This window comes from Oryza brachyantha, chromosome 11, assembly GCF_000231095.2.
Source record: "Oryza brachyantha chromosome 11, ObraRS2, whole genome shotgun sequence".
Taxonomy (NCBI): domain Eukaryota; kingdom Viridiplantae; phylum Streptophyta; class Magnoliopsida; order Poales; family Poaceae; genus Oryza; species Oryza brachyantha.
The window spans coordinates 11,559,052-11,616,380 of NC_023173.2; the positions used below are offsets into that span (position 1 = coordinate 11,559,052).

At 39.6% G+C, this 57,329-nt stretch overlaps 4 protein-coding genes and 3 long non-coding RNA genes across 15 annotated transcripts; 3 read left to right on the forward strand and 4 right to left on the reverse strand.

Annotated features, from left to right (window-relative positions):
- Window positions 1–9,055: 9,055 nt before the first annotated feature.
- LOC102715344 lies at window positions 9,056–11,293 on the forward strand. Its single transcript, XM_015842665.2, has 7 exons — window positions 9,056–9,203; window positions 9,321–9,361; window positions 9,626–9,683; window positions 10,036–10,129; window positions 10,569–10,653; window positions 10,742–10,807; window positions 10,956–11,293. The coding sequence occupies exons 1-7, from the start codon at window positions 9,110–9,112 to the stop codon at window positions 11,040–11,042; spliced, it is 525 nt and encodes a 174-aa protein (XP_015698151.1). The 5' UTR covers window positions 9,056–9,109; the 3' UTR covers window positions 11,043–11,293.
- A 241-nt stretch (window positions 11,294–11,534) lies between these two features.
- On the reverse strand, window positions 11,535–14,625 carry LOC102715526 (alpha-ketoglutarate-dependent dioxygenase alkB). Its single transcript, XM_040529027.1, has 7 exons — window positions 14,481–14,625; window positions 14,224–14,384; window positions 13,299–13,648; window positions 12,663–12,801; window positions 12,499–12,565; window positions 12,285–12,406; window positions 11,535–12,191 (listed from the first exon to the last, which is right to left on the reverse strand). The coding sequence occupies exons 1-7, from the start codon at window positions 14,588–14,590 to the stop codon at window positions 12,052–12,054; spliced, it is 1,089 nt and encodes a 362-aa protein (XP_040384961.1). The 5' UTR covers window positions 14,591–14,625; the 3' UTR covers window positions 11,535–12,051.
- A 6,688-nt stretch (window positions 14,626–21,313) lies between these two features.
- Window positions 21,314–25,069, reverse strand: LOC102715619. 4 transcript variants are annotated; one of them, XR_423920.3, is made up of 6 exons: window positions 23,774–25,069; window positions 23,531–23,670; window positions 23,011–23,265; window positions 22,688–22,779; window positions 21,670–22,598; window positions 21,314–21,562 (listed from the first exon to the last, which is right to left on the reverse strand). It is a non-coding gene; the product is annotated as an uncharacterized LOC102715619 (long non-coding RNA). The 4 variants fall into 4 exon arrangements; XR_001551474.2 differs by lacking the exon at window positions 23,531–23,670 and having other exon boundaries at window positions 21,315–21,562; window positions 24,325–25,068; XR_005812729.1 differs by lacking the exons at window positions 23,531–23,670; window positions 23,774–25,069 and adding an exon at window positions 23,384–23,422 and having other exon boundaries at window positions 21,315–21,562.
- A 1,210-nt stretch (window positions 25,070–26,279) lies between these two features.
- LOC121055674 (probable methyltransferase At1g27930) lies at window positions 26,280–27,188 on the reverse strand. Its single transcript, XM_040528540.1, has 2 exons — window positions 27,072–27,188; window positions 26,280–26,870 (listed from the first exon to the last, which is right to left on the reverse strand). Exons 1-2 carry the CDS (start codon window positions 27,186–27,188, stop codon window positions 26,280–26,282), a joined length of 708 nt encoding a protein of 235 aa, XP_040384474.1.
- A 952-nt stretch (window positions 27,189–28,140) lies between these two features.
- LOC102715893 lies at window positions 28,141–30,969 on the reverse strand. Of its 2 annotated transcripts, XR_423921.3 has the most exons (4): window positions 30,426–30,969; window positions 29,673–29,770; window positions 29,008–29,074; window positions 28,141–28,921 (listed from the first exon to the last, which is right to left on the reverse strand). It is a non-coding gene; the product is annotated as an uncharacterized LOC102715893 (long non-coding RNA). The 2 variants fall into 2 exon arrangements; XR_005812762.1 differs by lacking the exon at window positions 30,426–30,969 and having other exon boundaries at window positions 29,673–29,833.
- A 1,591-nt stretch (window positions 30,970–32,560) lies between these two features.
- LOC102716075 lies at window positions 32,561–37,955 on the forward strand. 5 transcript variants are annotated; one of them, XR_005812693.1, is made up of 8 exons: window positions 32,563–32,944; window positions 33,857–33,994; window positions 34,885–35,110; window positions 35,687–35,800; window positions 35,885–36,026; window positions 36,138–36,240; window positions 36,318–36,356; window positions 37,311–37,955. It is a non-coding gene; the product is annotated as an uncharacterized LOC102716075 (long non-coding RNA). The 5 variants fall into 5 exon arrangements; XR_005812694.1 differs by having other exon boundaries at window positions 32,566–32,944; window positions 35,748–35,800; XR_005812695.1 differs by lacking the exon at window positions 35,687–35,800 and having other exon boundaries at window positions 32,561–32,944; window positions 35,885–36,070.
- Window positions 37,956–50,224: 12,269 nt separating this feature from the next.
- LOC102715804 lies at window positions 50,225–51,793 on the forward strand. Its single transcript, XM_040528541.1, has 3 exons — window positions 50,225–50,426; window positions 50,524–50,619; window positions 50,780–51,793. The coding sequence occupies exons 1-3, from the start codon at window positions 50,379–50,381 to the stop codon at window positions 51,791–51,793; spliced, it is 1,158 nt and encodes a 385-aa protein (XP_040384475.1). The 5' UTR covers window positions 50,225–50,378.
- The last annotated feature ends 5,536 nt before the right edge of the window (window positions 51,794–57,329 follow it).

Here is a 57,329-nt window from a genome sequence, read left to right on the forward strand (position 1 = left end):
CAAAAATTCTTGCTTAATGCATGTTATTATTTTTCTCCTGATTTCTGACACGTATTGATTGATGACTTTCCAGTTAGCAATATAACACAACTGTCATAAATTAACTTTCATCAAAAAAATAAAATGAGACTGGGCCTCTCATGAAATCTTGGTTGTGCGCACAATATCTCCTTTTAAGAAGTTTTGGGGGCATTGTGGGAAAAAAACCCAACGATATATTTATAAATGAAAAATAATTTATCAATAAAATATTTTTATATGTGTTCTTATTGACTTAAAAGCAAAGACTGAAAAATAAACTACAGAGAAAAAACTTCAAAATTAACTCCAAATTTAGTGTTAAAAAATTAAATTTTAGCATATCTATACTACTTTAAAAGAAGATAATGGTGGTGACAGTGAATCTGCCATTCACCAACTATATTATATATTGTCTTACCAACTACTTCTTTTTTATATAAAGAATTTCAAAATAGTCCTATATGCTGGTTCTATTTTTCATCTCCAAAATACGAGTTCTGAACAATACTAACATACATATAATTCATATTTCTCTGTAGTAAAGCACGGCTATTTAGCTAGGAAGCATAAACAAAAGCAAAAAGATGAATCACCTTATTTACCTTGCTAGATTATTTCTAACCGAACCATGATTAGCTAATAATATATACCTGCACAATCAACTCTTCTAGGCACTTGTATACATGTTGTCACCCTCAGACTGGCCTCTGCTTGCACGCACATACGCCATCTTTAATGAAGTTGGTTCTTCAGCCAACTTGATCGAGTAACAACACACACCATCGTACATTGTCGTTTTCATGAGAAATAGACTAAATTGTAGCTATTTGATCGAAGATATTTATGTGATCATGCATCATATCCATCCATCCTCTATGTAGGATGGGAGCTCAAACAAAAGAAATGAATTTTAATCAGTAATTAGCACGTTTTAACGACATTTTCTTAGTTCATTTTTAGAATTAAAGTTTTAGGTGGACGCAAGAGAGTATATATATAGATAATTTAATTGTTTTTAAGAACACTTAAGAGAATAATCCAAATTTACTTGGAATCAAATCAATGCACACTATCTGTAGGTAATAATAATACAGACTCTATTTCATATTATAAAACTTTTTAGTCTTGACGATCATATGGTTTATGTATGGATACATTCGCATCATGCATATGAAGAATGTATGTAAGGCTATAAAGTTTTACATGGTAAAATGGAGGGACTAATCAACAATCCAAACACAGTAGCTATATATTTATCACACACAAATTTTATAGAAATAATAAAGCCCAATCATCAATTTTGTGAAATATACTCTGCATGTGCATCATTTGAAAAAGAGAGAGAGAGCGAGAGATAAATTAAGCAACATAGCAAAAAAAACCTATTTTGCCATGAAAGAGCCAAACACATATCTGCAAATAAAAAATAATTTATAAAGAAAACTTTTATATACGTGTTCATAGCGATTTAAAAGGTAATTCTGAAAAATAAACTTTGATGAGAAAATCTCAAAATTAACTTTAAATTTAAAGTTGAAAATTTAAATTTTAGCTTATAAACATAAGTAAAAAACAAAATGTGGGGGTGGCAAATCCTGGCGAATCATAGGACAAATTGATGTCAATAACAAGAGGTACACAACTGCCCATGCATACATGTTTTGACGTACACAACTTTACAATCTCTGATCGAAACACACGCACGCACACACGATATATACAAAATAGTTATCAAGGAAAAGTAATATCTCGTTATTTGATCGACACATCATCAACTAATCCGTTCGAGCCCTCAAAAATCAAAGTTGGAATTGGACTGACAAATTAATGGGAGCCACTAATAGGTTATCTTGGTGATCATAATTGTGTTATCTCTTGATTGACCACTAGCAAGTTTCCTACTCCTAGAAAAAAATAATCAAAATGCAGAGAGCTGGAATTCAAGCAGACCCTCGGATTTTATTAACTTATATGTTGGTTAATTAAAATCATCATTTTTTGGGGGGCATAACTCACTAAGCCATCTGTTTTATTATTTTTGAAAGCAAACTCCAAGAATGGAATACAGTCTTACCAAGAAAGTAAAAATGAAAAAAAAAACACCCCATGCATCATTTTACCAGCACAAATTAGATGTAACTGTGAATTTACAGCTAGAACATATATAATTAACTATCTACTTACTAATTAAATAATCATACATTATCCTGGTGAAAAAATATAGTTAAGTTCGTATATCATAGATTATTAATTAAGCAGGCCAATTGATTGAAAATATTTAATTTTGTCTATACTTGATCTCGATCGAAAAGTCGTTGTTTATCTTAGGCGTGACAGAGACATCTATGTATAGTTAAATACTACATAATAATTGTTCTTGGCATAAGGTTGATCATAATTTAAGGGAAGATAATTTGTACACAATAATGCTGGTTAGATATTAATTCCTGGAATTCCACACAAGTTGTCGTCGTTCCGACCAGCAAAGTCACAGTCTGATGGGGTGTTATGCATGTGCACGCCTAGCTAGCTAGCTAGCTAGCCATATATGTACGCCTTCAGTGACTTTTTTTCTAGAAGAAAAATGTTAATTTTTCCATGCATGCACATATTGAAAACAGAATTGATTCATTGTTGTGTATATATTTTTGTCCTATATTTAGTTAGCATTCTTTCTCCGTCTTAAAATATAAAGTTTGTACTCTTTTTAGAAGGAATTAAAGTTGAATTGAGAAATTATTGTGATTGGCTAATATGAGAAAGTAGGTTAAGAAACTAAATGAGACAAGATATTATATATGATCGGCAGAGAGATAGTTATATTTTGAGATGGAGTATGTAAAAAACGAGTGCCGTTTTATTAACAAGGAGAAAAGTCGTTTCCCCCTTATTTCGGAATGAATGGATCTACCTGTCTCCATTCTCCCCTTCAACTGTACATGATATTATTAGTTCTGATCTGTCAGTTAATCCAAACATGTTGCTTTCAGAAAGAGACCCTGTTGGTCAAGTCTAACATGATAGGCTTCAAAACCAACATGTACACACTTTTGGGCATGCAACTTGCATTGTACGTCACACACCCCCCAACTTTGTCCACGGATTGCATATATTGCATGAACGATAGGATCGACTCTGTCACGTCTTTTATTTATTTATATACACACACATAAATTCTTAATTAACATCTAATTAAAGAAGTAGAGTTAAATTCGACTTTATTGTTCACTTAATTGAAGCAAAAGTTATACAATGCGTCATGCATGTGTGTAGGGTTAGCTAGCATCCTCTACCAGCTTCCTCTTCCTCTTCCTTCTTTGAACATTGAATCTTGAAAGAAGATAAGATTAGCTGAGACAATAATGTCACTAGAATCCAACAACATGTCCATACATTTGACCTGCCTGTTTAATTTGTTTGGAAGCAATCATATATATGATGCAACATGTGCATGTGTCCAATCATTATTAATTTGTGTTCCCAAATACTAAACCATCAAATAATAGTATTAGCAATATGAATTAACATACCAGTTGTAAACTAAATATTCATTTGAATCAGGGTTTTAAATCTCCCGCTATAGCTATTTGAGAAGGTTTCTAGCTATTTGCTCTCATGTACAATTTAGCCCGCTATAGCTTCCGCTATATTTATTTGAGAAACTAACCGCTAAATGTCTTAGCCCGCTATTTAAAATAATGATTTGAATTGAAATCACATATCTCTTGGATTGATAAGCACAGAGCTAGGTAGCTTATTAAGTAATCTCTTCTTTTCAAAATATAAACATTTATAGGTTGTTTAGTTGAGATAAAGTTCAAGGAGAAAAGATTTGGGTGCCCCTTAATAAATATGAGATGAGTGAATGTGGTAGAGTGGTAAGATACGGATAAATCTGAATTGGGAGTGATTGATTAACAATTAGTATTGTAAACAGTGTGAATATATATATATATATATATAAACATATTTTAAATTATAGAAATGTTTATATTTTGGAATGGAGGGATTAATTAAATTTCTCTATGTTCTGAATCAATCATTTGGAAAATGGAGCTAGCTTTCAGGCTAAGGGCATTGATCCTTTGATGTATATACACATCTTGATTTACATGTGCATATATAGCTAGCAGTTTAAATTGTTTTGAAGTTAAACAGCCTTTTCATAATGCCTTATATAACTCGTTTTTCTTATCATGCTGGAAATGCTTTTTTTCACGATTTTAGATGAAAAAACAGGTTTGTTTGTCTCTTGCACTCTCTTTATCAGAGATACAAGTACAATATACATGCACACATACAAACAACTTGAGCCAGAAAGATTGACTCACGGGGTGTTTGTTTCACTCTGACTTTTTTTAGTCACTGTCACGTCGAATGTTTGGACAATAATTAAAAGTATTAAATATAGACTATTAATAAAACTCACCCCATACTCTAGACTATTTCGCGAGATGAATCTATTGAGCCTAATTAGTCTATGATTAGCGAATGTGATGCTACAGTAAACATTTGCTAATCATGAATTAATTAGGCTTAAAAAATTTGTTTAATGAAATAGCCTTTATTTATACAATTAGTTTTTGTTATCAGTCTATACTTAATACTCCTAATTAACGTCGAAACATCCGATGTGACAAGGGATTAAAAAAGTCTCTGGATCCAAACAACCTCTTATTTTAGTGCGGAAGAAGTATACAGGTCCAAATTATATATAGAATTATAATGAAGTTTGTGATGTTTTATTTGCGAATAGTCTAACACACTATACAAATTAATTGACATAGACGAATTAATTAAACGTGTGACCCCTTGTTTTGGAAAGCGTTTTGTATGTTTAAGGTTATAATAGAAAAATAATTATAGTAGACTAGTAGTATACATATATATTAGAGAATTCAACTTTTAAAGACCATGCCATAATCCAAATCGTATCTACCATATTATTAAAACCAAAAGCTGCCATATTATTCAAGTTAAAGTTGAACGTTTGGGTGCCCAAAAATTGACAGTGACTGCATTAAGCCCCACTAAGGCACAAAAATAAATTAGTTTGCAGTGTCAACCAAATAAACAATATTGTACGGTATATGTAAGAAACAATGGGTAATTACTATGTGCGTACGTTACACACCTTCAGTGATATAAATACCAAGTAAATCTCTCTTTCTCCATGTCCATACTCCATAGTATATATACCCCCTTATATTGACCTGGTAAACTAAAGTGTTTAACCAGAAGCTTATTCATCTGAACTCTCTCTTGATTAGTTAGGGTTGTTGGTTTCTTTACTTGCAAGTTCAGTAAGATAACACTCCTGTGGAGTAAGTAATAAGCTAGTATAGGCCACTTGGACGTCGCGTTAGATATTCGACGTGGAAAACGTTATAATATATTAGTAAATGATTAATTAATTATTAGTTATAAAATATTATAAAATAGATTAATATGATTCTTTTAAAACAATTTTCTAATAGAAAGTTTTTGCAAAAACATATCTTTTAGCAGTTCGGAAAACGTGCGTGCAATAAACGAGAGAATCTGGGCTAGAAGTGGGAGGAGAAGAACGCGGCCATAGTGGACATAGTGGATATATATAGCCATATCATGAATTCATGATCATGCATGAATATGCACCTTAATCCAATGTATTAATGGCAAGAAAGACATTGTCACAAATAAGCATAATTAAACACATCATATAATTAATCAACTGGACTGCATTGATCTGCTTAAGCTGGTCAACGCGATAATTAATTGGTCCATGTACACTCCTGTCATTTTTTTTCTCCACAACTAGTCAAATATCTCTGGAGATCTTGTCCCTCCATTCCTCTCACCTTGATTTGGACAGAATTAATGAAGTGAGTAAAAAAAACTGTAAACACAATTAAATTAGGTTAATTGACAGCCTAGCTTCTCGTTAAAAATAACCATCTGAAGCATGCTTGCTCGACAGTAACATGCAGGAATAGACAGGTAAAATAGACATTCAGATCCATACATGCATGATTATGCATGCAGGCGTTTGGGCTTTGCAAGTTTCCTCTCCTCGAAAAATGATTTATTTAATCATGAATTAAATTAACACTTGTCTATTTACTACTGAGCTTTGAATTTTGACCACCAGTAGTTTCACTGTTGTGTTTTGACCATAACTTTATTTATGACAATTGACAAAATAATATAAATGATATTCTAAAAAGTTCCACCTTTTGGTATATATTTTACATGCATTTGACAATTAGTCAAGTATTTTATTTCGTGGATGACAGTAATTTCCATGTGAATTTTTTCCTAGCTAGTCCAACATACACGCTGCCGGATCATTAACTGCTTCTAGAGAGAGTTTAATTTGTCTATTTAATTTGTCTTTAGGCCACAAGTCTACCAGACTACTAGTAATTATGTTCTAGCTGTCCTGCAAAGACTTCAATTATGTGCATAGGTATATATCGTCATGGATAGTTGAATAAATGAACACAACAGTATGTGTTACACCATAGAAATGTATGCTCGAGTGTACAAGAATTATTTGATCCATTTTGTTTCTTGTGGTTCTGTATCAAAGCAAAGGTCAGCACCATGACAAGTTACTTAACCAAAATGACAAGTAAAAAAGGTGTAATTAATAAATTCATTGTTATGTTTCTAAGAGAAATGGTGTTAGAACTTAGAAAGTCTCACAACGAAATCATATATGTATTTGGCCAATTGATAAGTTCTTAATTTGGTTTGAGAGTTTCTTCTCACTGAGCAAATCACTAGTGCTAATTAATTGGCTTGCTGCTGCTGCAGATCTAAACCCTGTAAAATTACTATGTTAATTTCATAATTTCGCTAATCTCCAAAAGTAGCTCCTCGTTTTCCATAAAAGAGAGAGTGTATATATCCAGAACTTATTTTCAATTAATTAATGACGACCTAAATATATTGTTTATAAGAACAGGGAAATTTATGAAATTCCTTATTGGCTATATAAAGGAAAAATAAATAGAATGATATCTTAATAGTAAATTTTATGAAGTTTGTTATTTATCCATGACAAGTCATTCTGAATGAATAAGCAGTAAATAAAAGATCGGGGTTAATTTTAGAGCAAATATGGGGTTTTACCCAGAGAAGAATCTAGAAGATATTTGTACTTACAGTAGGGCCCACATGGTGACGTGTACGCAGTAAATCGATCCACTAGAGCAACTTGCAGTCCAAGGTGGCCAAGCTGCCGTCGCCGAGGGAGCACGGCAACCTGGAGTAGTCGTCGTACTTGGCGCTGACGTGGACGTTCGCCCACTTGGCAGCTGACGTCATATAATCCAGGGGAAAGAACTCTTTGACAGAACATAAGGACTATCACCATCTTTTACGAGTGACAGCGTTGTTTTCTACATTTGCATTTGATAATTTGTCAAATTAAGTAATTATCGTTTATTTTGTTATGATTTATTTTAAAATTAAAGAAGTTTTAAGTGCGACCTATATTTTTTTTACATATTTATAAAGTTATGTAAAATTTTGAATAAGCCGAACGGGTGAAAAAAATCCATGGCGCCAAATAATATATCTTAGGGAACATAAGAGGGAGTAATTAGGTTCAGTTTAACTAACCATCTCGAGCCTATGGGGGTAATAACATCTTTGTGTTGCGTGTTTTGTTTCACTTGTCGTACGTCAGTGAATCAAAGCGGCGTGATGGTGAAGAGATTTTGTTTGATTTTTCTTGGCTGTGTACTGTAATTACTTGGCACTTCACGTTTCGTGATACCATATACTGACCCCTACTAACTCTGTCCGTATCACTGCTCTAATCTCTACTTCAGAATTTATGAATTTTATGAAAAAGATGTAGTTTTACTTTGTTATAATTTATGTACTACTCCTCCGTTTCATAATCGTAAGATGTTTAACTTTTTTGTTTTTAATGTTTAATCATTTGTCTTATTCAAAAAATTATAAAAATATCATTTATTTTGCTCATGATTTATTTTATTATCAAAATAACTTTAAACATGACTTATTATTTTTTATATTTATACTGATTTTTAAATAATACAAATGGTCAAACGTTGCAACCGAAAAAGTCAAACATCTAAATCGGAAGCAAGTAGTACGTATGAATTAGTTGCCATGTTTAATTACTGATGTTGCACTTATTTATATCACCGTGTAAAAGAAACGTGGCGAAGGTATAAGGTGAGGGCACCATTGTTGCTTCATATTTGTAAATAAAAAATAATATATAAATATTTTTTTCTATACGTGTTCTAAGTGCTCTAAAATTCAGGGATAAAAAATAAACTACGATGAAAAAAATTATACAGTCTTTAAATTTAAGGTTAAAAATTTAAATTTTGATTTATAAACATATACAAGTGAAAAGATGATGCGAATCTATCACTGCAGTGAGCACAATCCTCAACTTCTTGTTTGTGAAGATGAATCTTTTTTTTTTAAGAAAAGAAATTCAGCATTCTAATTTTGAGAACAATCTTACCTTGTTGAGTTGAGGATCATAAACAAACTTCAGTTAGGCTGGGTTCTTATTCATATTTCTTTTCTCGGCTTTTACACGTACGTTTTCGAACATCTAAATATTAAATTTTTGTAAAGAAAACTATCTATATTTATTTTTTAAAAATTTTTTTAGAGAATCATATTTTTATCAGGCATCTATATCGAACCGGATATATGCAGTTTTTTTTAATTTGGGAATTTACTTCAAGGAGGAGACTTAGCCCCTCAAATACCTAAAATTGATGCTTCTACGGAGATTTCGAACAACTAAACATTAAATTTTTTGAAATAAAATTATTTAGATTTTTAACTTTATAGAAGTTAGCTCCATCATTTACACCATTAAATATAGCTAACCTTTCTTCTTTTATTATTAAGAAAAGATCACAACCTGATGGTATAAATGAGAAGGTTTGGAAATTTCAAGTAAAATAAAAATGATAAACCCAACGGGCTTTTAGGGCCCGGCCCAAGATTGCATCTGGGCCTGAGGAGAGGTGGCCCACAATCGACCAGCTCCGGGAGGGAGAGCGACGCCACAGCCTCACATCGCACCGCTCCGGGAGAGCCATCCATGGCGACGGCGGCCGGCGGCGGCAGCGCGACGATGACGAGGGAGCAGCTGCTGCACCTCTTCGCCCGCTTCTCCTTCCTCACCTCGCTCCCAGGTGAGGAAGGCGCGCGCTCGGCCCCTCTCCTTCTTCCCCTGTACGTGTCCCCCCCTAGTTCCTCTAACCCTGACCACCCCCCCTCCTTTCTCTCCTCCGCCTCCGGCTCGCTTGCAGAGGTCAAGGCGCGGATCGCCGACGCCGTCAGGGACAAGCAGGTGAGAGCCTCTCGCTGATTCCTCGCGGCAAACCAGTTTGCCGATGGTGCGGGGTTCCTTTGCTTAGTGTTCGATCTTGTGAACAACAGCATTTTAATCGGTTTCAACAAAGCAAAAAAAAAAAAAGGTGAATTAGCTCTCAGTGTGCAGCTCGCTAGTGGAGTATGCAATTTGCGTGGCTCGACGTACCTGCGGAAAAAATAACAGAATTCGTGGTTTTTTTTTCTTTTTTTTTTGTTTTTTTTTTTTTTTTTGCTCTTGCAGGAGGCTGTAGCAGTGACCACCGAGATACAGGAGGAGATCCTTCGCGAGATGGGAATCGGTATGATTGCGTTTTGAGCAACAGTTGTGTTGCAAACTAAAGTTGAAACAGTAGTTATGGTATCTGTAGTTCATGAATAATTCGTTTTGTTTTACTACGTTTGCTTTCTGAGTTGATTCACTTGATCGATTGAATTGATGATTTCTTGTATGCTGTAAGAGGCACTGGACGAATCAGTCATACAGTAATTAGATGCTTAGTACTAGAATGGTTCAGCTACATAGAGTCCAGAGCTAGGAAAACAACAAAATGAAGCGCTCAAAAAATAAATGTTGAAACTTTGTTATGAGAACTAGTGTTCTAAACAGCATTGGCGAATTGCTGCTGTTGACATGATATTTCTGAACATCAGATCCAAGCTTTGGAATTGGCTGCCTTGGAAAGGTGAACATTATGTATGAGGATGACATGGAATTGATGGTAAAGTTCTATCAGTTTGTTGCCAAGTAAGTGCCTTCCAATTTTATTACGTCTTGACAATTTTAGATGAGTGCTCCTGCAGAGAATTCATGTATGCTATAAATTGCAAGGGCTTCATATCTCAGATCTATGTTCCATTTGTATTTAATAATACCAGTTATACTAACTTTGGTTAATAAACAACCATTTATATACTCGAGATACATTTGGACACGTTTAACATTGATTAGTTTCTCTGATGTGTCAGTTCAAGTTTCTTGTAGAAAGAGAAATGAAGCAATTAATTAGGGCATAAACCTTCAATGCAGAGCTATCATAATAAAATAAAAGTACTATCATTGCAATACACCATTGTCTGCCACCGTCTGGTGAGAATAGTTTGTGGTTTGGCATGTTTCACTTGAACTGTTATCAACTAGCATAGAATGTGAACTCATATGTTAATTTCTATCGTTAATTTGATAGAGAAGAGATGGCTATTGATGAAGCTGAGCTTGACCCTAGAGAATTTACTGAAAAATTGCATGCTCAGCAGAAATTACAGGAACAGGTGAGGCAAACTTCTTTTACAGTGATAGAAAAAAAGGTTTATCATATTTGTTTCAGGTAGCTAATGTCAAGCTGAATTACTATTACAGCAACTGAAGATGTTGATTCAAATGAGAAAATATAAGCCGGAGAGTCAATCCGTCATACTCGAAACGGTATGTCGCCTTACTACTCTCCCTAGCCGCTTTTCATCCCTCACTGAGTTTCAGTCTGAAACATAATAATAGTGTTGGACAAATTTATGAATTTGATCGAATTCATTTGAAGCAATTTATGCTTATTTGGATCTAACCTTCGATGCAGTTGCACAAGCAGTTGGAGGGTGCTAATTTCGATGCCGATGCATCGATCTTGACTCCGGAGCGGATTCAAGATATTGTCGAGAACTAGATCAAAATCTATACCAACAGCTACTGGGTTATGTTTTGTTTGAAATCTGATTGCTGTAAATTTCTTCTGCTCATGGGAAACACAATTATGGTAGCATTATTACTGTTATTCAGCTTTCACCATGCTTTCATTTGGGATATGGCATACTAAGTGCTAACTTCGTCCGCATATAACTGTGTTTCTTTGTTACTGTTTATTCATAATTCAAGAATCCCTTCCCCCCACCAAAAAAATAGAAGAAAAGATCAGCCACACAATGAAGGCAACCACCAGCACATACCTCATTTGACAAGGAGCATACGGCTATTTCATTGTGTGTGTTTTTCATAACATTTTTTTTCTAGGATTATAATGGGCGTTTTTGCTTTCATCCCTTGGATGAGCGTGTTACAGACTTACAGGTAGGCCCAAAGTGCAACTGGTTGCAGCAAGCATTTTTTTAAATAAATTTTCCTTCTGCAAATATCACCCTTTTTTGTTTCTTTGTTATGGATTATCATCAATTCACCGTTGGCATCAAGCCTCAAATCAAGACACATGATCTCACCGAGACAAAGCATAAATAGGTTATTTTGCAAGTGACATGCATGTGTAAAACCGTCCATTGGGCAACTTCTGAACCATCACGCAACAAGTCACATAACTAACTTGCAAGTCTCTTGCATCGGCAGGAGAAAATGAGAGAGAAACTTCTGAAAACAAAAGGCCCAGAATTACAAAACCGAACTTGAGACAGGTCACATTGGCGAGTCCATTAGGAAACCTGCTCCGGAGGAATCGATGATCAAACAAACAAACTTGCCCTAACTACCCTTTGATGGTCAGAATCCTTTTTATGGTTAGTTTGGACATCGAAGATTAAACTGTCCATGGGCCCAAAACTTTCCTATCTTTCCACAACTCCAGAGGCAATTCATTAGAGCACTGCGCTGTGTGAGCTGGTCTGGGAAGGCAGCAGAAAAGGCAACATTTTACAACAGAGTATCTTAACTGTAACAAAAGATTTGACTCAGTAAACTTGTCTGATGTTGATATTTATCCTTGAGTTGTGAATGTAGTTCAAGATAAAAGAGTCATCTTCACCAGAAAGCTGTGAATCCAGTGCAGATATTTCGTCCTGACCATTTCCTGTGAAGATTCGTGGAACACCTGCGAGAAAGCAAAGATAAAATAGGAACATGATAAATGTGTTCCAACTAGAATTACTACTGAAAACAACTCTCGTTTTGTAAAATGCATTACCATGGAAGTATTCTCGTGCTTCCCCAGCCATCAATACGATATCGCCACTTCGCAGAAACATTGCTGTTGGAACTTCATCTCTTGTTTTTCCTCCCAGAAGAAAAATGCACTTGCACCCCAAACTAAATTTATAAAAGGAAAGCCAATCCACTACGTTAAGAACTTAAAGATGGAGTGAGAATATAACCATGATAAAGATAGTGAAGCATAATACCTTATGCTTACAATGGGTTTAGTCCAATCTGCTTCCATGTCATCGACGTGGCCACCAAGCATATCACCTGTGGACAGGGATAGGAACATGAAACTTTGGGACTATTTTGAATAAATTAGAATAATCTAAAGGGATAGTCACTGTTGAAGGAACAAAGTACATACTTGGGCCATAATAGTTCACTATGGCGGCTTCTGGCTTGAATTCTTCTCCAGATGGCATGGCTGGAACGACCATCTTTTTGGCAAGAGCAGAAAGGCCATCTGGAATCTTGTTATGCGGGAGTAATACATCATAGTTGCGCTGTGATGACAGAAGAATTGTACATAAGTCGTTAGTGTCCTTGTTGAGTTGTTAGCAAAAGCTAATTGTATAAATCCTACATATCTGACAGTAATGTGAAGAAAATTGCAGTATAAGATAACTGATTTGCAAGACAATACTAGTATATGTTGCAATTAATGAGAGATTATTTTGACATTTGTTTTCAAGGTTTGCAATGTTATAAGATCAAAATTTACCTAATCAAGTAGTGGAGAGAGCACAATTTTTGTTATATACCAAATGGAACTATAGATTCATAATGATAATAAGAAGAACTGAATTCAGCATGCATGAAACAATTTCAGAAATTCTAATGAAAATGTACATATATATAGAATAAATTAATTACCATGTCATGTATTATTAGACAATATCAAAACCACTACAAGTAGAAATAGCTTGACGAAACAAGAGAAATCAACATAAAGATGTAATGCTAACTGTTAACAGTACCATAGGAGCTCAAGGGTACATACTTTTGACCAATCAAATTGCAGACCAAGGGTACTCCATCGGAGCTTCCGAATAAGAGTAGTTGCTGCAGTTGACCTGCATCCCTCCCCCTTTTGTATCTCTGTGACTTTAATAAATTTGAAGCTATTTATTTTTGTTCCATTAATATTCTGCTCGGATCTTTCTTGGCCATCAGAATTTTCCACTTCAACCAAAATCTTCTCATTATCAGCAGCAGCGAGTAAGTCAAAAATTGGACCATACAAAGCAGTCAGGTTAGTTCTATTAGGAGGCTGTGGAAATGTTTTCAAGCTTTCCCTAATCCAATAGCATTGTTCCTCAATAGATAGAGCACCAGGGATGATATAAAATCCTACAAAAATTAAGACAACGAAGATATCAGTAAATGTCACAAGATTATTATATATGAGAAATACAACAAATAGGAAGTGCATCGTATGACGTGGGCCATGTGGCAAGTCTATGTCTAAACCGGGAAATATATTTGTTTCATTGTAATCAAATAGCTCCACAAATATGATTTGCAGCTAGCATACCATGCTTACATTTCAGAGTGAGCTCGATCCATCCATCAATATATAACAATCCAAGTCTACATGTTACATAGGTAGTCTGATAGCATCCAGTAAATAGTCACACCCAACACTAGATATCTCTCTTCGGATACCGGTAATCATGATAAAAAGTAGCACACCCTTGTAACTGTACACAATGCAAGCAATGTTGCGAATCTACTCAAAAATGCGAAGGTTCCCGATGAATAATTAGCGCAAACAAAAAACTCATATTTGGCTTAAACTAGTACAATTAGAGGTAAAAGAGATCTATACTAAGCTAGCACAATGCTACAATGTCTAAAGTATCAATGGAGTACTATATCATAGGGATGAAAAATTCGAATTTCTCAAACAAGCTGTCAGATTTTACCGGGCCGGTCCAGGAAGCAGAAGACAGGGCGGTCGAACCCGGCGACGTCGCGCCTCGCGATCCCCGCGGGCAGCTCCCTGCCGGCGGAAGCGAGCAGCGCGTGGAAGTCGACCACCGCGGACAGGTCCTCCTCACCGCCGCCGCCGCTTCCCGGCTTGCCCCTGCAGCGCTGGAGAGGTCAGGAAATCAGGATGCGTGTGGAACAAGGGGGGGGGGGGGGGGGGGGGGGGGAGGGGGAGGGAGGCCGAGACCGAGACCTTGCTCTGCCCTTGGGTTTCAGCGGCTTGTAGAGCTTGTACTGCTTCTCAGCTCGCCGGAACGCCGTGCGATCCGCGGCGGCGGCGGCGGGCTCGGTCTCGCCGTACATCGCCGGAGGTGTCCAACTCTGCGGGCTGCGGCGGTGGCCTGGTTTCTGACTAGTGGACCCACACATGTGGTTTTGACCTGAAAGTTTGTAAGCCCTTTGGGTTCTAATGACACGTTGTTCCTTTTTTTTGGTAAATAAAAATAGGCTAAACCAATTTAATCACGCAAACGATATGTGTTATTATTTCATGTTTAAATTGTGTTTTAATTATCTAAAACTTGAAAGATATATTTATTTATGATTTAAACGCGATGTTCCCATGCTAGCTAAACCAGGTATATCTATATCCTGCTGGTCATTTGCCATATTTTACTAAATTCATAACCTCGATTCTGAATATTTGAAGAGATTCACTTATAAGGGATTGTATGTTACTCTGATAAAAAAAGGGATTGAATAGCATTGATAGAATGCATCCATTTTTGCTTTAATCATTGTTTTATCAAAATTGTGCAAGGACGTAATTTTTCTAGCTTTGCATCCTACAAGTTATGTGCTATTTTTCATTTTTCAAGCTGTTTATAAATATTACGTACAATTTTAGACTTTTGAACGACTATATTGGATAATAGTTTGATTGTTATTCAAATAAAATTCTATAAACTATTATGTTTGCCTAATAAACCTGCCTACAAAAAGAAGTGATGTGCTACCATTATCTCCCGGATTAGTATCCTCATCTGTAATAGAGTCAGTTTCCACCGAAAGAGCTGAATATTTCTTGTGAAATTAGCAAAATAGTTATCAGTTGATTCAAGCTTGATTTTAACAGCTTTCGACTACTATGGTAGAAAATGTTCGACCAAGAATCAATGCTTGCATTATTTAGCTACATATCACTTCTATATTCGATTCAGTTTTTAGCTCACCTCTTACTTATTTGATTCTTGTGTTCATGGCTGGGCTTTTAAATTATTGGCAAATAAATAATTGGACTGTGATATTTACATTGTTGTTGACAATTTGATGCAGATGAATCAACAAGTCTATGCAGCTCTCTTTCCATTCACTGCCAAGGGCATGAAAAAAAAAGCAATGATTGGGTGTTGTCTACACCTACTTAAGAAAAAATTGGGTTTCTTGAGTTATAACAAATTTGTTTTGCGACCTTCAGTTGTGGTGCAATGAATTGCATGGATTGGATATCCACCTAATTATTTACCATGAAAAGCAGCATACACTCACGTTCTTTTTTGTGGTGCAACCTGTTTACATTATAGAATAGAATAGATAGCTTTAAACTTGTGATATGGTTATAAATTTTAGTAATTTCAGCATGCACAATAGCTTCTTATAAATGGATAGAAAATCTTGAATTTTGGCAAATACTCTGACCTTAACTATGAGCCTAAATGAAAGCACCTCAAGAAATTCAACTTACTATATTTTTCTTTTTTTTTTGTTCCATATTATCAACATAATGAATTAAATGTTGTATTGCTCAATAAGAAATTAAGAGCTAAAATCACCATCCATGCAGTGTTTATATGTTTTGTTTACTAAATGTAAGACTGTTAATTAGGTTTTCAATATAATGGTTATGGTCTCTCACAATAAAATATGCCACTGTATTATTACTAAAGATGTCTCCGGTTCTTGTTCACTAACATTTTATTTTATTATTTTTTTAGACTCTCAGAATTTTACTTGGTTACTACTTGTTAACGTTGTGCAAGTTAGAATGGTTCCTTTAATCACACCCAACAACAAGTACAATGTTAGTGGGAGAGCTAGAATTTTAATTTGAATGAAGCAAAAGAAAGAAAACGGTTGATCATCATAGGTGAAATCTATGAAGATATCATAGAGAAGTTCGTAAAATATACATATTTGTAATAATCTGTTAGTCTCTAAATAAATGTGTATCTTTTTTTTTTTTGAAACTAAAGGCATAGCTTTAAATGACAAAGCAACTATTTTACAACATTATATTTTCGCAACGTGGATCCACGTGCATGCTTACTAGTAACGCATAGAAACTCAGTTCATCGATTGGAGGTCAAATAAAGCATAAACCATTGTAATTGAACAAGAAAGGTAACGAATAACTTACAGATTTTGGATCGATCCCAACAATCTTAAAAGAAACCTGCAAAAATTGTGCCATAACCAGGTAAGTGATGACATAATGGTAAACAAGAATCAACACCTAGGAGTCTGCTGCATTAATACTAACAGAGTTCACTACAGGATCATATATGAAATATCAAAACAAGTGAAAAGTTAAGGTGAAAGCAAAATGGCCATGGGCCCATGAGTGATTAAGCATGTCAATAAGACATGATATGATGAATCTCAAGAGAGAATATACATGACACAAGCTAAGCCATTTTGTGACAGATGTTTGAACACTTGGAGCAACTGACAAAATGTATAAAATAAGAACTTCTAGATGGCAGGTCCATGGATTAATGAAATTGATTTGACTACTGATACGGGCATTAATATAGCACACAAGCATTCAGTTGACAGTTGACAGCATATCTAAATTATTACTTAAGTGTAAGAAGAATCGTTTGATGGTTCTTTCTTATACTTCTTTTGGAAATCAGTCAATCCAAACTGCAAATTAGAGATCTTGAACATGTTTTTCAACTTCTCCAAATTGGTGAGATGAATCGTCATGCTGCTAATACTAAGATGAACACGGAATCATCTTGTAGTCATGGTATTCTCATTGTCCATACGACTGCACATAATGCCATATTCTTGTAGCCAAGTCCATCAATTTCATTAATATCTCTAGGTAAGTGCATTAACGCTAGAGCAGGAAATAGTCCTCATATACCAATAGGAGTTTCGAAACTTACAAGGATACTGCCACGACGATGGAGGCGGTGACCCGGCGGATGGGCGGTGGAGATGGTGGCCACGAGGAGGGCGGAGATGGCAGTGACGAGGAGGCAGGCGGTGGGACGTCGAACGGGGGGCGGAGACCACGGCGACGACGAGGAGGGAGGCGGCGCCGCGGCGGGTCGGCGAACCGGGGGCGGCGGCGATGACGATGGAGGGAGGCGGTGGGTCGGTGAACGGAGGCGGAGGCGGCACAGGCAGCAGTGGCGGCGACGGCGCAAGTGGTGGAGGGGCGGCGGTGCGGTGGAGACGGGGTGGAGGCGGCGCTGGCGGCGTGGAGGTGGCATGAGGGGTGAGGTGAGGGGCGCTCAGGTAGAGGGGGATGCTAGGGTGAGGGATGACGCGGACGATCTCAAGCCGTTGATTTGGAAATAGATCGATATGGAGCGTTGGATCTAAAAGGTAAGGACGTAGAAGTGAGGTCTTCGGTTGGTGCACTATAGGGTACTAGTAATTTGCCCGTGCTAACACTACGGTTATATTTAATATGTAACGGAAATAACAAAAATACAATAACTATTTTTCAATCAAAGCATAATGATATGGCCTACTATTACTTTATATTACTTTCATAGACTTGTGGGTTCCTGACAGAAAGGAAAAACTTGATAATGGAATTTATTTTTAATTGAAAAGGTTGGCCATCTATGTTGATCATTGACTGAATTATATCTATATATCCATACTAATAAGCAGACAAGATTAGCTACCCCACAATTCATGATTTGGAAGTATATGTGGTAAGGAATTTCAGTCCTATGGTGGAAGCTGTCAACGTACATTTCTCATATACAAAGGGCTCCCTTTCAGGCATTTCAGAAACAAGCATGTTTATTGTCAAGTTTTAATTCAGAAACAAGCATGTTTATTGTCAAGTTTTTCTTCAGAAACGAGAATGTTTAGCACCATTTATTGATTAATTCTCACACCCTATTACGCAAACACACATCATGTATGTGCAAGTCCGACAAGGAACTATTAAGCAAGACAAGTTCCAGAGATGGCAGCAGGTGTCCATGATCTCAATTGAGTACTCCTATGGAAAACGGAGCACGACTCTCTTGTTTTAGATAATATCACAATGCAAAGTTTAGATCATGTGACAACAAGCATGGCATTAGTCAATTACATTCTACCGTTAGGTATACCTAGTTGTACATTACAGGAAAGCCTTATTTACTATCAGTGGCAGCCGTAGATGAATTTTCTACGGCGGAATCAGCTGATGTTATTAACTGATTGGCAAAATTTAACCAAATTAGACCCACTGTCAAATTTAAAATTTAACGCACACATTAAAACAATAAAGCGATTTTATGATCGCTGAGGGGCTGTACCATATTGATTATATCTGCATGATACCACTACGTATCAAAATTAACACTATAACATTTGTACTGCTAGGTCAGCACCATCTCAAAACAAAATATCCTATAATAATAATCAGTGACGATAGCATAAATAAATTGGGTACTTACTTGCAAAAACATCAGTTTCTGCTATTACCCTAGATTTCCAGTCAATTTCATAAAACCTGACAATGACAATGTCGAACAAATATAGAATTTTAATCTGACACGGCAAGTTAACAAGATGCAACAAATATAGAATTTTACACATTTATATTTCCTAACAATATAGAATTTTAAAATACGATATAGGATGCATAGATCGAAAGTTAAATTACATAGACAATATAAAAGTAAAGTTAAATTGAATCGAAAGTACATGATCGAACAGAGCACTAAAGGTGGAGTAAACAAATTTTTGGCCATGCATATGAACCAACCATATTCTGCCACAGTCACAAGCACACAAGTATGCAGCATCCTAGCTTAAATCATATTAAGGGACGTTTGTAATTGTTTAATATCCAGTAAGCAAAGGCACAAGCCTAATGACAAATGATGCAGTGTACAGGTATGCAGCATCCCTTTTTATCTTGTATTTAGTGAAACACTGAAGACAGAGAATCATACAGTAAGCAAATTTTTGGTTTAACTTGACATCTCTTCCCTGCTACCTTAGGATTGTAGGTGCTTAGCAGAATTGCAGTCCATTAGTGACAGACTGCTCAATTTGGCATGGCAAGTTAACAAGATGCAACAAAGTCATTGAAAGAAAGGGCACTTTACACAGTCTATATTTTCTAACAATATAGAATTTTAAAATATGCTATAGAATGCACATTAAAAACCAGATAATTGATTTGTAGGCAGCCTGCAGTAACATTTATACATATCATGAATTTGAAATGAATCTTACATGTACGATTGGATTATAGTACTGTATCCTATTTATTCTCCAGCCCTTTATCGTACACTATCAGTGAACCAATGCAGTCCCATTAAAGTATTTTTCCATTTTAATAAATAGAAGGCACAAGTTCAACTCAATTATGATTCCTTATCGCCAACTCCTTCATGAATGAAGCACTATGAGGTTAAAAGGTAATATATATTAGTTTAACACGGATATGCCTTTTGAAGAATGTGAGAAGATGTAATCGGAGAAATTAAAAATCGCTATCAAGCAACAAAGAATAATCTCGAGCCTGAAAGCTCCAGCGATGCAGAAGAATAATGAATTAATAAATAAATCACTTGGGATTGTCAAAACAGATAAAAAAATCACCTAAGTATGGAGCTGAGACTGTAAAAATCACATATTTTTTTCTGTAAGGAGCTAAGTGAGGTCCGCTTTTCTGCTGTAAGATGGGCAACAACACTATACGATATGAGCACTGCCCAAGCCGGTATATTTGCATGATTGGTGCATCAGATGTAAAACTGGACATAAGGTTTGTTCGAAAAGATGACAAATATATTTCTGAGTTGTTGACATTATGTTTTCTTTGCTGTTGGATTCTATTTAGCTTTCTTTGCTGTTCGTAAGATGGTAAGAAGCATCACATAAGCATCCATGTCAAATTAAAAGCTCAAAATTGCAGGCCGGCGTAGAGGCATTCACTGACCAGGGCATACAGGTGCCGGCGAAGGAGGCAGGGATGGGGGCGGCGGCGGAATAAGCAGATTCAACAAAGTCGGCTGCGATAGGATCGACGAAGGGGTCGACGCACTTGGCGATGGAGGTGAAGGAGGCGGCGGCGGGCTCGACGCAGCCGGCGAGCTCGGAGGGGTCGACGAAGGTAGCGCCGGAGTCAGCGTACTCGGCGATGGAGGCGGTGATGGAGGGACGGTAGGGCGGTGGGTGGCAGCGGGGTAGTAGGGCTGCGGGCGGCGATGGGGCGGCAGGACGCGGAGGCGGGACGGATGTGCCGCGAAGGAGGGAGGGCGACCGAGGAGGGAGTAGCGGCAGCGGCAGGGCGGTAGGGCGACGACGGCAGGAGGACGACCGAGTAGGGAGGGCAACGGAGGGCGGTGGGCCGCGGCGGAGCAGTAGGGCGATGGGCCACGGCGGGGTGGCAGGGCGGTGGGCAACGGAGGAGGGAGTGGCGGCGGGGCGTTAGGGCGGCGGCGGCGTGAGGGCGACCGGAGTGGCGGTGGCTAGGGTTTGGGAGGCATCCGGGCGGAGGGAGCTAAGGCAGGCAGAGGGAGGGAGGCGTAGCAGATCTGGCCCGTCTGATCTAACGTTGATTGATTTAGACCGTTGGATGTGTCAGATGAGTACGATGATGAGTAAATCATGTTGGTGCGCTATAGGGTAAATAGACTAGTTATATACCCGTGCTAACACTACGGTAATATTTAACAATGTAAATCAAATAATATATATGGAAAAAATATCGGTATCGGTAAATTAAACATTGAAATATCTCAAAACCCAAATAATATATTATAATGCACACGATAAATAATATGTGAGAATATACACTGTACAACATCAAGAATTTCATTATCCATTCCAATGATAAATAATTCGATCGCAAGGCATGATACAGTACACTGACTGCAAAAGTTGCAACATAGCAACACACAACACCAGAACACCTAATCTCTCTACAATTGCAAAGCATCGATTTTGATTTCTATATACTTGGAGAGCAGTGATTGAATATCTATATCTCCTGAAAACAGCACTCTTGATTTACAAGCACTTGGAAATCAATGCTCAAAATTATATACTTTTCAAAAGTAGTACTTCCCATTTATATATACTCTGAAAAATCACCATATCAACTCAATCAGTGCTCAAAACTTATATATTTTTCAAAAGCAGAACTTCTCATTTATATATATACTCTAAAAAAAAATTGAGATGCATACCTTTTGAGTTGGAGGTTGACGGAGGCTAGTTGAGAGGAAGTCAGATCTTGGGTTGTTAGCTCCGCAACAGGATATTACCTGCTGAATGGACCTTAGAATTAATGGAATTCTTATTTGAGACAAAAAGATGATTCCTAATTCGGTGCATCCATTCGTTGGTTTGCAAGAATTTTCAGATTCAGAATTACGGTTCAATATGAACATGGACCACCATTTGTTAGAAGCATCCAATTTGTCAGCAACCTTTGTTCAGATCCTCGTGGATCAACTTTGCCATAGCCATAGCAGTGAATAGTTAAGCACTTAAGCTTAACATGTACATAGCTCAAAAAAGAAACTGGTGTACAAGCGATGTCGGACCTGGTGTATCAGCCTGCAAAACCAAACTAAACCATGAAAATAGAACCATTTGTAATGTATGTCATGTGACCAACGATCATTTTATTCGATTGTCTCCCTGAAGATGAAAGACAAATATAAACAAAATTGAACATCCCAAGAAATAACAGCATCCAGACAGGACCAAACCCCTAGGCAAACGGGTACAGATTTCCCACCGGAAGTCTCACTGTCAACACAGGCAAAGTCTTAACTCCTGTTTGGAACCCCAAAATTGCATATCCAGTATCCAACTCAAGACAACCTAAAGGTAAAAATAAAACCATGTTTGCATACATAGAAACATTTTCCCTGGGAACAGAGAAGCCTAGTTCATCCTCCTGATGAGCTCATTGATGTAATTAATCCTCACACGGTTGCCAGCATCACCACCCTTGACATATAGTAGTTCCTCTTCTTCTTGAGGCCACCAAGTGGCGCCTTCAGCTTGAAGGGCAACTGGAAGTTGTTTGCCTCCTTGAATGTGGCCCAACAGTCATGATCTTGTGGACAAGATCCTCGATGCAGATGATGTCGTGCTTCCCCAAGCCCTAGTGGGTGAATATCAGACAAATAGGAATTGGATTAGATGTAAAATGCACATATACCACATAATTGAAGAAAGCCAACAACAGCACACCTCCTCAATGACTTTGTTGTCCTAGATTGGAATCCTCTGCTTGTTTACCCCTCTTGTAGATTAATTCAATAACAGTCTTCAGGTTTGGGTACCTGATGACACCAAAAGTAGAAATTTTGGTTCAGTCACTTAAAGAACATTAAAAACAACGTTTAGCTCAAACGCAGTATAGAAATAGTAACAGTTCTGCCTCATGTAGCTTGGCAATAATCCTAAGACCCAGCTGGGATTGTGTTGATATAAGTTTTGTGATGATTTTTTTTGGATCGAAACCTTGATATTACCGTGAAGGATAGCTGATAGGAAAGTCATCGCATACTCACCAGATGCATTTCCCATATGCTTGGTATCATGAAATCCGACAGTCCCAGCAATGCAGAGGACCATGAGCAACCAGGTGATCTCAGGGATGTAAATCTAGCCATAGATTTTCTCAAATGTGTGCATGACTTTCACTCTTGGGAAGCAACTGAGGGACTGGCTCTGATTGATGATGGAGAATGTTCCACTGATGATTGCTTGGCTTCCATAAACAGATGCCAAAATCGCCAGCACAAGCACATGCTACCTTACACTTTCTGCATTTTGCACAAGCCAAAAGAAATGGTGTTCAGTGCCCACTGATACCTCAAACACTAAGCAGTTAAATTTCGGAACATCAGCTGCTATAATGTTCTATTCAGAAGCATGAAGTACCTGGGACTGAGATATACTCCCTCCGTTTCATAACGTAAGACGTTTTAGCTATGCTTAGATTCATCTATTAACCAATGTATATTGTTTATATATATGTCTAGATTTATTGATATCTATATGAATTTAGGATTCGCTAGAAAGTCTTACATTATGAAACGGAGATAGTAGTACCCAATTTGGTATGTTGAGTCCAGAGCATGGTGTTGCGATAAATACGCAGCTTGGCCCATGTATCCCAAAATCAGTGCAGGGTATACTAATGTAGTGAAAGCAAGCTGCAAAAGGGACTGGAATGCAATACTGGTGAAATTACCTGGATTGTTCTCATTTTCTATGCAGCAATATATATATAAGAAAGCATATCATCAAACAATTGGTAGTCAGTCCTACCTGGCTCATCATCCACTCATGTTGTCAGCCATTGGAAAAATCTAAAAAATGTTCCTGTTACACATGCCACGGAAACTTGAACAGCACACCTCCTCAATCAAGGCAGGAGATGCGCAAAGCAAGATCGTAATAAAGCATGAAAGCTATCACTTGCGATTCACCTAGCGCTAAAGCGAAAGTGCGGCGGCGACGGCAGAATAGCAACTACTGAAAGCTCTCTGCTGTCCTAAAGCAAAAAAGGGGCGCCTCAATGCTCGCCCCAAACACGCTTGCGTGAGAGGGAATTAACCAAATATACCGCCAAGAGATCAACAATCACCGAGAATAACCTCAATAACACTCTTCCCGATCCCGCCCCAACAGAAATAATCAAAAGAAGCAGCCAAAATCCCAAAAGAGAAAAAAAAAATCTCGACATGAGATCGAACCGGCAAAACCCCGGGGACAAATCTAATCTGCTTCATCCCTCGCAAACAGCATCGTCGTCACTTGCGACAGCGACGAAACAAGAAAAAAAACGAAGAGATTTTTTGCCAAGTACTTGAACAAACCTAGCCTCTCCACCGTGACGGACGCAGAGGAGAGGGATCAGCTTGCCGCCCAGTGTGCAGCTTTGGCGTGACAAAGTTTGCCTCTCGCGGCAGGAGAGCTCGGGCGCTTTAAAAGAAGGCGAGCACAACTGCAGCATGCAGGCGGCCGGCGTGCCGACGTGGGCGACGGAGGCGGCGGTCGAGACGTCGGCGTCTGGCGTGGCCGATGGAGGCGGCAAAACCTCGGCGGTGGCCGAGGCGTCGGCATAGGCGGCATGCGGCGACGGCGTGGGCGACGGAAGCGGCGGCCTAAGCGGGAGACGGAGGCGGCGATGGAGGAGGTGGGTCTGGAGGAGAAATGGAGAATAGATGCGAGGATGTCGAGCCGAGGAGATTCTATGCGGAAGCAGGATCTGAGCCGCCACGAGGCTGGTTGCCGCGGCCGAGGCGGGGTGGCGTAGGCGGCGGCCAGCGTGGGCGACGGAGGCGTCGAACGAAGGAGATGGACGAGGCGGCGGTGTACGCGTCCTCCGGCGTGGGCGACCGAGGGCGGCGTACGCGTCCTCCCGCGTGGGTGGCCGGGAGAGGAGGTGACGGAGGCTGGTTGGCGGCGGCCGAGGCGGCGTGGCGTAGGCGGCGGCCGGCGTGAGGAGGCGGCCGACGGAGGCGACGACCGAGGAGGGATGGCGAGTGGCGACGTAGGCGGCGAACGCGGCCACGGAGGAGGTGCGTGCGGGGAATAGATGGAAGGATGGGGAATAGGTCTGAGCCGTTCTATGGATGCGGATGTTTATATCCGTTGGATTTGTCTAATAAATAAACTGAGTTGCTGTTGGTGTATTATAGGTAGAATAATAGGATAGATTTAGTTTTACTTTTTTAAAAAAAACATCAAATCAAATATTTGGATATCTAAATAAAGTATTAAATATAGATGAAAATAAAAACTAATCACATAGTTAAGAGGAAATCGTGAGACGAATATTTTGAGTCTAATTAGTTTATGATTAGCCATAAGTGTTACAGTAATCCACGTATGCTAATGATGAATTAATTAGACTCAAAAAATTCATCTCGTGGCTTCCTAACAAGCTATATTTTTTTATTCGTATTTAAAACCTTCTTCTAACGGTCAAATATCTGACGTAACAACTCATTCAAAAAATTTTTAAACTAAACAAGCCCTCCAAATTTTTAAACTAAACAAGCCCTCCAGTGGATCCCACTAGGAGGGAAGTCTGTTTTGTAGGCTATATATTTATTTATGATGTATACACTATATAATGTTGTGGTTTATGATCTAACAGCTCTCAGCCTCTCCTCCAAATCACTAACCTACTGTTCTCATTGCCACACAAAATTCATTATGAAGATTGCTGCTTGTTCTTTATGAAGTTCAGAAATTCCACTTTTTAGAAACCACTTATGAAGAAAAAACCTGATCATTCAGAAATTAGCTCAAAAAAAGAGAAGGAAAAAGAAAAGAAGCTAAAGTTGTTCATTTCATAACACCTGCCAGAACTGAACCTCTACATGCATCAGCATCAATCTCAAACCCAATACTGTGCCCCATTCTACTTGAAATTCATGAGATTTACAAAATCAGTGGCATCATTCTCACTTCATTGCTGTTCCAAACAAACAAAAGAAGCAATCAAGAAGTGAACAACAATTTTGGTTTACTAGTGCACAATTTACAACCTCTTTTCTTGTCTTTGCATTGGATCAAGCAATTCTTGTTGAGCAATTGAATTGCATCAATCCACTAAGTAAAAAGATTATTTCTTCACATGAAGCTGACTCACTAGCTATGAACAAACCAACCAACCGCGCCGCCGTCGCCGCCGTGGACAAGCTCGGCTCGCTTCTCCGGCGGAAGGATCTGCTTGTCGTGGCTACCAATTTGCCAGCATTGGCAAGAACCGGCGATGTCTCCGGTGAGGATGGAGTTCTTGGTCGGGTCCGGGCCATCCTGGCTACAAGATCTGGGCGGGGCCGGTCGAGCAGAACGCGTCCGGTGGCCCGCCGGCGGTGACCCGGAAGTGCCAAAGGCGGCCCTTGGCGGCGGCGAGGTTGTCCTCGCAGAGGTACTCCCAGGCGTACCACCGCTCGACCGTGCGGTGCACGTCGTGCACGGCCACGTCGACCGCCTCCAGGCCTCCTCCCGCCGCTGCCGCCGCCGCCGCCGCCGCGCGTGCCAGCGCTGCCGCCGTGTAGATTGCGCCCATCCGCCCGGGCTCCTCGGGCCCGGCGCCGCTCGGCCCGTCGACGACGAGGACGTCCCACCTCGCGTCGAGCACCTCCCGCGGCAGCGTGGTGGTCAGCGCGAGGTGGCAGCCGGACTTGCGCACCGTGCCCGTCAGCCGGCCGCACGCCGGGCTCTCGCGCGCGCGGCGCAGCAGCGGCCACGCCTCCCCCGCCGTGTCGCGGTACCTGACCTGGTGGACCGCCGCCGCAGACGAGCCGGCGGCGAGCACGCGGCGCGCGCCGTCCGCGTCCTCGGCGCTGTCGGTGACGAACGCCGTGGCCGCACGCTCCCCGGCGTTGACCGCGGCGAGCTCGACGAGCTGCGGGGACAGGCCGAACACGAGCAGCCGGCACGGCGCGCGCGCAGCGACCACGGACCGGAGCAGCGCGGCCTCCTTGGGCGCGAGGCCGTCCCCCTCCCCCGCGTCCGTCGTCCCGTTCCCGCCGACGCCCCACGCAGACCCGCGGCCGTGGCGCGCGGCGGCGGCGGGCGACGAGTTGGTGAGCAGCAGCAGCTTGACGAAGGAGAGCGCGCAGAAGACGACGAGAATGACGGTGAGCCCCTGCTTCGGCGACATCGCCCTGATCCCCACGCCGCCGCCGCCGCCGAAGCCGAAGCCGCCGCTGCTTATCTGCATCGATCGGGGTCCTCCTCCTCCTCGGATCTGGCCTCCTCCGGGTTGCTGCTCCTCTGGCGAACACTTGTACTGATTTCTTGATCTGTTCTTACTCAATCCGCCATTGATCTGCCAGACCCAGATCTCCTTCCTCTGGTTCTTGGAGTGGTTGTGTGTGATGGTGATGTGTGACTAGCTAAGTAGCTAGACTAGCAATTAGGTTAGGGTTTGGTTGGTATTGACTTGGTTTTGTGTTTGCTCATGTCCTTGTGCCATTCTCCTGAGGTTGAAGAAGGTGAGGTTGTTGATGCGGGTCACTTTGCTCACCAATTTTCTTCCCTATCATTGAGTGAATTGGCATCTTTTAAGATTTTTTAGTAGTTATTATTATTATTATTATTATTATTATTATTATTATTATTATTATTATTATTATTATTATTTAGAGATATTTTCCCTATCATTGAGAGATATTTTTAAGAGATATTTTCCATGATAATTTTCCTTTCTTGTGAGTAGCTGGCAATCTGTCAAGTTGGTAGTGTCCGTTGCCTGTCTGATAGGACTATTTTTTATATCTTTACATCATTTTACATGTGGCCTTTTTATAGGATCTGGCAAAACATATATTGATGTAGATTAACTTTAATAAAAATTTGCGTTATGTCACTTTGATGTGTGTTTTTGCAGAATTCTTCGTGAAAACAAATACTCAATTCTTCTCATTTATAAATTAATTGCTAAACGAGTGTTTTGTTTTGAGATTAAGTTATCACCAAACACCATAGGAGACATGGAAACTTTTGAGTTTCTCTTGAATTTAAAGTTCATGAACCCCGTTATAGCAAGCATAGAAATATCTATGGAAAATGTCATTGTCTTTCTCTAGTTTGAGAGTACTTGTATTGAAAATATTTTTACACCCATTTTATTATCTTATTTTTATTTATTATAGTGACATAGGATGGGAAGAAGTTGTTAACAAGATATTGCCCAGGAAATAGCTAGGTACAAGAAATTTCCATCAAAGATTTAATATTAGATCTATTTCATATTGGGATAGCATGTTTGTCGAAAAGGATTCGACTACAATATTTGAGGATAGATGGTTCGGTGAGTGCCAAGGTATATCTGAGCGTATATCCACAAATGAAGATGTACATTTTATACTGGTTCAGGCCCCCGCCCCCTGATGGTAAGAGATAGCCCTGGTCTACTTCGCTGAATCATATTTTTACTCTTACTAGTTAAGTGCCCGTGCGTTGCAACAGGAAAATAATTCATACCAACAACTCCATACTATGTAAATGATAAAAAAAAAATCTTAAATCATAATATGCTCATTTCTCGTAATACCATCACAACTTTGTTAGATAAAGGAAGGAGTTTCATTGCATATAGATAGAAGTTTCATGAACCATAAAGCACATGTTGCATACAGACAGGAGTTTCATTGCATAATGACTAATGGATAGAGTGACAATATAGGCATTGCAAGATTCCTAGTTGTAAGTGAAATGGAGATTTGTGTTCCTAGTTATAAGTGAAGATTTCCAGTTTTAAGTCCATACCCTCTAAGCATTCTCCATGTTCCAATGCTTGAATAGATGTGAGGGCATTACTTGTAAGATTGGAACATAAATATGTATTGTTTGATGGTTCATGTATTGACCAACCAACTGAAGTACAGGGTGTGGTGCGGAGACGAGACTTTCTGATGTATTAGATCCATCAACCACTGCCAAAACAATTTACTGTCACCATGATTAGTGTGAGACATGTTGTATTCGGTACTCATACAGAGGCGGTGATACTAAATAATTTGAAGGGGGCAAAGGACCTTGTTTTCCTTTGAAGTAATCTTTGCGAGGAGAGTTTGACCACGACATCGGTGAAAGGAGCCTTTACTAAATAATAAATAAAAATAAAAATAAAATATGAATAAGGGTGTAAGAATTGAAAAAATTTTTGATACAAGCACATCTACATCACTAACTGAACAAAATCACTAAATAAACATAAATGACCATGGTTGATGGATAGCTATTAGTTCTTACTGGTTCAGTTTTAATTGTAAGTGAAGGCCAAGTTTCTACCATTGATCATGAAACATTGGTCAAGATAAAGACGACGCTGATCTCTGTACACCTGATCCTAGCTTAATTTTCCTAGAAGAATTCTCTGATTAAAAACTTCAGCAATTAGAGGTACTGAAGGAGTTTACACCACATGTGCACTTCCTTAAAGGAGGTGTGTATTCGATATGATTTTTTGCGTGTGATGTACATTGATTTTTCACTGGAACTAAAGAAAAGATATAATAACGACAATCGACTGTTGGCTGGAAATTTTATAGCATTGTGAGATTGTACTGAAGCATTGACAGTGTTGAATGATGGTCCATACAGCAATTCAAATGGAACATGCTTGCACTAAAATCCATAAAATCTGAACAATAGCTACAGAACAGTAAGAAAAAAAAACTTCAATGGTGTAAGAACTAACCATTCCAAACACCCCCAAGAGATATTGAGCCATTATCGCCATATATAGGTGTATATTGATGGATATGTAGCATGCCTCATAGACCTCAAAGTTCTTCCCTGTCAAAATTTAAACATAACTACTACCTACGTTTATTTGATTTTTTTGGTTGCAACGTTTGATCGTTTGTCTTATTCAAAATTTTAGTACAAATCTAAAAAATAACAAGCCATGCTTAAAGTTCTTTTGATAATAAAGTAAGTCACAAGAAAAATAAATGATATTTCCATAATTTTTTAAATAAGACGAATGATCAAATATTGTAAGCAAAAAAGTCAAACATCTTATATTAGGAAACGGAGGAGGTACATTATAAACCACATGCATATCCCCATCATGTAATTGTGGAAATAAAATTGCCATCTTCACTCCTATACCACAACAATTGATGCTATGTTAGAATTCAGTATTACAGTTCTGAAAAAAAATGTTGTTTTGTTTGTTGAACAGGTAAACATTTGTTAGGATGAAAAGGCATCCATCAAGTATAATGCAGGTTTTGGTATCAGATTTCTTCTCAAGCATCAATACCTTGAGATGACCAGGCCAGCATATGATTATGTAAAATCCTAGGCTATGAAAACAAAACAGGAAATGCATGACATCAAACCATTAGTGATTACTTCTAGGCTCTTCTATTTATGAAAATGGAAACAAGAATAATGTATTACTGCTATTCGTAGATTAGTTTTTAGAAATAACAGCAGATATTACCATGTCATTGGTCTCGGCAGATGTATGGATGTGATTCCAGCGTGCTTCTTTTAAGGCATGAACATCGACTGCATCCGACCAAGGCCGCACCAGCACAGCACGAGACCACATGGTGCAGCGCGACCAACTCCGCCGGCTGCCAGGCGCTCCTCGGCGAAACCGGCCAAGACGACGTCTTGCCCTCGCGCCGCCACCCAAGTCGTTTCCGTCGCGTGCCAGACCCATCAACCACGCCGATGCCGTCACCAAGCTCCTCCTCCTCCTTCCTCCCGCTCACTGCCGCCCTGATGTCCAATCCGGCCCCTCCTCCTCGCCGCAGCCCCACAACCCACTTGCTGCGGCCTCCTCATTCCTCCACCACCACCTTTCCCACCTCGCGTCCTGCTTCGCTGCCCCACCGTCACGGCGGCTAAGGTGCTCACGAGGTTGCAGGGCGACTCCCTCTCGCTTGTGGCTCGCACGACAAGGTCACGCCCGCGGGCGGCCGGGAGGTCGCGAGGGAAGGAGCGACGGTGGCAACAGGCAGCCGGAGGTCACCGGGGCACGGGAGGTCGCGGGTGAAGGAGCTGTTGTGGGGGGGGGGGGGGGGGGGGGCTCACGCTCGCGCCCGACGAGGTCAGCGCGTGGGCGGTGGGCGGCTAGGAAGTCACAGGGAAAGGAGTGAATAGGGGCGGTGGTGGCAGGCGACCGGGATGTTGCGGAGTAAGGAACGGTTGGAGGTCGCACCCGGGAGGTAACGTCGGTGGAGAGCGACCTACGCCTTCACCGTACGAATGGGGAAGTCTTCCACCGACAATGATTCGACCGACAGGCCCACATGTCAGTGAGATTGGGCTTACATCCATGGCCCACCAGTCAGCGACTGCTGGTGGTGGTGGCAGATTCACTGCTACCAGCCACCACCACTAGCAATCTTTATAGGAGTAAAGATATATTCTTAGCAAGAAGTACATAAATACAAGATATCAAACTATCTACTTGACTAGACTACTCTATAGCTGGATGTCGATGAAGTTGTCAAGATAGTGTTGGGTGGATCTTGACGAGGTTGCTTTCGGAGTCTTGATCTGGTGTGGTTTGTGTATTCCCTATAACTTGTCTCCTCTTCTCCTAGGAGGTCTTTATATTTATTCAACAAAATACTTATACTCCTTCAAGTAGGACACATGTAAAATTTTATGGAGTACACTAGGAAAGCGTGTTCGTAATGAGATTGGGCTAGGTATACTGTATGAGTACAACTCTTCTCTCCTTAATATATTTTTTGAGTGTGAGATACCCATTTGTAGCCAACAGGGTGTGCAATATTTTCAAGTATATGAAAGCACGATATTGTAATATATACCATAACTGATAGCGTGATTCTCATTTCTGAAAATAATTTGTTTGTTTTCATGAAAACCATGACACAGGTCAATAATTGTTTATACAAGTAAGTTCGATGCAATGGTTAAACTCAAATTTGAATTGATGAAGAAAGTAAGTTCTATGAATACTCTGATATTTATAAAAATTAATAGGATATAATTTTCAAAAGTTATGAATTTACATATAGTTTTTTAGCTGTTGGGTTAGAAGGAACCAAGAAAATATTTTAAAAAGGCAAATGCATTTCATGGTCCAAAAGTTAAAAGGCGATAACAAATACTACACCCTATTTTATTTTTTTTTAATTATTTTTGATTTTCTAGAGGCAAGCTTTACAGGTGTCTAAACCACGTGCTTCATGCAAAATTTTTCTATTTCATACTTTCCCATATAATATTTTATAGTATTTTTTTAAATTTTGCATAGCTAATTAATTTGTTTATATCATTCTATACCATCTTTTTACAGTAAACATTTATTTATTACGTACTTATACCCTCAAATAGCCATCACATAAATCATATATAATAAAAAAAATTCATCTAAACTAATATAAAAAGCAGCAGTTCATTCTTTCCTAAGTCCACCCAGAAAAGTGTACACAGGAGTTTCCTCACCGTTAGTTCTGTCCATCCAACGATCCAGATTTCAAGTTGGATTAACCTCCAATTAACACTGCAATTAACAGCCCACGACGACCACACCCACGTGCCCCCTGCCCCTCACCGCACCGGTCGCCGCCGCTGCTCCCTCGGCCCGCGACGATAGCAGCCGCGCCTCCCCCTCGGTCGCCGCCGCTCCTCAGCCCGCCGTCGATCTCTCCCTCTCCCGGCGGCAGTCGTGGCCCTCTCTCTCACCGGACGGCGCGGCCGCTATCTCCATTGCCGGACACCGCGCTGCTGCCCCTCACCCCGCCTGTCTCCACCGCTGCTCCCTCGGTCCACTGTCCCCGCCGCGCCTCCCCCCGGTCGTCGCCCCTCAGCCCACCACGGACGGCCGCGCCTCTACCCCGGCGAGGAGCAGCAGCGACCCTCTCTCTCACCGGACGTTGTGCCCGCTGTCTCCCTCGCCGGACGCCGCCGCGCTCGCTTTCTCTGGACTCCAGGCCCGCTGCTCCCTCTGCCCCAAATTTCAGAGATAATATTGCCCAGGTATTTGTTTAGTTGCTTTCCTTTGCTGAGGTATATGAACTCCAAAATGTTTTTTGAATCATGTGCGCCATTAGAAAACGTGAACCCTGATGATTCTGCCATTATACACCTTTTAAATGATTACTGAGAAAGGAAATGATCAGCTCAGCTCATTTTTCCCAAGTTTTGCACCTTGTGAAATTACTACTTCAGAGACATTTGATTCACAAGATTCTTGCCAAAGCACCACACCGTGTTGCAATTCTTGAGCACAGAACATAAGCATACAGTACCAAGTATGGATGTAATCACATTGCTCCTCTTTGGATGATTGTTCCAAGGTACATAATACTGACATGTTGTGCTTGTAGAGTTCAACGGCTGAACTAATGTCTTCCAGTGCCTATATTTGAGTATGAGACCAAGGAATTAGAATATTTTAATAACCCAAGAAAGATCGCAACATAACCCACGAAAACAAGCAGAAGGTAGAATGGTAGGCTACACATGTTGTATACTGAAATCAGTAGTCGCATGCTGTGTACAGATCAACTTTGTTTGGTATAATCTACAAGTTAGGAGGCAAGTCTAATGCTATTTGTCATATGATACACTTCATTTCATAATCTTGACATGCTTATACTTGTTTCCGTTGATTAAACATGCTTCATCGCCCTTCTCGATACATTCATTTAGTTGTACTGCACAACCCACAATAGATCTAATGCTGTATGCAGTTGCTATCTAGAATAAACCCTTATATTAGTATTGTTTCCAGATCAGGGTTGCCACCCATATTGCTATCTTGACATTTTGGAGCCATTATGGTTCTTATATTTAGCACCAAGTTAAATCTGGAGGCTTTCTCAATTAATTTGTAGAGTATGGCTCATGATTTTGCATGTCCAATAACTTCTCTCGGCTCCATTTCAGAGACTTGGAAGACCCCTAAAATATACTGTATCCCCCAGTTCAGATGAGCACTAAAAGAAGAGACAGAAAAAAAAGACCAAGAGACTGCTGCCTGTCAAGAAATGGAGGAGATCAAATTCAAGGAACCATTGTTGGATGGTAAGTCAAGGATTCTTCATTGCTTATAGGCTTTCCTGTTATTCTAAATATGTTAGCACTTTCAAAAGGAATACTTCATCTGCTTCTCTGTATAATATCAGTGCTCTTAACTAATTCTCAATCTTTTTTGGGTGATATCACTGCTATGAATGTACTGTGCAGTGGTACTTTCTGAACTTACAGACACTAATCTGGTTCTGAGGATGGTTATATTATTTCTATCCATAAGTAGCTACAAAATGTTGATAGCACAGTCTGCTTGGATGAGAGTATTGATGAGCTCGCTGATTTCTGCGGTGGTGATTGCAATGTTAGCTCAGTTAGTAATCCTCTAATGGAATTTAAATTTACTAATCTCGGTTTAGCAGTTTAGAGATGTTTTTTTGGAACTCTTGTGATCCTCAATGTTCATACAATCCTACTAAAACTGGAAGAGGAATTAGGGTTGGTAGCTCTAGGGAAGACGTAATTCGCTTTATAACTTTTTGCCTCTTGACTGGGATTTGAGAACTGAGTTAAGAGAAAAAAAAATAGGGTGGAATCGGTAATCACCAAGTACCACTTCGTTCAATTTTGTTTTTTAAAAAACATCCATTTTATTACAAGCTAAAGTTTGCTGCAAACGATTGCCCATTTGCCCTTGCCCACTGCTGTTACACTTATATACGCGATTATAAAAAAAATCAGATATGCGGAGTTACTTGAAAGGCTTTGTTGCATTGATCATACTCATACTTCTCCTTGGTGGTAATGTAATTTGTGCTAGCTGAATATTCTGCCCCCTTTATTCTTGTGAAACTTCTCTTTTTCTCCATGAAAACACATCTAGATCCTTTCACTGCACATGAGAACACCCCCTAAACTTTTTTTTTCTCTCCTGTTGGTTCCAGGAAAGTTCTGAGAGATGGCATCTGGAGGGCGTGACTTTGAGCGTGTGAGGCTAAAGTTGGCAATTGTAGTGGAGGTGATATATCATCTGTCTTTCTTATATCTGCACTGAGTAGCAAAGCTGGAGATGAGAAGAAGACTGGTGGCAATTCACAGGGACAATATTTGCCCGCAAAAAGTGAACAGCGATCTAGACAAGGGTTGTATCCAGCAAAGCCAAACTGTTCTGTAAGTATTCTTTTCTTCCCCTTTTGTTTATTTCTCAAGGACTTTCCAATTCTTTCACGTTGAGTACTGATAAATGGAGTTCCAAACTTCTAATCAAGAAGCAAATACTCCTTCACATGTCATGATCTCATCGGTGAAAGCTAATGTTGTTATCAAAGTTCCTTGAATAAAACAGATGAATTTTCAATCATAATATGGTTTGATATTTATATTGTACAATTCGTGTGGTGGGGTGTGGTTGTCTGGGCCAATGAAACCTTTCTAAGGGCATCATTGTTGGTTCAGGAGGTCTGCTATAATTAATGTTCAGGGTGGAATATCAGATTCTTGGAATACTGTAATACATAAGTCAAGTTATTTAACATGGATGAATGGTCTAAACAATCAGAAATGAAGCATATATTTTCGTAATATTGTTGGAGCCACAATTTTCTATTCGTGCATAGAAATTTGGTAGCTGAAGTACACAGCTGTTCCTGGCTACCAAGCAAGTCTCATGATTTTATTCACCTTTCAAGCCCATCACTGTTTGTTTAATATCTTTGAGCTCATATCTGATGACTGACAAGATTTCAGATACCATCATGCATAAATATTTGATGAGCACTGTTCTTGGTTAATTTTCTTATATTGGAAGCATGCTGGAACATAACTGGACTACATACTCTTACATTGGAATACTTTAACTTGGTAGGGTAATGTTCCGAATGTTTTTGTCACGATATATTTCTTTATTTGCAGAAGAAATGTCACGATATATTTCTTTATTTGCAGAAGAAATGGTTCTGCTGCATGCAACCTACTGCTGCTGAATCTTGAAGATCATGGGCTTATTATTGGATTGAGGAAGCGGCTACCTTGTTAAAATCTCAAAAAGCTCCACGATATCCATGGGAACTTGTTAGCAAATCTGCAGGTAAACTCCTGCCAAATGTTTTGATGGATACGAATTCCAAGAAGGTACATTTTAATGTCTCTGTTTCCAGCAATAATTGAACCTAGAATAAACTTAGGAGTAAATCTGCAGGTATACTTATGATGCACTGAAGTGTTATGCACCAGGAATGGTTGAAGTTCTCATTGATAGTGTGCAGAACTCAGCATTTTTAGAATGAGAGGTCAAAGAGCAGGTACAAGTTCATTTTGAGCATTATGTTTGACTACTTTTGCTTCTTTACTGATTATTATTCACTTACTGTTTTTACAGATCCAGAAGATAAAGTCTGGAATATCTGAAGTTTGAGAGGTGATTCCATTTTCTTTCTCATTCTAAGAATTATAAGGAGTCAGCCAACCACAGAAACAAAGTGCAAGCTGCATACTAATCTCAAACAAAAAACAATGTAGATATTACTGACATTTAGGTGTTAAATCATCGATTTTTCTGTTTTTAACCCCAACATATATGAGCAACCAACTTGTGACTTTTGAAAAGCAGCTTTCCTTTTTAGGAATACAATCTTCCACTATAATCTTAAGTTGGGCATTTGCACAAATAATAGAAACGATTGATAGAGAGCAGTTATGACTTTGACTTGTATATTTATTTGATTCAGCAGTGTATATCCGCACAAATGGAAAAGAACCATAAAATGAGCTGAAATTGGTTAAAAGTTAATAGAGAGTGGACCTCTGATAATATATATGAGACTGAAAACCATTGATACTCCTGTCCAAATCCTAAGTACAGAGAGATAAGAAATTCTGAAGTAAAACAAGAAAAAAAAACAAAGCCAACTAATGTTATGTAGTACAGTAGCTCTAGAAATCCACCATCCCTAAAAAATACATATATTGCCTGCACAAAGGAAGATGACAAGTGAGATCAGAAGGGAAAAAATATTTCCCACGGAATGGCATCAACTAATTTGTTCTCCCTGCAAAGAAATTCAACATATGGATTCACTCTTGAAAATTTTCTAAACTGAGATAGTAAGAAAATGAATAGGGGAGCCAGCCACAAAGGTGATTACTCTTTACCTTGGCTAGCTTAGATGATAAAAGGGAGGGCTGATCATGAACAAATTATCATATTGAAGAGCCCATGTAAGTGAATAAGACAAGGCACTTGTAGTAAAAAAAAAGGATTTGTAGATAGCCTATGATGCTAGAAATCGCATGTCAACCTGCAAATAAAAAGAAGAAAAGGAACTTTCATCAGGCAACACAGTATTCACCTTTGACTCTTTTTGGTTTGCAGAATTTTGTGTACTGCTGACGCGCTCGCCGTGCCGGTGCTCGTCAAGAAGATGTTCCGCGTGTCCGACACGGCCACCGAGCTTGTCGTGTCCTCCCACCGAGCTTGCGTGTCCTCATTCCACCGCATCTGCAAGAAATGCAGCGACGACGTGGAGTTTCCGGCGACGGCTGCAACGAGGCGGGTCGCCGTGGTCGAGGCGGTCCAGGTGGGCGCGTTCCAGAATGTGATGATGCTGCTGCAGGTTGGGTGCAGGGAGGCAACAAAGGAGAAGGCGACCGTGCTGCTCAAGTTGATGATCAAGTATGAATCGAGAGGAAACTGTTTTGATGCCATGGATTTCAGAGGGCTCAAGAGGGTTTCTTGAATCGAAGCAAAAACTAAATTGTAATTATGAGAATATGTCTTAGAATAGGTCCATATATACACATGGTACATCATGCAAGAATTTTAGTTAGGAAATGTACAGATGTTCAGGATGTTTTGTCTTTATAAACATTTTTGATTTGCTTGATATTCTATTGTGGTCTAAACATATATGTACTATATCCCCAAAATGTTCATACAAGTTTGAGTTTAAGATCTGGAGAGGTGTATGAAAAAATGAATCTTTGGTCCAAACTCAGTTGCCAGAATCAAGGATGTGAATTCTTGATTGTCATTGCCAAGGAAATGCATCTTCAATCACAATGTCATGATACAACTTCGATCTCTACAAGAGTTGTGATATAGCTGCCAGCTTTGAATGATTTATGCATTAATTATATTTTCCAAAAAGTGAGACACAATCCAAATTTACGAATTTGGCACTGTATAGTTAGTTTTTATGGCATGCCAAGAGACTCTGGATTTCTTATGTTTGTTACCCCATTCATATTTCTTAATTGCTCTATCTGCCGGCTCTGATTCCACGTACTTAATTATAAAATTATAAATAGGACCAATATAGATATTGACATGACCAAGGAATAAAATATTTGTGTATTTTTATTCTATTACATTATAATACAATTGTAATAAAGCACCATCTTTGAGCATGATATAAGTGATATATAATTTTATTTAATAAACTCCATCCAGTATATGTCGATGTGCCTTGCACGTGAACGCTTACTAGTAATCTCAGACATCCCAGTCTGCTATACCATTTAACAAGAAAGGGAAAAGGAGTCTACCAACCCCACCACGGTACTCCAGCCAACGCATCATAAAAGGCCAGCCGCTCGCCGGAGGCCATTTTCTGACAGACAGAATGTAAAATCTGTTCGCAACCCTAGCTCGGTATATTTCCAAGAATTATCATCGGTTCGTCGCTTGGTTTTCACTACACTTTCCATAGAGCTACCTAACAATTCAAATTCAAATTTTGGCTTTTGAAATTTTGTCTCGAATTTATAACTTTTTGTGTTCTCGGATTTGTGCTATCACCGCTGTTTGGGATTTGTGGTCGACGCAAGAGAACCTGAAAAACAATCTAGAAAACACACTGACGACAAAACAAAGAGTAGAGAACACATAAAATTAAAAAACTAGAGGTTGGCATTGGAGGGCCCAACAGACGAAAGACCAAGGGAGAAAATTCTCTTCCAAGCCATAGCTAGAGCTCTGTCTTCGCCGGGCAATCTTTCTCTGAATTTCCATCGAATTAGGATCTGAAGACCACGTCGCGTTTGTTGTTTCAGAGCAACCGGAAGCAGAGGAGTTAGAAAACAGGGAAGTGCTTCGCCGGTACGAGTACCTGAATTTATATTGAGGGATATATATACGGTGAAATAGATGAGCTCTAGTTATTTTTTTTAAAAAACCAGGTTGCTAAGAACCCCCCTCATTTCGAGCAGCTCCGCCTCTATGAGCAATGGAGTATAGGTGCTGCGGTTTCGTCGTCTTGGTGACAGACGTCACACCTTGCCGACTCGACAATGCCCTTTTTAATGGTTTGAGTTAAGTTGGAAGCTTCACTTATTTACAGGGAGCACTAACTAGGATGCCTAAATTTGTTGGAGGGGGGTAAACTAGGATGAAGAAAAAACAGTCGGATTTAGATTCAATGATCATTTCCATATAATTTAAGGGCAAATTTCGGTGGCACCAACAAAGATTTCACCGGTACCCAATAATAGCACAATTTTTTTTTGCATATTCACACTCGAAACCACAAATTTAAACGGCCGTTATTTAATTTGATGGGAACCCAAATTTTTGTGTTTGCTACAATACTACTGTTCCCTCCGTTCCATATTATAAGACTTTCTGACCTTACTTAGATTAATATATATGCTAATAAATCTAGACACATATATAATAAATATATATTGTATACATGGATAGTCTTATAATATAACCGAAATAATAATAAATAAGTCCATATCGTAGCTTCCGGCATGCATTGCCATGCCTCCATGCGGCCTGGACTCGTCGCAGAAGCCCAAACGGCCTTCACGGCCCCGGCCCAACGGATGATGACAGGTAATGTTGTACTCTTCCTGTTTCGTACTACCGGATATTTTGACTTTTTTTTTCAAAAGTCAAACCCAGTCGGTAAATTAGTTTCACTGAATCCAACATTGGATATGTTTTAATCGCATATTTGGTCTGTTTTAAAATATTGCTATATATTTATATAAATTTAGTTAAAATTAAAGAAATACGACTTTAAAGAAAAATAAAATATCTTATGATATGAAATGCACCGAATACTTAAACAAACTTGGGGCTGTTTGGGGAGCTTCTCCTAGCTCCAGCTTTTCCCAAAAACCGCTTCTGCCAGAAGCTGCCCCAAACGGATCTCAGCTTGTTAGAATCTGTAGTTATAGATTCTGGAAAATAAACTAAGAATCCAGAAGCTGGAGAAGCTGGGTTTAGAAGCTTTTCCAGATTCTCAGAAGCTAGCTACCAAGTAGTTGCTTCTCAGAATCTAAAGCTCCCCAAACAAGCCCTTGGTTTGTTCCCAGTCACCTTTGTGGTATTCTTGGGAGAGGAAAAAAGACTTGTGTTGTTTGGACATTCGTTGTGTATTGTTTCATTCTGTGGTTTGAGTGGTGAATCAAACAAGTTCTCTCAATGCAAAATTGCACTTCATGGTCTTATAGATAAACATATTGCTTAAATGTTATATCCAAGTGATCATTAAGACTTGATTAAATGTGTAGAGATGATATTCAGTGAATGTTTCAATCCAATTTAATGATATAAGTAACCGTTACATGAGTTTTCATCTTCATGAAACCCAACTCCCTCTTTTATCATAAATTATAAGCCACATTATTGCTTTTACCTACGTAACGTCTTTATTTACTTGTACTGTTGACTATTACTTTTTGAACTTTGACTATTAATAACATTTAAATGACCAGTTGATGATCAGCAAAAGTTGTACTGCTCTTTATTTATACGTCATACATTACTAATATAACATATTTTCGATATACAGAATATTTTTCCAAAAAAGAAGAATGATCAAAGTTACCAAATAAATAGTAATTGATATCAATTATTTGAAACCAGAGAAAGTATCACTTAATAAGATTGAAACCTATACAATTTACATTGAGAATGATCCTATTACTTACTCGGGAAATATTTGTGGTACAATTGGAATTATCGTTTCGTTTAAACATAGCTACACATCCAAAACGTGGGCTCCAAAAGGAATAAGTTTGCTTTGGGTCTCTCGAGTTGTCACGAAGTATCAAAATTGTCCCTCGACCGCAATACCAAAATGTTGGCCCTCCAAGTTACGAAAACCGTTCAAATTGAAAGTGCATCTAGCCCCTAAACGAAGTTTTCGATGATTAATTCTAATGCTAGCCAAGCATGTGTGCGCTAATGAGCTGTGATTGTAGAGAAGTTTAAAGGATCAATTCGATGAAGGATTACACGACTTACTTGATGCATATGTGACCCGGAGCGACCGTTCTATGAAGACGAAGGAGATCTAAGGAGATTTTATTTTTTGTTTTGAGTCATAGGAACTCCGTACTATTAAGAGGGGTTACCGGAAGCTAAGCATGCATCCAAGAGTGGTCAGAGTTGAGCCAAAGTTGAGGGGAGTCTCGGTGTTGTTTTTCCAAGCAGCAGGGACTGGACGGTCCGGCCCCAAGGCCGGACGGTCCGGTGGCAGGACGGTCCGGACCTTGGTCCGACCCCTGCTCTGAGTGAGTGAGTTAAGTGTTGGCCGGACGGTCCGGCCCCCTAGCCAGACAGTCCGATTGGGTTTCTTTTCCAACGGCTAAATGACGTCTGCCAGCCTATAAAAGGTGCTCTTGAGATCTAGCCGTTGGTGAGGCTTTCTGTTCGAGTTTTCTAGTTGCTATGGTAAGTTTAGCACCTCTCAAGCCTCCCCACTAACCCAAAACACCTCCTAGAGAGATTAATCGTTGGATCATGTCTTAGTGAGTGATAGAGTGTTCATTCTCGGGCGTTGATGGATGCATGTGGAGTCAAGGTGGCCTATTACTCTTCGAGATTGATCTTCTAGACGGATAGGCGTCGCCCGCGAGCTTCTGATTCGTGTGGATCGCCCGGGAGCAAGTTGTGAAGGTTGTTGCCTAACCTCCGCAAGGAAATAGGTAAGATTAACAGTGGATTCTTGTGCTTTCTCATAGAAGGCTGCAGGGTAGAGCGGATTGCAACCTAGGGCTGGGCAAGCCGCCTTGATCTTGACCTTGGTGGTCGATCGAAGGGGTTGCTAGTCCTTAGGTGTGAATTCGAAGACCCGCGTTAGCCTTGTGGGAGGAAGCCAAGAGAGGGAAAGGATCGAGAGAGATCCCACTCGTAGGAGCGCCTCAACGGAGAGTAGGATCGAAAGATTCGAACTTCGAGATAAATATCTCGTGCCATTATTCTTGTGATTTTTGTGTTCTGTTTGTTCCTGCGATCTTTCTGCATTTATTTTCCACACACGATCACTTCACGTTCCTAGAAACATCACCGAAAAAGGAGACTGTCAAGTCTTCTTTTTTCACTGACCGGACGGTCCGGTGTTCTAACCAGGACGGTCCAGCCAGAGTTCTCGGCCCAACCCGAGAGCGCCGACCGGACGGTCCGGCCCTTGCTGACCGCTGCAATTTGAAAGAATTTTTAGGACACCTATTCACCCCCCTCTAGGCTATCTCTCTGGGACTTCACAAATCAGGTCCCTTGGCAGTATTTGAGGGTGGTTTTACTGACGTGGCATCTCAGTCAACAAAAAAATATACTAAAAAAAATCGTGGGACCTACCTGTCAGTTGCCAAGTCAGAAAAAACAACTCAATAAAATATGGGGCCCACCTATGAGCCTAACAAGAAAATAAAAAACCCTCTCTCCCCTTCCCATCGATGCCCGCCACCGCCGTGCGCGTCAGCTGCCGTCCTCCCGCGCTGCCAGCACGGCTGCCACCGATGCTCGGCCGACGCTCACGCCGCCCGCCCGGCCGCCCACAACCGCCGCTTGGCCGACGCTCGCGCCGCCCGCCCACCTGCCACCGGCCCCATCCTCCCGCGCCGATCGACGCTCGCCACCACCGCGCGGCCAACACGAGCGTCGGCTCCTGCCTTCCCACGCTGCCAACCCGGCCGCCACCGCCCCTGCCCTCCCGCGCTGGCCGCCGCCCGCCCGACTACCACCACCCCTATCCTCCCACGCTGGCCGACGCCGCCCCCCCTGTCGTGCGGCCGACGCACGCGTCGGCTGACGTCTTCTCATGCTGCCAGCCCGGTGCCACCGCCGCCGCCCTCCCGTGCCGGCCGCCGGCTGCCACCACCGCTTGGCAGACGCTCACGCCGCCCCCGCCCTCTGGTGCTGGCCGACGCCTGCCACTACCGTGCGCGTCGATTGCTGCCCTCTCGCGCGCCGGCCCGGCTGCCACCACCTTCGCCCTCCCGCGCGCCAGCCCGGCCGCCACCGCCCATGCCCTCCCGCACTGACCAGTCCGCCACCGCCGCTCGGCCAGCGCTCGCGCCTCCTGCCTGGCTGCCACTGCCCCTACCCTCTCGCGCTGGCCGACGCACGCCTTGGCTGCCGCCTTCCCGCGCCGCCATCCCGGCCGCTACCGACCTCGCCCTCCCGCGCCAGCTGCTACCTGCCGTCGCTGCCAGCATGACCACCCACACCCCTGCCGACGCGCCCTGGAGGAGGAAATTAGGAGAAGAGATGAGAGGAAGGGAGAGTGAGGAGAGGAAGGGAGAGAGTAAAAATAAAAATTTCTTACATGTGCGACCCACTGGCCGCCACGTCAGCAAAACCGGTCAAAAATAGATCAATACTACCGATGGACCTTTTTTGAACGGATTCTCTGAGTTTAGGAGTACACATTTCTGGTATTGCGGTCAAAAAACGAAAAACAAACTGGCCTTCAAGTTTAGGGATCTCTGGTAGACTTATCCGCTCCAAAATTCATGCTAGTTTTAAGCCCAATATATATACTAATTTCAAGAAAAAAGAATCAAGCCGAATAAAAGTGGGCCCAACATGTACTTCAGTTTTTTTTTTCTTTCGCAATTTTAACCCAAGGACTTTGTTTGAGATAAATGATAACTATGAGATCTCGCTATGTACTTCAGTTTTTTTTTTCTTTCGCAATTTTAACATAAATTTGACCCAAATTTTGATTGGGCGGCCGGAACCTTGGCCCATTTTTAGGTTTGTCCCTACACATAGCATATATTTTCAGTCTGAACTTGGGTTCTAAACATACTGGCATGTGATTTCCTTGCAGACCGTTTTGGGGCAAAAAAAAAAAAACTCTTAAGATCAGATCTAGCATAACCTAGCTATACCCATGAACACTAAACCTAATTCATGAGTATAATGGCAGCATTTCGTTCAAATCAAATGGTTTACGCATGTATGTATTAAGGACAATATATGTATGTTAAGCTGTTCACTGAAGAAAAAGAAATTAAGATTTTTACAACTAATCTGTCAATTAACCTCTAGCTACACGACATAACACTTTTTTTTTTGACGTACACGGTTTATTATCCATATATATGTTGAGAGCGTCGTGAAGTAGGCATTATTCTTCTTATTACAATATGCAATTTTTACCATCAAAATCAGAGAGAACTTTTATGGTGGCATATGTAAGCTAGAGTGCTGATTAGGTCAAATCTTTTCGCATGACTTAGATAATCAATAGGAAATGAGATGAAAATCCAGCTAGCTTATATTAAAATGTCTGCAAGATTCCAGTGTCGTCATAACTAATTTTTCATTTTTGTTGGATGTTGATTATATGCATGTCTATTGCCCTATAATTTTGTGCAACATATTGAAATTAACACACCTTGCTTTTCAGTTCAGAACAGTATGTACAATCAGGAGCTACAAAAAAAATAATTATACAACTAATTAAATGAATTAGTCTGGGCTAACGTTCCCTTTCAAATAATCTTCACTAAATTACTACGATTATTGTCAACTAAGTAGCACACCTTAATTAACTAAAGATTCATCATGTTGACAAAAAGGTCAGTAAGCATCGTTATGTTATATCCAAAATACAATTTTGATTGCGGACTTCCTTTTCTATGTTTATAAATAGTATAAATTATATTATTATAGAAAGTAGTTTTCGGAAGAAACATCGAGTTAAATAAATTAAAAATTGCAGTTGGGTATTATAATCTTTTATGTTTCGTCATGCTTCAACACCCCAGATGAATATAAAAGAACCTCGGAATTTTGGTAGCTAGTGACTCCAAACCTCGAGGTTCACATTTCTTATCAGGAAGACAGATAATTAGGTGCTCATCTTTTTTGCATTTTATAGGAAGAAGCGAAAAAATATTAATAATTGAAAAAATAGTTTAAGGGTATAATCTCTATATACGTGTTTATAGTGATCTAAAAGTAATGGCGAAAAAATAAACTAAGATGAAAAAATCCTAAAATCAACTCTAAATTTAAGTTATAAAATGTAAAATCTGGCGCATAAGCATAAGCATAAAAGAAAAGGCGACGGTCTTATTTGTCACAACTGGTTCACAAATATATAATATGTGATCCTCTCAAACTACCTGGGGACCAAACAAGCAAGGTGACAAAACAATGTACATATACTTGTGGTCAGATCTCGACTGAAAACCATTACGACACTTAAAATCGATCACCAAAGCTTCAAACAAGATAAAATTAAGAAATGTAGAGGAGAAAACGACCCGAAAAACTAAGAAGGATAATTTTTTTTGAAACAAAACAAAACGCAGGACTAATTTTATCGGAGCTAAATTTAACTTGCACTGGCATAGCAATGATCGCCAAGGGAGAGGAGGCTTCGGCGAAGCATAGGTTGAAGGCGATGTGCTTGGACTAGCTTAATTATATAGCTAGCAGCGTGTCATGAGACGCTTCCTTCAGCTAGCTCTGATGGCGATGAGCAGTGGCGAATTTAGAAAAAAATATTAGAAGGGGCTAGACGAAAGAGAACTATTTTTAGCTTTTCTTTCTCTTCAGTAAATCAAAAATTTTGTTGCAGGGGTTAAGAGAGCTTCAATGGCACAGATCGGGTAGGAGGGGCTGAAGCCCCCTAGCCCCGCTTGTAGATTCACCCCTGGCGATGAGGTCTCCAGTGGCGTCCAATATTGAGCACATCATGATTGCGAACCAGTTGCCATGGTATACTACTATATAAATTATAAGCTAAAAATTTTCTCTTAAATTTAAAATTGATTTTAGTGCTTTTCATTATAGTTTATTTTTCAGTCTTGGCTTTTAGATCCATAAGAACATATATATATAAATTTTTTATTTAGACATTATTTTTCGTTTGCAAATATACCATTTAGCTTTATCCCTGAACCACCCAAACAATCATCCCCATGGTATATATGGTAGCGCAAGCAGGTTTTGATGTTGTTGTTTAATTATGAACCTGTATATATATAACAGTTAATTGTGCTATAGGACACCATGCATGCATAGGGGTGGATGGACCCAGGCCCGTAGGTTATTTCACAACCCTATTTAATTCTTAAAAGATTTTTAGCTCAAAACTCTATATAATTTTATTTTTAACCTGTTTTGAACCCAACTTTTTGTAGACAAAATAGTTAGGCCCATTAGCACCCCTATGCATGCAAGCATGTTTTGTGATGGGATGGCCTAGTGAACTTCACTGCACCTGAACAAAAAATTATTATATCGTTTTATTTGGATGCAAATACGCCAATATTGAAATTATATATTAATTACCTAATGCATGCCAGATTAATTATAGGTGGAATAACAAAATAATTAAGTGGAGATATATTTGTAACGCATGTTTAATGACACATGTGCATGCCATGATCCAACTATATCCTGGCCCATAGGGTTTTCACCTGGAGACGAAATTGTTCTTACCAGCTACAACTAGCTAAGACTAGACTTATTAAGGAATACCACCCAAGAGTCGACAAAGTGATATGATACTTAAGAGCTCAATGCAAGAACATCATATGAGAACCATACAAAAAATAAGTTATTAGTGGCTTAACAAGTGCTACCTTCGGCCCTAAATGTTTGACGCCGTTGACTTTTTATAAACATTTAACATATTCGTCTTATTTATTTTTTTATCAAATATGTAAAGCTATGTATATACATAAAAGCATATTTAACAATAAATAAAATGATATAAAAATAATTAATAATTATGTAAATTTTTTGAATAAGACGAATAGTTAAACGTGTATAAAAAATTAACAACATCAAACATTTAGACAAGGAAGAAGTACTTAATAGCTCACAAGCGGTCAATCTGATCCGTGATCTATTTTGTTTTTTGTAGAAGATGGGAAAAATCAACATAATTAACATCAAACTGGAGCAATTATCTGTGCATAAACACCATATATATGGGTGGAAATTAAGTACTCAATCCTTCCTGGTGCTGCTGAATGCGATGATCTATGATATCGTAATGATCGAAAAGTCTCCATCAGACCCCATTTCCTCCAATCTTCCTTTCATACACAACGATGATGAGTCGGCACTGTCCTTGAAAAAATATTTTAATTTGATGAACTAATGAACTGCCATCCTGGTTTTGTTAATTGTATTATATCAGTTTTAATTAAGCTCCACCTTTTCAACAACTCTCTATAGTGCCTATTCCTTTCACATTTGGTCAACTAAAATGCCACCTTTCGTCATTGCCTCAACTAACACTCTAGCTAGGTTACATCAACCATGATATGAGATGTGCAAATTTCTTTGGAGATGAAGAAACATGAGAAAAAGATGAGACTAGTCCTACTTGAATTGGTCGAAAAAAGTGAAAAAACTTAAACAAAGGTAGATATATAGTTATTTCTTAGAAACTCGATCCATGTTTCAATATTATGTGTAGCATTCAAGAATAAGACCATTTTGTATTGACAAAATCAATGGTTTGGACCAACAAAGAACACATAAATTTATTAAATATTAATCAGTTCACTTCTTACGTACAAAATTTATACATATTTACTGAAATTTGGCATGGGATCAGAAAACAGGTAATTGAACTTTCACTTCAATAGTGTTAATTCGGCAAGTAATTAAGCGTATATTTAATATGCAAGGACTTCTTCAGTCACCACATGTCATGACTAAGTAGCTTAGGACATCACTTAAAATATTAACAAAGTTGGTAGCCTAATAGTATCAACTTTCACTATTAATTTATCTTTGTGCTCCCTCGAGGAGTTTGAATTTTTGCACAAAAGACAAAAGTGAACTTTTTGGGTGACAATGAAGGTAGATACCACTTATAATCTCACATTGACCAACAAGCTTCAATTCAAGCTACCTTGAGGAGAAACAAAGAATTTGAGTCAGTCATGTGCGTTGACATTACGCTTACATGCCTTGGTCCAATTCGACTGAAATTATAATAATTTCAGCAACAAGACTTAATTACATATGTTGTGTGTTGTTTTGGTTTACCAGAACATATGCCGCATACCTAAAAATTTGTTCAAACAACTGCTCCTCTCGCAATTAACTATATATCTCGAGTACAAAGAATCAAATTGCGTAATACTAGTAAGCTACTCCCTCCAATTTTTTTTTTCATTTGACCACACAGTTGATATTTGAGTTCATGTTTGACCAATCGTCTTACTTAAAAATTTACATAATTATTAATTATTTTGTTAAATACTCTTTAAAATGATTTATAATTTTACATATTTATATAAAAAATTTAAATAATATTAACAGTCAAACGTAGATCAAAAAATCAATGTCATAAAAATCGATGAGAGTATTTTAACTCCTGTACAAAGAGGTTAGACTGACCAGTTAGGTTTGCTCGTTTAGCCAAGGTAGATTGGATCTAATCCCACTTGCTTCACAGTAAAGTTCTGCGGATGTTTTTAACCTTAGTTTGCTTTTAAAAGAAATCCTGTAATAGAAGAAGCCACACCATTGGGAAAAAGTAATGTATAGTTTAGCTGTAGCTGTACGTATATATAGTACTACTAGCACTAACGCACTAAAATCCAAGGAGCAACCTTTTTGGTGCTTCCATGAGCATTACTCATTATATATATATATATATATATATATATATATATATATATATATATATATATATATATATATATATATATACACACACACATACATGATTAGATTTATATTCTTACTCTCTATATTCTGGACATGTACGTCTTTGTCCCACTAGAAACAACAATATATAGAGAGCAACAGTTCCTGAAGGAAAGAAAAAGGAATAATTTTAATCAGGAGTACATCACAAAACAACAAAAAGAAGATGGATCATCATATATAATATTTTCAATGATGAAAGCATCATTTTGTCTAGCCCAAACTTTCAGATGTATACCTCAACCTCTCCACTAGCTATATCGATGTAGTCTTCTAGAGAATGTTTTATTAATTATATGAACCTCTATTGATTATTTCTTTTTTTTAACAATACAGTTTTGAATTTAATTTTTTGCAAGGTTACCAACTATATAACTATTTAGGATTTAGGCCCAATATAAGGAATATCATCCCAATGCAAATATACATTTGAAGTAAAGCAACATTTTGTTCAGTTTTCTATGGAACAAGATGAGTATGTCATGGTTAAGAACAATATTATATACTATATTCAGTTCTGGGTAATTCTATAAATATTTTTTATTATATGTTAATTTATTGGATAGCGTAGTCGAGACATATATTAACCTTGTACTTGAATTTTGTTTTAAAATATACCATAAAAAACATATGTACGCCCAAGTAATTAATACCGCATGATTTAAACCTATGTCCTCAATTATATTCCTAGACAATACTCTCTCCGTTTCATAACGTAAGATGTTTAACTTTTTTCTTTTAATGTTTGACCATTTGTCTTATTTAAAAAATATGGAAATATTATTTATTTTGCTTGTGACTTTATTATCAAAAGAACTTTAATCATGACTTGTCATTTTTATATTTGTACTAAATTTCTAAATAAGACGAATGATCAAATGTTGCAACCAAAAAGTTAAACATCCTACGTTATGAAACGGAGGTAGTAATAATTAACATTAAACAAGACCAAGTCAACATGGCTTGTATGCATGGCGCAGCACGCTACCTAGGTCGCCGTGTTTTTATGTTCAATAGTCATACATAATGCTGACTCGAAATAATATTTTGGCAAACTATAATTAACAAATATGAAGCAACCAATAATATAAATGGAGAGGATCAACATGGCATATACCCATAGCTGGTCACCATGGACCCACATTACAAATTACATGGCTGATACATAATATAACAACTTGAGGTTTCTTGTCATGACAGCAATTAATTAGTTAATGCTCCCTTGACAGGGACAAGAATATTTGTTATGTGTTCACCAATTACTGCACAACTGGACTGGTGTACCACAATATGTTATATAATCACCTTGGCTAATCATGCAGCTGTATGCATCTTCTTCCTTCAGGAGACCATATTACTCACAAGCTACAAATTAAGTGAGAGATTCCAGCTCTAAACCAAGAGACCAACCTCAGTCTATTTGCTACTTAATCACCTCTCTCCCTTCATCTTCTTCAACAGTTGAAGTAGCTTAGTTTGTCTCTCTCTAGCTAGCTTGGCCACCACAGTACACAAATGTGTGCAAAGATGGAGCATGGATTTCACCTCCACATGGAACACCAGGTAAATTCATGATCCAGCATCTTGGAAAAATAATTCACTTTTCTTTTGCTTTGTCAAAGGAAAAAAAAACATAGTGGCTGATTTATGTTCACTCTAGGGTTTACTTGGTGGAGAATATAATGACGGGATTCGCACGCCGATCCCTAAGCCTCCTCTTCCTAGCACATCGAGACCGAACAGCATGGTCGTCAAGGTACACACAACCATATACTGTTATATCATATGATTCCGTTAACTTTTAGCTCCTGGTTAAACGAATTACTTCTGGTCAAAGGTTTCTTCGGAACACAGGAATTTCAATCAGGTTGTGCTTTAATTCATGGCGTATTAATTTGTTGTGTGTAAATATGCAGAAGGTGTGCCCCCGGGAGTTCATCCCGCCGCACATCGTGGCGGAGGCGATCTCGACGCTGCACGGCCTCGACCTCCGGTGGTCGGGGCCGATCACCCCCAGCGAGCGCCTCTACGTCGAGCAGTACGTCCTCGCCAAGTACCCGCAGTACTCGCACGGCCTCATCGACGACGACGGCGCTGGCGGCGGCGTGGACAGGGACGACATCGTCCACGAGCTGCGGCGGAGGGCGTCGCCGCCGGCGGGGTCGCCGCCGACGCTGTCGTCGTCGTCGGCGCCGGCGAGGGGGGGTGGTGGCACGGCGGGAGAGCTCGCCGGCGGGGTGGCGGTGGTAAGGCTGGAGCCGTCGCGGCTGCTGGACATGCTGACGAGGAAGGCGTCGTTCCCGGGGAGCTTCATCTCGATACCGGAGATCCAGGCGAGGAACCGGGTGCTCCGCCGCTGCGGCCTCGGCGACGACGACTACCTCGCGCTGTTCGCCCCGACGCCGCGGGACGCGCTCATGCTCATCGGCGAGAGCTACCCCTTCTTCCGGGGCAACTACTACATGTCCATCCTCGCCGCCGACGCCGACGCCGATGGCGCCGGCGGCGACTGCATCCGCGCCTTCGCGGCGTACAAGGACGCCAAGGTCATCGCCGCGCCGGAGTCGTGGCTGGACCTCCGCATCAAGGGCTCCCAGCTCAGCCAGTACTTCCGCCGCAAGTGCAAGCACGCGCCCAAGGGCCTCTTCGCCTACCCCGTCGTCCCCGCCGCAGCTCCGTCGGCGGCGGCTCCTGCGCCGGCGCCGGCGAGGTACTCGCTGCACTGGGTGTCTGAGGCGCACCGGAACGGGTGGCACGTGCTCCTCGACGCCACGGCGATCGCCGTCGGAGACCGGCTGCCGCTGTCACTGCACCGGCCGGACTTCGTGACGTGCGCCCTCGACGACGAGCACGCGCAGCCGCCGTCGAAGGTGACGTGCCTGCTCGTCAGGAGGAGGTCATTCGACGTCAGCTCCAAGGGTGATACCTAGATTAAAAGCTGAGCTGATTAATTATTAATTTAGTAATTATGTACCCAGATTTGCGTGTATTTATATGGACAATTCTATAATTTCTGGCGTTTTGGATAAGGCAATATTTTGTTTTATAAAACTACTCCCGTATCTTCGACTATTATATTCTATTATGGAATATTTTGTTTTATAAAACTACTCCCTTTGGTTTTTTCCGTTGATTTTTTTATTTACGTTTGACACTTCGTCTTATTTAAAAATTTTGTCCAAATATACAAAATTATAAATTATACTTAAAGTTACTTTAGTAAGAAATCAAATTATAATAAAAATAATCAATAATTATATAAATATTTTGAATAAGGCAAAGGATCAAACATAGATAAACAAGTCAATAGCGTCAAACAAAAAAAATCGGAGGGAGTACTTTCTAGCACTTATGCAGTGTCTTCAAACTAAATGTTTCAAAGACTCTTGGTAGCTAAAGATGTAATAGTTTGATTTTAACCTTGCATAAAACACTAGAATTATAGAACATAAACGAATAATTACAAATTCGCAACAGACACATCAAAAAGTATTCACCACATCTTTTCGTTTCTAAGCTTATAAGCCAAAATTTAAAATTTCAATATTAAATTTACAGTTGATTTTGGTGGGTTTTTTCTAAACTTTATTTTTTTTATTCTTGACTTTTAGATCACTAAGAATGTATATAAAAATTATTTTTCGTATTCAAATACTCCCTCTTTCCCTAAATGTTTGACGCCGTTGACTTTTTATATATGTTTGACTACTCGTGCTATTAAAAAAAAGCATAATTATTAATTATTATATATCATTTCATTTATTTTTAAATATACTTTTATGTATATATATAGTGTTACATATTTAAAAAAATGAATAAGACGAATAGTCAAATGTTTATAAAAAAGTCAACGACGTCAAATATTTAGTGATAGATGTAGTATGTCTTTTGGAATCACCCCCATTGTTTGGTTTGAGAGATCTATACAGTTAATTTGGGTGAACCAGGAAGCTTTGATATTTGATTATTATCTTTGGTGTTTGATTCAATACGCGTTGCCACAGTGGTGCTACTCCCTCCGAACCAGGACGTATGCATTTTAAAGATGATTTTAGATTGTCTGGTTTCGATGATTGGATGAGGACAATTGGATTAAATTCCCAAATTCCCATGTTTCTCCGTGCTAATTTGACTACACCCCGTCCCGAAATAAGAGCATTTTTTATTTTTCCGTGTCCAACGTTTGATCATTTTTTTCTTACTAGATGATAAAACATGAATAGTACTTTATGCGTAACTAATTTTTTTAAGTTTTTATACAAATTTTTTAAATAAGACGAATGGTCAAACGTTAGACACGGAAAAACAAAAAATAATCTTATTTCAGGACGGAGGTTATAGCAAACACGAAAGAAAACAGCTGGAGTAGTAGCAGCATATTTCTTTTGACTTGATTCACTAGTACCGTCCAAGTGTGGTAAGTGTAATTATCTTGGATGGAAATTAGATTGTCACTTCCCTGTGAAATAATATATTGATAATAAAACTAATTTTTTACTGCCCTGTACTTCATTTTTGTCTATTAATTTCCACACCTGATCAGTTAGCTTGGAACTTAGGCCCTCTTTGTTTAGACTTAGCTTTTTTATTTTATTGTTTGTTTTTAACTGGTGCTTTTGGCTTAAAAGTCCGTTTATAAGCCTAGAAAAAGGGCCTAAGTGTTCACCCATTTCTACCTCTTATGGATTTCTTCTGTTTTTTTATGAATTAGTTGCAATATTATAATTTATCAGTGCAAATAGTCCCTTGATGATGAATATTCTGTCAAAACTGTCTTTTGCGGAAAATAGATGAAGTGTAAATGTGATGATGATTCAAAACATATTTTTTAAAACCTGGAGTTCCAATTTCCAACTGGGAGTACAGTTCGCATGGCTATAAGGAAGATACTTATCTAATGGGCCTGGCCCACAAACATGGGCCCAGTTGAAACACTTGGACCTGTCAAATGGGCGCTAAAAGGCAACACTTGGACCTGTCGTACACTCGTAAGTGCACATTCCAAAAGTTTTTTTAGTAGACCGTATTTAAGTTTGGGTACATTTAGAGCAGCAGTCACGTGTGTCTACGACATGTGGATCCACGATCCCTACATATACAGTGTCAAGTTATTAAACGTTAAATTTAAGAGTAACAAAAAATAAATCCTTAAATATCCCTTTTAATACCTCTCAGTTCTAAAATACAAATTTTTCTAGATTGTTTAGCAAATGTTAAGGTTAAATCAACAGATTTTGTAGGTGTAATGTTTAGATTACTTTCCAAATATCTAATTGACTCTAGAATCATTGTAATGATTAGAATCATGGAAACTAGTGTATCAATGCTAGGTACGAAATTTAAATCATAAAAGTGTTTATAATTTGGAATGGAATAAGTAGTTGATTATATATTTATCTAAAAAAATCTCTGTCCTAAAAATATAAGGAATGATGTGTTTGTCTAAGTCAAATGATTCTTGAACAATAATATTTACTAAGCTCACATGAACATCATTAGATATGTGTTATGAAATATATTTTCACAATTTAATTTTTTTTCATATGGAGCATGTTAATATTTTTCTCTACAAAACTTAGGACAAACAAATGATTTCTTACAATTTTTTATGGAGGGAGTAGATAAGAGATTATAATTTGAGTTATTGAAATCGGGCGATTAGCACTCAACTTTTTTTAGATAGTGATTGAGATTATATGACCTTTACTTCAAAACAAACTACTATGAAAACATAGCCATGTTCGGCAACGACAGTAAGATATCTAACTCTATTTTTCCACACGCACTCTCCCGAACTGCTAAACGGTGTATTTTTTACGAAAACTTTTCATAGAAAAGTTGTTTTAAAAAATCAGATTAATCTATTTAATATTTTTTAATAATTAATTAATCATGTACTAATGTATTACTACTTTTTCCACGCCAGATAACTAACCCACCTCCCCCAACTAATGAATGCGGCCATAGTTGCGAACAAACCTTATGACTATTTCACATTTTAATGAAGACATAAAGAACAACTACACAAACTAACTAGAAAGGAGACACTTTATTTAAGATAACCTATTACTAAATCATCATCCAAATTGGATGAAAATTTGCGTCGCTAAACTGTGATACTTCCATTAAATCCTGTTACGTGGTCAACTGATTAATGGTGTCAATGTTCTGAAAACCCTTTCCTCATCATCATCTCTATCACTGTTTCTCTCTCAAGACTGTAGCACCCTCGATTCCAATTTGTTTAAAACCTACTTTTCGAAATTATAATTTATATCTCATTTGATTTTTATCCCTTACATTGGGATTTCAAATCTCATACTTGAGTGCCTCCTAAGATTCTTTAGTGCGTCAAGTTCAAATTTGAATTTAAACTTTTATTACAATTTCTCTTAATTTCCAATTCTAAATCACTAAATTCCTAAAAGACATCGTTCGTTTGGGCCATTTCCCCTCCTTTTTGCTCATTCGGCCCAAATCCTCTCCTTCCTTTCTACTTCATCTTCTCCAGAGCCGGTCCTTGGTCCAATTCTTTCCTCTTCCTCACTCATCCGCTCGGCTACTGTCCATGCACTCTCTCATCACCTAACTCTTCTAGTAGGCCCCACTTGCTTACCACAAGCTACCCTGGGGCCATCATTCCGATGTGCTTGTGCGCTCATCTCCTTCCTATTGCAGAGCTTGGCACTTTTGAAACATGTTCGGTGAAATGTGTATCGGGACAGTCTCGCCTCCGTTCACTTCCCATGCACCGCAATCACCATGTCTGGGCACCACATGCCTTGGCATGCTGCGCATCCCCATGCCCTCTCCCTCCACCTTATTTTTCATCATTGTTTCCCTTCTTCCCACTTGGAATCTAGTGCCATGGGAGTAGCACACGTCGACATCGTGGCATCGTGTCGTTGCCTCATTGCCTTAGAGCCGCCGCCTTTGCTTCATCCTATTGTCGTGCTGTCCTGTGATCCTGTCCCATCACCACGATGTGCGTCGTGGCTCGCATATCCTCTCCCACTCCTTTCCTTTTCATATCTATGTTAGCTTTCCACCCTCCTCTCCATGCCATGCCATTTTTGGCTCAGCCTCCACGCCATGTAGTTACTACCGGCTAGGCCTGGGAATGGGGTGGGGCAGGGCCGGGGATGGTAAAAACGGCCTTGCTCCCACCCCTGAAATACATTCCTGTCCATGGCCCCGAACACAAACCCTGGGGAAAAGCGCTTCCCGTCCCCATCCCGACGGATCCCTAGCCTCGAACGGTGCCCCGTTGGCCCTTAAAAAAAGTTGAAGATGGTCAGCTAGCGGCAGCTGGAGAAGGAGGCAGCCAGATACGACGACAACGTGCGGGCGGTGGAGGCCCACGGGCGATTGTGTGGGCGATGTAGAGGGCAACAGAGGCGTGCGGGCACATAGACGATGGCATTGGCGACAGAGGCATGTGGGCACGCCGGCGAAGTACAGTGGTTGCAGATTTGCAGTATGTGTGACTTGCGCTAAGAAAGATACTGCCCTTGTTTAGTTTAATGGACAAAGGCCCAATAGAATTTTATCAACCGAATAAGTTTTATTTTTAAAAAGTTCGGGACCCAAGGGGATTACTATGGGTAAATTCTTCCGATGTTCCCATTTCCAAAAACACTGGGGCCTCGAACCCGAATCCCCGCGGGGCGATTTTAGCTCTATTGGGGCGAGTCCCTACCCTAGTGGGGATTTTGCCAAGCTACTTTTGGCCCTCCCACAATCCATGTCGTGGCATCCCCTCCACCGCTTCTTATCCACATCATCGGCTCATTGCCGCTCCTTCCTCTGAGTAGCCTATAAAAGGGACGCCAAGCCCTTCTCCACTACTACACCTCCTCCGTCTCCCTTGGCTACCCTTTCTATCCTTATTGGGCCACTGGCTTTGTGCACCTGTGGTGCCACCAAGCCCACCACATGCATGATGCATGTGGTTGTGCCTTCATCGCCATCCACAGCGCTTGCCCCGCCTTCTCTCTAGTAAGCACCTGAGTGCCATTGGATCAGAATGTGGAAGAATGCATCCCCCTTCCTCCCCTTGGTTGCACTGGTAGGTAGGACCCAACTAGGTTAAATAACCCTTTTTATTTCCCCTTCCTCTAAAAATCTAAAAAATCATTTAATCTTTGAAAAGTGCTAGAAATTCAACCATATATCCATTTGATCCCATTGATGTGCCAAAAAAATTATATATAATGAGATATACAAGTTTGGCACTCTTGATTTTCTACAAGAGAAAGGAGGGAACGAAGGAGGAGACAAGGGGCAATTTGGTTCACAAATTTTAGGAAAGACTTTTGATGCCACATTCAATAAATAAACAATGGATAACTGTGGTGTGTGGAAGGGTAGGAATGGGTAAATATGAACAAATTTGACGATGGAGTGATTGAGATAGACACATAATTACGTGAATAGGGGTAGAAATATCCTTCTATTGTGAAATAA

Coding starts and splice junctions, on each gene's coding strand:
- LOC102715344 (XM_015842665.2), top strand. CDS start 9,110: ATGGCGACGGCGGCCGGCGGCGGCAGCGCGACGATGACGAGGGAGCAG. Junction 9,204..9,320: donor CTTCCTCACCTCGCTCCCAG/GTGAGGAAGGCG, acceptor GCTCGCTTGCAG/AGGTCAAGGCGCGGATCGCC. Junction 9,684..10,035: donor CCTTCGCGAGATGGGAATCG/GTATGATTGCGT, acceptor TCTGAACATCAG/ATCCAAGCTTTGGAATTGGC.
- LOC102715526 (XM_040529027.1), bottom strand. CDS start 14,590: ATGTACGGCGAGACCGAGCCCGCCGCCGCCGCCGCGGATCGCACGGCG. Junction 14,385..14,480: donor AAACCCAAGGGCAGAGCAAG/GTCTCGGTCTCG, acceptor CCAGCGCTGCAG/GGGCAAGCCGGGAAGCGGCG. Junction 13,649..14,223: donor CTGCTTCCTGGACCGGCCCG/GTAAAATCTGAC, acceptor TAATTTTTGTAG/GATTTTATATCATCCCTGGT.
- LOC121055674 (XM_040528540.1), bottom strand. CDS start 27,188: ATGCAGATAAGCAGCGGCGGCTTCGGCTTCGGCGGCGGCGGCGGCGTG. Junction 26,871..27,071: donor TCTTCTGCGCGCTCTCCTTC/GTCAAGCTGCTG, acceptor CTGTCCCCGCAG/CTCGTCGAGCTCGCCGCGGT.
- LOC102715804 (XM_040528541.1), top strand. CDS start 50,379: ATGTGTGCAAAGATGGAGCATGGATTTCACCTCCACATGGAACACCAG. Junction 50,427..50,523: donor ACCTCCACATGGAACACCAG/GTAAATTCATGA, acceptor TGTTCACTCTAG/GGTTTACTTGGTGGAGAATA. Junction 50,620..50,779: donor CGAACAGCATGGTCGTCAAG/GTACACACAACC, acceptor GTAAATATGCAG/AAGGTGTGCCCCCGGGAGTT.